This window comes from Plecotus auritus (assembly GCF_963455305.1).
Source record: "Plecotus auritus genome assembly, chromosome: 9".
NCBI classification, from domain to species: Eukaryota; Metazoa; Chordata; class Mammalia; order Chiroptera; family Vespertilionidae; genus Plecotus; species Plecotus auritus.
In genome coordinates, this window is record NC_137783.1 from 136,232,485 (window position 1) to 136,304,573 (window position 72,089).

Here is a 72,089-nt window from a genome sequence, read left to right on the forward strand (position 1 = left end):
ACACCTTGGTTCAGTGGTTCTCAACCTTTCTAACGCCGCAACCCTTTAATAACAGTTCCTCATGTTGTGGTGACCCCCAACCATAAAATGATTTTTGTTGCTACTTCATAACTGTAATTTTGCTACTGTTATGAATCTTAATGTAAATATCTGTGTTTTCTGATGGTCTTAGGTGACCCTGCTAGCGGTTCTGTAGAGCCTAAGACCATCGGAAAACACAGATATTTACATTACGATTCATTAACAGTAGCAAAATTACAGTTATGAAGTAGCAACGAAAATAATTTTATGGTTGGGGGTCACCACAACATGAGGAACTGTATTAAAGGGTCGTGACATTAGAAAGGTTGAGAACCACTGGTTAGACTACATTTTCTATAGAGTCAGCCATCTTTGCGAATCCTTGATTTCAAATTTTGGTTGAAGAGTTAAGCATCTATCATAATGTCTTAGAGACAGTTGCTGGACCTAAAAAGCCCCTATAAAACATGAGCTGCTATAAGAATAGTTAACTGTACTGGGCTGTAGCTGGTAGTTGTTTTTATTGTAGTGACCACAATCAAGTTTTCTGTGCGCATTCTCTGTTCATTCATTCAGCAAGCATTTAATGAGGATATAATATAGTCCTGACAATTAATAGATGCTGGGATACAATAGTGAGCAAAATACAAATTATCATTGCGTTTGTAAAGATTAAATTTGAGAGTTTCTTATACATACACCTATGGCAGTATGAATCATATCCTGATTAGGGTGTTACTTAAAGAAAACAATTTACTCTGGGCAGGAACATGGTGTGCTCAATTATAAAATTGGCCACAAATGCTTTCCTTCAATGCATCCACATCATTATAATGTGATGTTACAGATCTTTCCGACAAGCAGTGGAGTCAATTACTCCAACTCTTTGAAACTAGGTTGGTTGTGTGACTTGCTATGGTCAATGTGATATCAGCAAATGTCACAGAATACCCACCACTTAGATACTTCGGGCACTCAGTGTTAGCAACTGATACCCACACAAGGTGAATTTATTCCTTATTGATTGTAGAGCTTCTTTTACTTCCTCATTTAGTAGGTGGTAGATAAGAAGATTTAATATGAGAATTATAATGCCACAAAATATTGATGTTGCATTTTTCTATTCTTGAGACTCATTAGATCCATACTGTAAGTACATGTAAGAGAAGGTCTCAAAGAAAACAGCGAGAGTCGTTAGGCAGAAGACATCCATGGGGGAGCCTTTTTCTTCCTTTGTAGCACAAGGTAAGCCCAGGATGGTATAAGATATGTTTGTACAACAGATGAAGATCAACACAGTTGAAAATCAGTTTAACTATAGCACAGATTAACAAACATTTCCACTAAATGTATTTTCAATAAAATTTTTTATTGAGATGATTATAACTTCATGTGAAGTTGTAAGAAATATACTAGAGAGATCCTTTGTACACTTTTCCCAGATTCCTCCTGTGAGTACTTCCTCCCAAATGTCCATATCCAAATTCCTGGGATCTGTGACTATGCTAGATTGCATGGCAAAGAGAAACTAAGGTTGCTTATCAGCAGAACTTGAGATGGAGAGCCACTCTGGATTTTCCAAGAGTCCATAGCATTAGAAGAGGAAGGCAGAAGAGTGAGGGTCACAGAGAAATTTGATGATGCTGTGATGTTGGCTTTGAAGATAAAGAAATAGGCTATAAACCAAGGAAGATAGGTAGCTTGTAGGAGCTAAAAATAAAGGAAATAGATTCTTCTCTAGAGCCCTCAGAAAATCAAGAAAGTAGATTTCCTCTCTAGAATTTTCCTAAAGGTACATACCCTTCTGACATCTTGATATAGAGACCAGTTTTGGATGCTGTCTTCCAGAACTGTAAGATAACAGATTCGTGTTGTTTTAAGCTACTAAATTTGTGGTAATTTGTTACAGCACCAATGGAAAGTGAATACACCCCCAATGATAACATTTTGCCAAAGTATAGTATGATATCACAACCAGGATATTGACATTAATGCAATCTATTGATCTTATTCAGATTTCTTTAGCTTTACTTATATACTCATGTGTGTGTGTTTGCATTAAGTTCCATAAAATTTTATCACCTGTGTAGGTTCCTGTGTTCATGACCACAGTAAAAATACTGACCAGTTCCCTCCACCAAAACTATAGGAGTATCTTGTATTGCCATTTTATAACCATCCCCACCACATCCTTCCCTTGTCCACACCTCATCCCTACCTCACTCTATACCTAAACTCAGGTAACCATTGAGCTGTCCTCCATTTCTAAAATATTGTCATTTCAAACATATTGTATAAATGAAATCATACAATATATAATTTTTGGGATTGGAGTTTTTCACTCAGCATACTTCCCTGGGTATTTATTCAACTTGTTTGTTATGAGTATCAATAGTTTATTCATTTTTATTCTTGAGTGATTTCACTTTTTAGAAGGGTGTCCTCTTGATGATTGAGCTTTGGGCTTTTGCATCATGTATATTTGCTTGGTCTTTATACTGTGTTGGCTTCTAGCTACTCTTCCAGTTGCTTCTCTCAGACCTCTGGGCTGCTATTCTGAGCTGGGAATGATACTACATCGGTATTTTTCTCTTTCCTTGGGAAAAAGGGCCCCCCTTTTTTGTGGGGGGTTAGATGCCTTCTAAATCTTTTGCTAGAGATGGTATCTGATTGAGTTGTAGCTGTCCAGTGATTCTATAAATGTTTGAATTTGCAAATAAATAAATAAATAAATAAATAAATAAATAAATAAATAGATGGATGTGCGAAGTGCTCATTCATTCAAGATTAGGGTCCATATCTCCCTGTTCTCCTCAGTCTAAGTTGGGCTCAAACAGCCTAAATCGTAGCTGTTGATTTATGAAACAATGTACGATTATGCAACATCAGGCCATTACTACTCTCTATGACATCAGAAAGGAAGGTTGTCTCTTGCACAAGTGATAACAAATCCAAATCATCCATTTCTTCCTTCACATATGTCTCAGGAATTTCTTTCCTATTGTCCATTTGTCACAGAGTTTATTTCTTTTTGAGATTTCTTTCATCTCAGTATTGAATGTGGAATACTAATGTGATGCTCCACTTTGTGCCCTATTTCCAATTAGCCAGATAGAGTTCCTAACTTGTACTAAATTTTTCTCTGTTTTATTATCTTTCCCCTCCAGCTATGTGATACAATTGACAAAATTTATATATCTTTAAGGTATCAAAGTTGACATTTAGATATAAGTATACACTGTGGAATGATCACCAAAATGAAGTTCATTAACATACCTCTCACCTTACAGAATCACCATTTCCTTTCTTCCTTCCTTCCTTCCTTCCTCCCTCCCTCTCCCCCTCCCTCCCTCCTTCCCTCCCTCCCTCCCTCCATCCTTTCCTTTCCTTTCCTTCCTTCCTTCCTTCCTTCCTTCCTTCCTTCCTTCCTTCCTTCCTTCCTTCCTCCCTGGTGACAGTGCTGAAAATGTACCCTCTTAGCAAATTTCAAGCATATGATATAGAGTTTCAACTATAGTCACCTTAGTATTCAATTTCTCCCTCTAGAACCTCAGGATATCTTCTGTCTACCTTATGATGACCCTCCAGCTATTGTCCCTGGGCCTGATCTTTGAGATCATTGGATCTTCCTTGGATAGAAGATCTCTTCCTTTAGAAAGAGAGTCTTTGCTGGGGAGATTCTGGTAATCTTACACTGACTTCAAATTATTTATCTTCTTTTAGAATTTAAATAAGATAGCTATTTGAAAAAACATATCTTCATCTCTTGCCCAATTCTCCCATGCTGTTATTTAACAGTACATTTTTCTCATCAGTGCATTACACTGGCTGGTGTTATTTAATGTGAAGCTTACTCTTTCATCTTGCTAGCATGGCATCTTGAGATTCATGTGGGAGTTTCCAACATTTACCTTCAACCTATCTACTAAAGCTTTTTTTTTTTTTTTTTTAAATAAACAGTCTATCTTCCTGATTCAATGGGCTCTTTGACTTTCTTCAACTTTTTGTTGATTTCCTATAGTTTAAAGTTATTCATTTGGACTAAAATGATCAGGCATGCCTTTCATAAACGACCATTGTTTAGGTTTTTAGATCTATCTACATTCTAGATTTTCTTTTTTAAAAATATATTATTATTGATTTCAGTGAGGAAGGGAGAGGGAGGGAGAGATAGAAACATCAATGCTGAGAGGGAATCATTGATGGGCTGCCTCCTGCATGCCCCCTACTGGGGATTGAGCCCACAACCTGGGCATGTGCCTTTGACCGGAATTGAACCCTAGGCCCTTCAGTCCATAGGCTGACGCTCTATCCACTGAGCCAAACTTGCTAGGGCCATTTTAGATTTTCTACCTCTAATGGAGACAGATATCAAAAATGTTTCTAGAAGTTTCCTACTTTATGTAAGAAAGAGATACATTAAGAATAAAGCAGGTAACTAATGTCAAAAATAAATCATAACATCATATAAAAATGTGTTTTTAAGTGCTAGAGAATGTAACTAATAGGGGATTATTAGGTAGAAAGCATAATAGCCTGAGACATAAGGTGTTTTCAAATCAGTTTATTTTATATTTGGATTTATGCAATAATTGGAACAGAACATATGTGAAGCCTCTTTGTAGACAAGTTAGGGAACTTGTTAAAATGAATGGGGAATAATGAACTTCAGTTTTAAAATTAATTATATACAACATTTGAGTTTTCTGGTCTTTAAGAACATAGCCAAAATATTTGAAACAACTAAGTATTTTATAAAGTCCATACACACTTCTTAATATTTTAAATAATTTCAATAAAGCCCTCTTCATGGGTAGTATGAGATATGTTTCTCAAACTTACTTAAGGGAAAATTAGTCCCATGAGATGTTTATATATTTTCCACATTCTAAGAACTTGCCTCTTGAAAGAGGTAGCATTGTTTTAAGTTGTGAATGTGTTTCCAATTTCAGAAACATTACACAGTGGTCAAACATCTCTACTGGATGCCTTGATGTGCTGAATTGGGGTCCAATCTAGAGGATCTTTTTCCCCATCACTTTTAGAGCTTCCTTTACTTCCTTATTCCTCAAACTATAGATCAGGGGGTTCAACATGGGAATCATAATGCCATAACATATAGAAGCCACTTTCATATTCTCCTGGAAATTATTAGAATGAGGCTGTAGGTACATGTATGATAGGGTTCCATAGAAAATGGTGACTGTTGTCAGGTGGGAGGCACACGTGGAGAAGGCCTTTTTCCTCCCTGTGGTAGAAGACATCTTTAGGATGGCAATCATGATAGAGATGTAGGAGAAGATGACAACTAGCACAGTGGACATCAAGTTAAATCCCACAAAGACAGCAAGTAGCCTAATGTTGATGTCAGTGTTGGAGCATGAAAGGGCAAGAATTGGTGGAACATCACAAAAAAAGTGATTGATGGCATTGGACTTGCAGAAGGACAATGAAAATGTAAAACCTGTGTGCACAGAAGCATTTATGGAGCCCATGACATATGAACCAGCTACCAAGTGGATGCAGACTCTTCGGGACATGACAATGGGATAGTGAAGTGGGTTACAGATGGCCACATAACGGTCCACTGCCATAGCAGCCAGGAGGTAACAGTCACTGGTCGCGAATGTTGCGTAAACCAATAATTGCATAACACAGCCCCTGAATGATATTGATATATTTCCTACTATGAAGTTTTGCAGCATCTTGGGAGTGATAGCAGAGGTATAGCAGATATCAACGAAAGCCAAATGTTGTAGGAAGAAGTACATGGGTGTTCGAAGTCTGGAATCTGTCTTGATGAGCAGAATCATTCCGATATTACCCACCATAGAGGTCACATAGATGACTAGAAATACAACGAAGAGAGCATACTGAAACTTGTGTTGGGCACCAAGTCCTAGAAGAAAGAACTCAGTCACTTCAGTGCTATTTTCTTGTGTCATGGCTAGAAAGGACCAAGAGGAGGATAAAGAAAAGAAGGGAAATGTTTATGACTTATTGAAAGAAGAAAGTCTCTTGCACTTCATGTCACTTTTTTTTTTGTATTGGATTTTCAGGCAAACATTCACAATAGGATTTATTGCTTAGTAAATAGTTCTTCTATTTTCTTGAGAAGAAACCACCCCAATAAAAGTGTTATTTGAGCCATGCATTCATTTTCTAAAGATTTCATAGAAGACTGACCTCTAATATGTGTGATTCTAAGAAACATAGATTAAAACATTTTTTTACCAAATTAAACAGATATCCACATTTAATATTGTAAAGCAATGTTAAAATAGGACTTTGAACACTTTCAACAACCTATAGTTTTTCTCAGTCATTTATCAGTTTAACCCTGGTTCAAACTCTTGAAATTTGTCCATGTGGAGATAAAGCAAAATGAAAAGAAAAAGAATTGGTTAATCTAGGTGAAGTGCATACCAGGATTCCTTGTACTATATTTTTAATTATTATGAAGGTTTTATATTTAAAAATCTAATGAAAAGCATAGATTATAAAGATGTTTTCAGACATGACAATGGAGAGAGTTTACCATCAAGAGTTGTGCACTGAAGATGCTTCTAAAGACTGTTATTCAGAAAAGAGGAATATACTCTCTGAAGAAAGTCTCAGAAGCAAAAAGAAAGGAGCTTAGACATTGGGGAACATATGGAAAAACAGGAATAAATAGAGACAGTATAAAATAATAATAATATTGTCCATGGGGAAGTGATAAACTAAACATATCAGCAAAAACTAATATATTAAATTGGAGGGTTCATTAGGTTTATCATGTTCTAAAATTCTTGTCCTTAGCCCTAACCGGTTTGGCTCAGTGGATAGAGCGTCGGCCTGCGGATTGAAGGGTCCCAGGTTCGATTCCGGTCAAGGGCATGTACCTTGGTTGCAGGCACATCCCCAGTAGAGGTTGTGCAAGAGGCAGCTGATTGATGTTTCTCTCTCATCGATGTTTCTAACTCTCTATCCCTCTCCCTTCCTTCCTGTAAAAAATCAATAAAATATATTTAAAAAAAATAAAATTCTTGTCCTTAGACTTTTATTTATTTGCATATATTTTCAATAATTACAAAAGATAAAAATGATTTTTTTAAGTTTAGGGGAATGAATGAAATTTTAAAGTCAACCAATCCAGATTAACACAGTAGAGGAGATGAAACAAATAATAGAAAATATCAAGATAAATAGAAATCACCTGAGAAGGCATAAATAAATCCAAATGAATGAGTAAGAAATATAAATGGATTAAACTCATCATTAAAATTCAAAGATTGTCAAATTAGATTTTAAAATGATAAATTGAGCCATGTGATCACATAATAGACAAAAATTAAAAAGAAATTAAACAACTAATGGTTAAATAAATAATGGTATAGAAAACAATAGAATATTATGCATTAGGAAAAATAAATTACAAGAACTGCATTTCTTAACCCAAAACTTAGAAACATAATGCTGAGGAAAAGAGCTATTGACTGACTGATTACATTACATATAATACCAGGACTTCAATGGTATTGGTGGCATTTTATATCCATAGCTATTTGTTACATGTGTTCATTTTATATTTCATGTGCTTTTTTATAATTTTTAACTATTTTTTGTATGTATTTTACACCCTTAGATTGTTGTTAAGCGCATTACAGACATACCATCTCTCAGCAAGTCAAAATGCTTCCAGTTTTATTAACTTGAAGCCTTACCTTCCTGATAAGACATTAAAGAAACAAGAGTAGTACTATTTTAGGCATTAAAAGAGGTAAATTAAGTCCAAAGGGAAAAAATAAATTGAGCATCTCCAGTGTTAAAAACAATGTTCAGAGACTTATGGTCTAAAATAGTGAATTAGTTATACCCACAGTCCTCAAGTTCAAATGTTATAGTGATTCTCTGTGACAGTCAGATTGGAAAATAGTGTCCAAAAGGAGATACAGACCAAATGCTGTTTGACTTTAGAGGAAAGATCTCATATTGTTAGAAGAACCTTGCCAGAGAAAACTTCCTTGAAATAAGTAACTTTAAAATTGGATCTAGGAATATGCTTGGGATTATATAAGTTGATCTATATAGCCAGGGAAGGTAACTCCAAGCAGAGAAAGTACTTTGTACAAGATAAGGGCAAGACACAATAGGGACTTACATTATATACACTTAAGGAGTGTTGCTCTAATTAGCAGCATTTTCTCTATTAAATCACAACAGGCTTTTCCTGTATCTCTTTTGGATATATTCTATTTCCCCCAGCTTTCATATTGAGATGTAAATGACATATAACATTGTGTAAGTATAAGGTGTGCAATGTGATAATTTGATACATAGATCTATTGCAAAATGTTTACCATGTTAAAGTTCATTATTACATCCTTCACTTAACACAGTTGTTATGATAAGAACATTTAAACTCTACTCTTACAGCACTTTCAAGTACACAATTCAGTCTTGTTAATTATAGTCACCATGCTGTACATTAGATCCCAGAACTTATACATCTTATTACTGGGAGTTTGTATCCTTTGACCAAGATCTTCTTATTTTCCTCACCCTCTGACCCCTGGCCACTATCGGTCTACTTAAAGATATGTTTAAGCAAAGTAAATCCTGAGTCTAGACCCGACTTCTCCCTTTCCCAAAGTGTTAGCTGGTAACTGAGATGAATAATTTCAATTGCAAAACTTTTACTGAGCATTGGCAATATCTGAGACATTGTTTTAGGGCATTGTTGAATGTCCAAAGTGCTCCTCACTCACCCTTCAGCAGCTGCTGCTACTGTTTCCACTTTTGAGTTTCTGGAGGAGGATTTTCTGAAGTCTGCAAAGAACCAAAGATAAAATTCCTGGTGTATTTCTCCAACTTCCAGGCATCGATTGTCCTTCCAGACAGGATAGTGAATGTCTGCTTAGAAAAATATACCAAGAGTTACCTTTCTAAAAAGGTAATATTTATGTTAGAATATCCCTTTCTACCCTTTCTACATTTGCTTCAAGGTAATATTTTTGTTTTGGCTATAAATGGGGGATTTAGTTTTGAGGGCTGTGGGATTAAGACCTATTCCCTTGAGAATCTCAGACACTGGGGCTGGGCTGAGTGTGTGCAGTATTGAATGTCCCAGTTGAGACCATTAACAAAAACAATTTTTTCCCCCAAGTTTCTGTCCTTTAGGGACATTTTGCCTTGTTTACTTCCACAAGCTTAGCGACCATATCTCCAACCCGGGGCTGATCTTAGATTTTGCACACTGGATCTTCCGCTTACTCCAAATCTCGGTTTCTTCATCTTTAAAATAGGGCTAATGAACCAGATGTGGCTGCCTCAGTGTGTTGCAAGAGCAAATGCATATGCATGTACTCATCCTTTGACTCTTGGTTCATAGAAATGGGCATCATTCCCTCCCCACCCCCTATGACTTAGATCTTTTCCCCTTTCTTCCCATAGCCTATAGGCATGTGTCTATTCGTTATCCCATGGGCTAATACTAATTTAAATCACTTGTTTGCTTTGCATGGTGAGCTCCTTGAAGGCAAACATACTTATTAGTATTTATGTAGGCCATGCCTAGCATGGTGTTCGGAACTAGTTTGCATCCAAATCTTCATGGAATAAATAAATGAATGTATGTAAATGAAAGGCATGATCTCTGATAGAGAAATCTACCCCTTCAACTTTACAGTGATGACTACTCAGAGTACAAAACCAACATCAGTAATACTAATAATGTTTATTGAGGGTTTGCCATTCCAAGGGATTGGGCTGATAGGTTTTACATGGATTGTCTTGTTTAATCCACACAGAACCCTATGGAGTAAGTACTGTTATTATGTGAATTTTATAGAGAAAGGAGCTGAGCCTCAGAGATGTGAAGTGACTCAGGCATGACTACATGCATAGTACAACATGGAATTCAAATAGTAAGTCAGTTTGAATACAGAATTTGAGATCTCATTCGTTAGGCTGAGCCAGACCCAAAGTTTAAAAAGAACCAGAATCTTCTGTCTTCTTAAGGAAACACATAAATTCAGTGATTCTATGTTAAATGTTTTATGTCAAGGCAATAGATATTATTAGCACCTACTATGTGCCAGGCACTGTTCTAGGCACTTGAGACACAGGAATCAGGAACATATGGACATGACTCATGGAATTTGCATCTTTGTTTGTGTTGAGAACACACTGCAAACAAAGAGACTCACTAATAAGCAAGACAATTTCTGATATAAAGAAAATACAATACTGTGAAGTGAAGGTGCCTGAGAGGAGACTGCCTCAGCCAGAAAAAGCCCCCTTAAGAGATGATACAGTGAGAAAGCAAACCCAACTGAGGGAAAAGATGGCAACTGGCTGGAGCTTGCTTGTGTGTGCCAAGAACAAGAAAGCAGCCTGGAGGGACTGAAGGGGAACATGTTACATACACGTTGGATCAGAGACCCAGCAAGGATCTTACCATATAAAGGCCTCGAGGTATGATAGGGAGTCATTGTAGCTTAAGCAGAGGAAGTGACATTAGATCATTGCACTGGACAGACTGCTCTTGTGCTGACTGGAGTATAGATTAAAAGAGCAAGAATGAAAATCGAGAGCCCATATATGAGACTCTGTATTTTTTTGATTGAAGGATAATAGTGGCTTGACTAGGGTAATATAAGGGAAATGGAGACAATGGTACTTTATGCTATTTTGAGAAGGCAGCCTTTAAAGGAATTGATTTTGGTTTGAATTTAGGAAGTAAAAGAAAAAGAGAAATGAAGTCTGACTCCTAAATTTTGGATCTGATCAATTATGTGAATAGTGGTGCCATTTAACTGATAGAGAAGACTGAATAGGTTAAAATGAAGTGCAGATAAATCAGATAAGACATTACCCAAAACCAACAGAAACAATCCTTGGTGTAACTGAAACATAAACATAAAACGAGTTTCAAAGGCTTTGTAAAGGACTTTGTCAAAACTGAAAATGCTGAAAAGCTGCTAACAGGGGTACAGAGGGGCCTAAGGAGACAAAGACTGGATTCTTTGGGCCTCTTTAGAGAACTTTTCAATAGCTGATAACACAGTAAACACTCCATGGAGCCCCCTCAGCAGCATGGGCACATGGTGATGCAGGGAGCTTGCTGCAAAGGCAAATGGAAACCAAACAGAGCTCCCATTCCTTGTATTTCACTCATCACCAACGAATAAAGGAGATAATTTTTTGAGTGGAAAGGACAATCTCATGATCACCTGGTTAGTTAGAAGTAGATGTGTAACTATTAAAACCCAGGTTCAGGGCTCTAGAAACTCCCCATTGTGGCTTAGGGCAGCCTCAACTTTCTTGTCTCTTCAGCCCCGCCCAGGTCTCTCCCCAATAAATCATGTATCAGAATGCATGTACTAGAATTCTCTTGGTGTGAGTCAATGTTTGGGTCTGTCCCAATGAGAAGGGGATCCAAATTGCTCTTGGGCAACCTTTTTCAATTGCCTGAGCAAAGGGTTTCAAATTACAGGCCTTAAGGATTCCATCCACTTAGGCATTTTTTTGGGTCCTCCTACTGAACAGAGAGCATCAGAATGACACTTGGCTTCTGGGCAGCAATTAACAAAAATTTTTGGAATGCTTGTCATGAGGAGAAAGATTATTTACTGTTTTCATTACTAGGTAGTGACATTTTGTGATTTCTGTTGTTGCTTTTAATTGGGAGATTTTGTAGGCCACATTGAAATCATCAAACTCAAATCATCCGAGGGAGGCCTAGAGGTTAAATATTATTTTGTCTTTTGTAAATAAGCTGCTTTATCATTACATTGAACAGGACTTAAAAGGTATAAAAAAGTCCAGCCAATGTGGCTCAGTGGTTGAGTGTCGACCTATGAAGCAGGAGGTCACGGTTCAATTCCTGGTCAGGCCAGATCCCCGATTGTGGGCTTGATCCCCAGTAGGGGGCATGCAGGAGGTAGCCGATCAAGGATTCTCTCTCATCATTGATGTTTCTATCTCTCTCCCCCTCTCCCTTCCTCTCTGAAATCAATAAAATATTTTTTAAAATATTTTTTTAAATATATGAAAAAGTACCCCCTACCTACTAACCCAGTTATCCCCATTCTGAGGCAGTGAAGGGGTGTGTCCTGGCAGAGGGACTGGGCATCAGGAGGACAGGAACCTAAGGAAGAAGGTAGAGGTTATTTACCAACTGATATGGTGGATTCTGTCTTTTAGTAAATAATACAGCTGAAGTGGCTGGTTACTATCTCTGGCTGTAGGACTAGCAGTAAAGTACAGACATGTCCCTTGAGGTGGGGTAGACCAGAACTTTCCAACCTGTCTTCTGGGACATCCTGTCATGCTGAATATTAATTTCCTCACTATTCAGTTTAGCTGGATGGGGCTTGGGCAGCCATAGTTCTGGGTGGGTCATCTTGTGGGATGAGCATCCTGTTCCATTTACCCTTACCCTTAGGTTTCATATAAACATTCTCATTTTATGTTTGTGTCATTATAGAAATTTTTTCATGGTATCAAAATATGAAATCATTCTCTCTGTTTATTAAAATGATGACAAATTTTCAAACATTAACAATATAATGCTTTTAGAATATGGTGATGACATGTCCAGTACCTATTCTCCAGCCTGGATATGTAGTTCCTTCTTGAGATGAACCCAAGTCAACTTTTGCAAACCAAACAAAGCAAAATTAAATAGGCTTTGTTCTCTAATGCCTTCTCTCCATATTTGACTTTGCTCATTAGCCACTTTTCTAACCCTTCTCCGCTCCCACCTTCTGCCTCATCTCTTCTCTTGTATTTTTTTGCTAGGACTCAGCTAACCATTTTTTTCTGGCTCATTTTCTCCCACACAACTCGATACAGGGAACATTTTTAAAATTCTCTGTCAAATCAAGCCTCTCCCTCTACTCTCTTTCTTGGTTATCGCTCTGGAGAGTATGTCCAAGTTAGTATATTTTTTTCCTTTATTTCCTTTACAAGGTCCAGGAGGGATTTTCTCCAATTACCTGCTTGGCATCTCCACTTAGATTTTCTTTCAATACTATAAACTCAAGATGTTTAAAAGCAACTCTTCCTTTTTGTTCCATCTTCTACTTTTCTGTCCTTAGTTAATGTCACCACCTATAATATGTAAACTTTGCATTGTCTTTAGGTTTCCCCAATGTTGAGTTACTTACTATGTTCCATGGATCCAGACTCCACACCTGTTTCCATCTATTTCTTTCTGTTTCATGTTCGTACCACCAGTTGAACTTAGGTTCTCATGATCTGTTATCCAGGTTGCTGTAACAGTCACCTTGCTGGTCCCCCACCTCCATGCCACCCACTTTTCAAATCTTTCTTTTGTATGATTTCAAGATGGTTCTTTCCAGAGCCCATTTCCACTCCCCCCTCTTTCCAGCTTGAAATTCTCTGTGGACCCATCTAGTTTACTAACCAAGCATATACTTTCCAGCCTAGCATTGCAGATTTGTTTTCAATATACACCCAATTTAACTTTCCAAGCTTACCTACCATTATTCTAACTAAATAATTATTTATTAAAACATCTGTTGGACACTCACTTAATGATAAGCAATGGACTGCTGCTGGTGATAAAATGGGGAATAACAGCATCAAGGTCATAGTCTTCATGGAGTTTTCAGTCTAGTGCAGGGGTGGGCAAACTTTTTGACTCGAGGGCCACAATGGGTTCTTAAACTGGACTGGAGGGCCGGAACAAAAGCATGGATGGAGTGTTTGTGTGAACTAATATAAATTCAAAGTAAAGGAGCAGAGGGGAGAGCAAGAGAACTGGATAGAACAGCCGTATCCGGCCCGCGGGCCGTAGTTTGCCCAAGGCTGGTCGGTGTGCAGGCAGAAATCAATAAAATTTGTGAGGTTCACAGGCCATAAGAGCTTATAAATGGAGAATTAATCTGGTCTTTTAAATCTGGGAAGACTTCCCAGAGAAAACAATCCTCACACAAATAAGAGAAAATTACTTTCGAATGCTGCTTTTCAGCATGGCAAAACACACTTATGAAGATATGATGTTAATTGACAGTGAGGAAAAAACTTACTGCTTGCAAGTTTCCCTACTTATAAACACCTCCTATTCGGTTCTTAGCACAGAATCTTGTTCCTGTCTCAGGAATTTGCTTTTAATGATCTTGCTCATCAGGATCTCTGGGCAGGCTTCTTCACATTCTTCTCGTGTTCACCTTCCCCAGATCCCTTTACCCAAACTCGTTCTCTGCTTATTATTCTCTCACAATATTCTTTTATTTTTTTAGTAAAGGCCCAATGCATGAAATTCGTGCACTCAGGGGGATCCCTCAGCCCGGCCCGCGCCCTCTTGCAGTCCAGGAGCCCTAGGGGGATGTCTGACTGATGGCTTACGCTGTCGGACATCCTTAGCACTGCCACAGAGGCGGGAGAGGCTCCCACCACCACCACTGTATATGCCAGCTGTGAGTCCAGCTTCTGGCTGAGCAGTGCTCCCCCTGTGGGAGCACACTGACCACCAGGGGGCAGCACCTGCATTGAGTGTCTGCCCCCTGGTGGTCAGTACACATCATAGCGACTGGTCATTCTGCTGTTTGGTTGATTTGCATATTAGCCTTTTATTATATAGGACTAGAGGTCCAGTGCACAAAATTCGAGCATGGGGGAGGTGTCCCTCAGCCCAGCCTGCACCCTCTCCAATCTGGGACCCCTCCAGGGATGTCCGACTGCCCGTATAGGCCCGATCCTACTGGGATCGGACATCCCTCTCACAATCCAGGACTGCTGGCTCCCAACTGCTCGCCTTCCTGCCTTCCTGATTGCTCCTAACTGCTTCTGCCTGCCAGCCTGATCACCCCCTAACCACTCCCCTGCCAGCCTGATTGCCCCTAACTGCCCTCCCCTGCAGGCCTGGTCACCCCTAACTGCCCTCCCCTGCAGGCCTGGTCACCCCTAACTGCCCTCCCCTGCAGGCCTGGGTCCCCCCAACTGCCCTTCCCTGCAGGCCTGGTCGCCCCCAACTTGCCTCCTCTGCCAGCCTGGTCATCCCTAACTGCCCTCCCCTGCAGGCTTGATTGCCTCCAACTGCCCTCCCTTGCAGGCCTGGTCCCTCCCAACTGCCCTCCCCTGCTGGCCTGATTGCCCACAACTGCCCTCCCCTGCTGGCCTGATCCCTCCCAATTGCCCTCCCCTGCTGGCCATCTTGTGTCCACATGGGGGCAGCCATCTTTGACCACATGGGGGCAGCCATCTTGTGTGTTGGAATGATGGTCAATTTGCATATTACTCTTTTATTAGATAGGATAGAGGCCTGGTGCACAGGTGGGGGCCAGCTGGTTTGCCCTGAAGGGTGTCCTGGATCAGGGTGGGGGTTCCCTTGGGGCGTGGGGTGGTCTGGGCGAGGGGCCTGTGGTGGTTTGCAGGCCAGCCACATTCTCCGGCAACCCAAGCGGAGGCTCTGGTATCTGGGATTTATTTATCTTCTATAATTGAAACTTTGTAGCCTTGAATGGAGGACTGGGCTGGCCAGGGTGTGCAGGAAGCTTGGCTTCCTCCATTGCCGGGGAAACCCAAGCCTCCTGTTCACTCCGTGGCTGCAGCCATTTTTGTTGGGATTTATTTATCTTCTATAATTGAAATTTTGTAGCCTTGAGTGGAGTCCAGGGCCGGCCAGAGTGCGCAGGAAGCTTGACTTCCCCCATTGCCAGGGAAACCCAAGCCTCCTGTTCGCTTTGTGACTGCAGCCATCTTGGTTGGGTTAATTTGCATACTCGCTCCTGATTGGCTGGTGGCATGGCTTGTGGGTGTAGTGGAAGTATGGTCAATTTGCATATTACTCTTTTATTGGATAGGATATGTAATAACCTTGATTTTTCTTCTATTTACTTGTTTATCGACTGTCTTCTTCATTGAAATGTAAGCTTCAAGAGGCTGGCTCCTGACCCTCTTGTTCACATCACCAGTGTCTGACACCTGGTAAGTGCTCAATAAATGTTGCCAGATGAAAGAGAATAATGAAGATAAATATTTATATGCATAAATAAAAGATAATGAAAAATAAATGTATATATGAGAAGGTTTATTCTATTTTGAGTTAATAATTGATTTTGCAGAAAGTTAACTATGTTATAGTTCCATAATGTAGCAAAATTTCCTAAAAATTCCCCCAAAGATGAAGCTGCTACACAATTTTCACCAATTCTTTATTCAAGAGAAGAGATATACTTTGTTGTTTGCATAATCTGAGGTTTATTTTTAAAGGTCAGCTCCTAGAAATTTATTTTCAAATGCATAAAAAAATAAGGGGATTAATAGATAAAGAGACAGGTGGATGGATAGATAGTAAATGAAAAAGTTTGCTAAGATGTTCAAGTTGAAATTTAGGTGATGGCTATACTGATGCTCACTGTAAAATTCTTTCAACATTGCTGTCTGTTTGCAAACTTTCATAAATAATGTTGAGAAAGGAAAAATACCTGAGCATATTCATGCCCTCAATAGAGTTTAGGTTCAATCTCCTATATTTTCTGCATCTTTAGAGTTGATGATTAGGTAATTAGCAGGGAGATAGTCAAGAAAGTTCTTTATAATATACTGATTATGCAATACTTATTGCTTAATTTGTATACTTATATTTGGCATCATTTCCAACCAGGATAATTGTATACTCACTTGGTTAATAAAACGTTTGGCAACTAGAACCTTTGGCTCTCTCCTATTCCTCCAGCCTGTGCTCTCAAAGCTGGTGCCAGGGGGTTGAATACAGTCAGACCTTGAGGGCGACTCCTGGGTCTTAGTTGTTGCAACAAGAGGAATCATTTTCTCGATTGTGACTAATAAGCCTCTCATTTGGGGAAAGTCTGTCATCCTTTCATTTTAAAAATGATTCACTACCTCTCCTTCTTGTGTTTCTGTGCGACTCTAAGGCTTCTCTTGCTTTGGTGGATCTAGGATGGGAGGAACCCTCACTATAATAACAATAACCAGCATCAGATGGGATGGGAGTTCCTGGCTTGTGAAACTATTCCATTTGCCTTGCCTCATTTGATTGTTCTGACGATGCTGTGATACATGTTGGCCAGGTAATATTATGCACCACACCTGTTTTACACTTTGAAGTATGAAGTGTATACATGACCTGGACAACTTCATTGTACAGTATTAAATTAAAGAGCTGAAACAAGAATCTAGGTCCCTGACTTCTAATGCAGTCACCCTTACTTAATGCCTAACTGAAAACACATGCAGTTTCTCAGAGGTAAATTTCGCCAGGAGGAGTACAGCTTTAAAGGAAATAGGATTCAGGTAATGCCACATAAAGACAGCCACAGGGAAGGTGAATTTTCCTTGGGTTGAAATCATGCTAAGTCATCACAAAATCCCAAATCCATGTCTTTATCCTGTTCTTCCACGTTTGATGCAGTTAAAGGTTAAATCTCAGCTTGACTACTTCCAAGTGAAACTTGTCTGAGCTGAGTACTCTTTTAGGATTGGTGAGTAAAAGTTTGTCAACAGGAACTCTTTCCAAGTGGCCACTGTGCCTTTCATGTGCCCCTCCCGCTTTCCCCTTCCCAGGTACGTGCTCTTGCTGAAGTAGAAACGCTTATTTCATTAGCTTCTGGGAAGCTATTAGAGATATTCCAGAAACACCAACTGCCATGTCTTCTAATGCCACTTAATTCCCCATTACTTTGAATTTTCTGGCATGGAAATTAATGAGCATTGACTATGGAGTCAGACAGCTCTGGGTCTGAAACTCTACTCCACCACTCTCTACCTTGTGACATCAGGCAAGTTGCTTGGCCTCCCTAGGCCCCAACTTTTTCTTCTATAAAATAAGATTAATTATAGGACTGTGTCATGGGACCACTAGGAGGGTTAAATAAAATAATGCCAATGAGGGGTACAGTTCAGTACTAAGTGGCTGGTAGATACTCCTAAGTGTTGGTAATAATTTTAATAATTCAGAGTTAGAATATGGAAGTGCTTTTCCTATATTAGAAAAAATTTACCTTTCTATGTAGTTAGAAAGAATTACATTTACATACATCCCTTCTTTCCTTCCTCTCTTTTTTCCTTCCTTCCTTCCTTCCTTCCTTCCTTCCTTCCTTCCTTCCTTCCTTCCTTCCTTCCTTCTCTCCTCCCTTCCTTCCTTCTTTCCTTCCTTCCTTCTTTCCTTCCTTCAGTACATCTTTACTGATTCTGCAGGCTAGGGTGGAATAAAAATTAATTAAGGAATCATACAAATGAATGTAAAATTATACCTGTAATAATTGCTATAGAACATATCACAGTGGAGAAGCTTCCCTGGGATGTGTAGGTGAGTGACAGCTAACCAGATGAGAAGGGAGAGTGACAGAGAGGTCCAGACACTGGGTTCAGGAGCAAAGATTCTGTTGCAGAAGAAATTGTGAGGACTCAAAAGAAGCCATTGGGGCTGCAGCAGAGAGAGCATGTGCCAGAATGTTATAAGGTGGGGCAAGGTACATGGGGAAGGGCCAGTGTAGGCAAAGTCTGTAGGCATTGTTCCAGGTTGTTCTTTATTCAAAGAGCCATGGGAATCCATTGAAATGTTTCAGGTAGGACTGTATTATAACAATCAGGAGTCATCAGAAACCTACGGTATGAAGGGCAGAATGGAATGCCCTGCAGGCTGGATCATCTAAATTCCAATTCAGTGCTCAGAGATCTGGGAAACTGTCAAAGTAACAGGCCTTGGTTCTCCTCCTCTGGGAAATCTATTGAACAAGTAATATAAATATAGTCATGTGTCTCCCCAGATGTAAACACCAGTCACAGCAGGGTAAGATAGAGAAATCAATTGAGAGATTGAATTCAGGAAAAAGACTATTTTTTAATTTTTTTATTGTTTAAAGTATTACAAATAGTAGTACATATGTCTCTTTTTTCCCCCCCCAATTGACCTTCCCCCTGCCTCCCCTATCCCCCCAGCACATGCCCTCACCCCCCTCCCAGTGTCTTGGGTCCATTGGTTATGCTTACATGCATACATACAAGTCCTTCAGTAGATCTCTTACCTCCCCTCACCCCCCTATTGACTAGTACTAGTAAGTTAAAATGTATTCCATTATAAACTTTTGTTCTTACAGAGCACCTTTTTTGAACTGTACGTGAGAGCAGGGAGAATGATAGAGAGGTTCAGTAGCTAGTATAGTGTGTCTGTGCTTTTGCTCATATATTCATGGTGGGGGGTGGGGTGGAGAGCAGCTTACAGATGACCTCGGCTGCAGAGAGAGAAAGCAAATGGCATGACCTCCATTCAGCTTTCACGTTTCCCTTACATAATCTGTCTAAATCTCCCAGATTTGTTCAGTTTCACAGTAAACAGCTCCATTTGGGGAACTGCAACCTGGGCTAGTTTCCACCTTGAGGAAGGAATGTCTTGAGGTAGTGTGTCCAGGGAGAGGTCTGGTTGCTATTTCTAGTGACTAGGAGAACAAATCATGCTTGAACATCTCTGGGTGTTGGATAGAGAAAGCAACCACGTGCTCCACTCCCACTTGCAACCCTGATTTCAGGCAGGAGTAATCTTCTGTAGATCCACAGGCAGGAGGATTCTTGGCTCTTATCAGATCCACCCAGGGCTTACATTATGAAGAATTATGAGGTCAACAAAACTTTTTTCCCTTTTCATTCCCTACCAACTTCCCAATTGAATATTACTAGTATTTACATGCTCAGCCATTCAACCCATTCTCATTTCTTAGCTTTGGCATGCATGGATTACCCTTAGGACATGTGAGTAATTTAATGTATTTTCCTTCATTGCCCCTCTGGGGCTCCTGCTCCCTCTGCTTCAACCTCAGTGGCTTCTTTCAAGTCTCCACACTTTTTTTTTTTTCATGCTACAGGGTCTTTGCTTCACAACCCAGGGATTAAATTAAGAAAAAAATAAATAAACAAACAAAAAAAAAAAACCCCAAATATTTTGCAGAGTTTAGAAGAATGAGATGAAATGCTTCCTGGTAGAATGTCAGACAACAGATAAACCCCTAAAGCTGAGGATGGAGGTGCCATTTTTTTTTTTTCCCTGCAGACAGGTCATGTGTAAACTGCCCCTTCCTCTGTGAGTAGATGAGCAAAAGCACAGACATATTAAATATCACTATACTAGCTACTGAGAGTGTTGACTCATCCTTCTAGTATTGAAACTCTTTCGTCCTAAGACATGCTTCAGCAGGGTGTTATGTAACCGATGAAAAATGCCTTGACATAGCCTGTGGTCTAGTTTATAGAAAACATATCTCTCTCTTGCAGTAGGGTCACCTAATAATGAGGTTTGGCAATTCTGTTTTGGTGGGTAGGGATTAGGCAAACAAATCTTATAATCAGGGAGAGTCTATTCTTACTTTACCAGTTGTTGTTGGGACTAAACGTAGGAAGCACTTTTAAGAAATGTTATAACTTGGAAACAAATATATATATATATACACACACCAATTACACATGTGCAGTACAATAATGGAAGTCTGAAATGAGTATTTAAATACTTAGAGATTTTAATGTTAATTATACTCAACGTTTAAAGAAAAAGAAGTTCAAGTGTTTAAAAAAGAAATAAGCAAAAATTTTGTGCTTCACCAGGAACTTCTTAAATGTACGATTCTCTTCAAAGAGCAATTGCCCCATTTTTCAAAAAGTGCTCTATCTGAAGTCTCTCCTTGACCCTCTTCTGTCTATGTCCACATTGTCAGTGAGACTTTTACATGGCTCCTGTACTTATGCCCAGTGACTGAGATGATTTGAGTAAGGCCTGTTGGTAGGACTAAGTTAAAGATCTTTTGGAAAAAATAATAACATTGAACTCCATTTCTGATTTGACACTCTGGTCAAAACCATCTTGTGTTCTCTCTGCTTCTTATTTGCAGAGGAAACCTTCAGAGAAAGAGTTATCATGTATCCTTGGAGTTCACACGCCTGGCACACTCCGGTATGCCAATGGCACTGACAGGTAAGTGGGAAGTTCTTACACATTCACCAGCCTCCTTGAGAGATGCAATTACGTGCACATCAAGGCTGGCATCTGCATCATGTTTCATAGTATGCATCCATCCAGAGGGCTGCAGATTTCTTCAAGGACCTGTGGGAGGAGTGAACGAGATTATCAGGAGGTGAGACTCTAAGATAAAAGCTGCTATTCCATGGAACATATGCTCTTTTACTTGGTTCAGGGCCATGTTGTCATTTTCAGTTATATGTGAAAAATATCTTCTTCTGTTGCCCAGTGGAGGGAGTCAAATACACTGAATTGTGTTTTTAGCAGGTGAGTTCACCTTTTCTTTATGGAAGAGATTGTTCTTCTTTCATTTACTCTCTTCTGTATCCCAAACCATCACCTACCCTTTTCTCTAGTTTTTTTTTTAAACTCTTGAGATTCTACAAGATAAAGCATGCAACTGTATAACAATCCATCCAATATACACCTACCCCTCTTATTTTATAATGTGAAAGATACTTTTCTAGGCTCTGGGGATGCAACAGTGCATAGGAGAGAGGTGGGTCCTGTCCACGTGGAGTTTCTGGTCTAGTGGGAGACACATATTAAAGAATTTATTACCCAATATGTTATTTAGTCATGATTATGACACAAGTCATGAATGAAGAGAGCCAGGTGTGGCAAGAGCATGTGACTTAGTCATAGGCGCCAGGGAAGACTGAGGAGGAAAAAGCATTTGAGATGAGCCTTGAAAATGGACAAGCGCAGGTTGGAAGAACATTCTAGGCAGAAGAAAAGGTGACAAAGGAAGTGAAATGGCAAGGGCAGGGGGTTATGTAACAGATGAAGGGAGGCCAGGTATCTGGAGGGCAGAGAAGGAGGAAGAGAGTGGTAGAGTCTGACACTGGAGCACTCGGCAGGGATCAGATCAGAATAGGACTGGCCTTGTTGGCTTCTTTCAAGATACTGTTGTGGTTTTGTTTGCTTGTTTTTTCCTCCAATCCTAAAAGGAAGTTATTAAACCCAGATCACTGGCTGTTAGTCTGATCAGCACAATGCTTTTTAGGGAACTGAATGCTTCAGGATGGGTATGAATTTTCAGTTCCCTCAGGGCTTGCCATTCTTGGTCAGTTACCCTGGGGTCAGTCTATAGGGGGTTCAGTCATCCCTGTCCGATTCACACATTTATGTCCTGCTGGACCCTGCAAGTATCTTCATTTGCAACCCTGGACCAGAATCTTCGAAAGTCCCTCCCACCACTTATGTTGTCAAGCATGCAAAGGTTCTATAGGGGACACAAAGGCCAATAATACAGCCCTGGTTTTAAGAAGCTTAAACTTTTGTAGAAAGCCATTTCCACTAAGAAGTACCTAGAAGGCAGAGGTACATGGTAAAATTATTATTATTATTATTATTATTATTATTATTATTATCATCAAATCTTCAGTTGATGCTATTCATGTTCATGCCCGGCATACAGGAGCCCCTTAATAAATGGTTCTTCGGTGAATGAATCACAACTCAGTGAATAGTCTGGGGACCTGAAGAAAAATGAGAGCTGAGTTGAGGAGACTCTGTTATTACCTGACAATGTCTCCAAATGCTTTCAGTATGGGCTTATTCACATACTGCAATCCATGATTGGCACACAGGGACCTCACCAGAGGTGCCACCTTCTGATAATTATGGCGGGGCATAGTGGGAAACAGACTAGGGAAACAGAAACAGGAGATACAAAACTTAGACCTACAGAGCACCCGGAAAGAAGTTTCTTTCCTCATTACTAAATAAAATTATGTCAGCAATGCAGACCCAACCTTGACTTTGCACAATACTGCTGCAGGAAGTTAAAAAAACTTACCAAACACTCTTATCTTATCTCTTAACCTTCTGTGAGCCCTGTGGTTGGCAATGTTTGGGAGGAGCTAAGAAAATAAATATTAGCACCGTAAGAAATGTTTATATTTGGCAGCTCAAATGAAAGTATGGATTTTTTTTTTCCATTTTAAATTATCTAGAGAGCTGGAGATATTCACCTTCCATCTCTGTCTGTCTGTTTCTCTATCCATCTAACTCCTGCATCATGGATAGGTAAGTTCTAGTAATGACATGTGGGGAAAAGTTCTAGGATAGGACAGATGAGATTTCATCCAAGGCTTTTACTAATCAGCCAGCTGACTTTCTTGGGTTTTTATCTCCTCTTTGATAAAATATAAATAATAATTATGTCTTGTTTTGCTGGGATTTTAAAGAACTAACAAGAAAGGATAAAAAAAATCCTATGAGTTAGGTATAAGATCTCTTCCTTCACTATCACAGAAATGGCTTCGATAAAAGAGGTTGTGGAAAGTCTCTCCCCTGAATATTCTGGGGAGATTAACTCAAAGGATTATCATTTACTCTTTCTTTAGGGCATGTTTGCCTAACTGACCCATTGGTGATGTATTTCCAGATGCCATTTGGAAATTGCAGCAGACACTGGATTTCACTGTTGATTATTTTGTAACCTCAGCTCTAAAGATATAGATACAGATAGGCATTTAAATTAAATTACAATTAAGTTTCAACACAACTTGGTTACCCAGGTGTCATGATTTTTCTTAGGTTTTGCCAACAAACCAAATGCAAAGAAAACAATCAACAATTTCTAAATCCATGGGAATCTGGAAACCAAATCACTGGTAGTTTCTAAGATTTCACTCTATTTACTCACTATTGTTGTGCCTCCTTCTTTTCTTTTTTTTATTCTTTACCCTTAATGTTAGTAGAAAGATAGAAGTCTTTAAAGAATTCTGGTTTATTTTTTTCCTCTGAGATCCCAACCCTATGGCTCTGCTCTGGACTGTATGGAAGCTATTAGAAGTCAGAGCCCCTTCCCCTTTCATGGGTTGTTTCTATCACTCACTGGTGCTCGATTTGGAAGTTCAGGTGCCCAGTGAACCAGTCATTGAAAAAGGACTGTTCAACATTACAGGTGGCCAAGACCTGCAAAGAAAAAGTTTACGTTAGATATAAATAAGCTCAAGTGTCAAACAGAGAAAATGCTTAGTTCCCTCCTCCCCCAGGCAATCATTCAGTAAGTGTTCATTGATTACCTCTTTTGTGTAAGAAACTATGAGGAATAAAAAAGATAGGTGGTCCCAGGTAAATAAATAGCTTATAATTTAAAACATAAATAAGACATTTTACTAAGAAGTATATATAAGGCAATAGATATGAAAAAGTGCATAGAATTTGAGGGGGCTAAGTCACAATCAGCTCTTGTATACAAAAGACTAAAGTGTCACCAATGAGGACCTTGGCAGATAAAAGTGAGAATAAAGGAGTTTGGTAGAGGTTATAGGGGTTAGAATCCATTTCCATAGAATGGAATTGAAGGGCTTCTCAATGGGGAATAAGGCATTCATGGATTTTAACCAAGGGTTCAGTGCATAGAAGTACATTCAATGTAAATATTTTCCTTTGTAATCTAATGTATTTTATTTTATACATTGAAAAGTATTATCATGAGGAGTTTGTAGGCTTCTTCAGACTGCAAAGATTAAGATCCTTTGTGAATGTTATTTTATTCAATACCTTTCTAAGGTTTAATTCCAGATGAGTTGACATTTTGAATATTATTTTTGTGGTTGTTCTATGTCAGCATTTCTCAAAGCATTCTTCAGAAAACCTTGGGGTTCCCTACAACTTTTTTTTCAGGGGATCTGCAAGGTCAAAATTATTTCTGTAATACTTCTAAGACTTTTTTTTTCCTTTTCATTCTCCTTCTCTCATACTTGTACAGTAGATTTTCCCAGAGGCTACTAATATAGGAAGGTACCATCACCCTGATGTGTTGCTTTGATTCTTATACTAATTAATAATGAATTAATAAATGTTTGAAAGTGTTTTAATTTTAACTATAGTAAATATCCATGAATATAAATAACCTATATAAACACAAGCTCTTTCAGGTTCACAGTGACTTTAAAGAATGTCAAGTGGTTCTGTAACCAAAAAAATATGATAACCACTACTTGATGCCCTATGGAAGGTCCACTGAACTTGGAAGTGAGTTTGGAGAAGGAAGTAGAATTATGACTGGATTCCCCAGTCAATCGTGGCTCAGCAGGTGGAAGGCCGAGGAGGTAGGGCTGTTTTGCGCTGGTTAAAACTGAATCATTCACAGATGCTTGGAGAGCATGTCATGTCTCCTCACTGAGCCTCTCTACCTATACAAAGAAATGAGGTGCATTCCAGTGTCCTTTTGGGTGTTAAATTTATTCTGTAATTGAAAGGCTGTGTCACGTGGTCCCCAAATCTTTTCTATAAAGTATCGAACTGCAGATATTTTAATTCTCTGTCAGAGCTACTTAATTCTGCTGTTGTAGCATGAAAGCATTCATAGATAATATAAAAATGTATGAACATGGTTGTGTTCTAAGAAAATTTTTTTTTTTATAGAAATGGAAAGTGGGTCAGATTTGGCCCTTGAACTGTAGTTTACTGACCCTTGGTTTAGAGCAAAGGCCCTGAAATCAAACTGCCTGTGTTTAAAACTTGTTTGTACCACCTATTAACTATGTAATCTTATGCAAGTTACTCAACTTCTTCATTCCTCAATTTTATCATTTGCAATGTGGGAGTAATCATAGCACCTATCTCACGTAGTTAGATGCACAGTAGTTGACAGTGCTTGGTTTCTGGCAAGCATTGGATAAGAATGAATTCATATTATTGGAGGTAACCAGACTCGAAATCATTATGCTTTGAAGGATCCTCTCCCAGGAACTTCATTACTACCTGAGTACTGAGCCAGTCTCTGTTCTCCTCTCTGCTCATTTTCATTGGTATGTGGCTCATCTGCGTAACACATGCAATCCAGGGACTTTCAAGAAACCTTTTGGAGAATAAAAGGAGGAATTGATGACTCCTTGAGGTGTTACAGTTCCAATCACTGGGCTTACATAATTGCTGACAGAGTTGGCTGAGTATTGGAGGAAGTAAAAGTGACTCCAAGGTTCCAGTAAAATAGTGGTCATTTATTTTCCTCTTTAAATCTAGAAATGACACACTAGGCATTTGGTCACAAGACCTACCTTGCTGCCTAATGTGCAGAAGCAGTGTCCCAGTTTGCTGTAGCATTGGTGCAAGGATAAAAAAAAAAATACCTAACTTAAGGGCATACACAGCCTGGGCTTTGTCATCAGGTAGAGCTGGGTTCAAGTTCTGGTTTGGTACTGCCATTGGACCTTACAAGCTCTGTAGCCTTGGGCAAGTGATTTAATCACTCTGAGCTCCAGCTTTCTTAGCAGAAAATAAGATACTATCTACAATACAGGATCATTCAAGGATTGCAGCAAATAAGAGAATGCCTATTAAGCCTTCAGTAAAGTGCCTAATGCAGAGTAGATATTATTATCTTTATTATTATGTAGGATTTAGAATAATAAAGTAAAATAATGAGGGGGTAAATTGGGAATTTGAAGAGTGCTATTCAGTGGGAAGTCATTTTGGTTTTGGGAAAATTCCTAGTCATAAAATAACTTTTAAAAATTTCTTCTCTTCCATTATCTTTGGAAGGATTATGATGTCCAACTGGATTACAGTTTTAAAAGATTTTGGGGTCAGGTGAAATACTTAATTGGGAATTAAGCAAGTGGGAACAAAAAGAGAAGATCAGGCCAATATTTTTTTCTAAGGAGCACTTCTTACTCAAGTATTTCAACTTTTTTTTTTTCTTCACAGTTACAGAGAATAGGGCATGGTGCCATAATCTTATGCTAATCACAAATGGATTAGATAAGGAAGATAAGAGAATTATCTAGGCAATAAGTGGATATTCCTGCTTTCTTACTTGACCAAATATATGAGCAATATTGTTCCGAAGATTCCATAGAAAGGGCCAAATGTGATGAAATATCGGATGTAAAAACTGCTGACCCAGACAATGTCCTGCAGAGAGAAGTGTTGAAAGTTAGATGCTGTGAACACAATCTCATTTCCCCTTCATTGGGCTAGGGTGCCTTCATGTACTGGCTAAATCTTATGTCTCACTATTCAAAGAAGCTCTATCTGAAAGAGACTAAGCATTTTCATTTCCCATTTTCTACTTGATTTAGCTTCAGAGAATGAGTTGTTACTCACCCTCCAATATCTTCTGAGGTACATCACTTGCATGGATTGCAGGTTGAAATATACAGGCATGAGGAGGGGAAGCGCAACTGAAAACAACAACAATAACAAAAAATATGATGAATAAATGAGTAGAATGTATCCTCAGTGCAAGTCAACAGGGCTCTATCTCCTTAACATGCCACCCTGCAATATTGCCTCTGAGAAGGGCAGCAAGCTTGAGATACAAAATGGGATTTTTGATTCTATGAGGCTGAACCAGGAATTTGGTTCAAGCTTCCTCAAGAAGACTAGGGAAGCGCTCAAGATTTGAGTCATTCTTGATGGAGGCATCCTAAAAGAGCTTTTACTGTGAGCTTTCAAGTTATCTTAAGGCCCATGGAAACCTTCCATCCTTCACAATCCTTAGGATAGGGCCTGGTCACAATATGTCAAGGTGGCAGAAATAAAGAAGCTGTACTCCTTTATTGGCTTAAGAATCATTTACCTGCCTTTCCCCCAGGATCAGTGAGGCCAGAGCACAAACAAGTCTTATGGAGAGCCTTTGGGTTTTGACAGACTCTCTCCTTGACCACACTTTATTCAGGTCCTCTGAGTCCTCTTCTAGACTAGGCTTGTGTCCGCTGCAAACTCTCAAACTATGTAACCCCTCAGCACAAATGACTTGATCCAGCCCACATACTAAGAAACTTGAACAAATACTAGCATAGTTTCTAACAGCTCAGGGCCACATCCCTGGGATGCCTTTCTTTTCTTAGAACATTTATGTTAGAAATCTTACAATTGTAAATGCTTTCTCTGTCCCACTGAGATATAGCTTCGATGACCCAGAAATGGCTTCCTTAAGGACTTGAGAATCATCTGTTTGAAATATAATCACGAAGAAGGTTAGGGCCCTGTCTCCCAGGTGCTGTGGGAGGGTAGGAGCCTAACTTCCATTAGCACCAATAGCAGACACAGATGGCCTAATCACATTGGCCAATTTCTCATCCCCTCAGCTCTTTCAGGAATATCCATTAGCATGCCCCCATGTTTTAAAAGTGCTCCACTTTTTGTTTTAGCAGCGTTGAGCTCAGTTTACATTGAAGCCCTCTCCTTTACTGCAATAGCTGGAATAAAATATGTCTTGCCATCTCTAACAAATGTCTAGCTCTGTTTCCCTTTGACAGTTTTAGTATGATTCATTTGTACCTGAGATGCTAAGTTGGCATTTGAAGGGAAAGGACACAATGAAAGCCCCTGTGGGCAATGTGGCTTGGGAGGGGGAGATTCTGCAGTGATTCCACAGCATTCATTCATTTTTCATAAGCTAAGGGCGTATTGCCGCATGAAAGATGGGAAGAATTCAGAAAAGAAATTCTTATGTGAACACTCATCTAGCTAGGTTGGAGGTTAGCTACCTTTCAAAATGGGGCACCAGTGTCCTCCTTCTTCTTTTTGGTTATGCAAGAGAAGGAGCAGGTGATTACTATAAGATGGGCTGCAGGATTCCAGCAGTGGAAGGGGCAACAGTGGAATTAAATCCCTATGTCTCAAAAAAATTGGACCACAGGCCATCTGTTCAGGCATGTTACAGATGACCACTGGCAGCAAATATTTGGGAAAATCAGATAATCTGCAACAGAGTTTCTTAGCTTTGGCCCTGTTGGAATTTTGGGCCCAATAACTCTTTGTTGTTAGGGGCTGTCCTGTGTATTGTGGGATGTTTAATAGCATCCCTGGCTTGTACCTCCCAGATCCAGTACTATCTCTCCCCTTCTGCTGCGATAACCAAAAATGCTTCTAAACATTGTCAAATGTCCCACTGGGAGCAACATTGCTCCTGGTTAAGAACCCTGATCTACAGAAAATGTTTGTATCCTTCCCTGATTTTGGTTTATTTCCCAAATGTTTTAGAGATGAACATTTTGGGGTTCCACGAAACCTTTTTATGTGAGCTGTCATGGTTTTGATTTTGCTTAGGATCAAAGCATTTGGCTTCTGATGATCTTTATTAGTTTTAGCATTATTTAGCTACCCTGTTTTCTTTGTAATTCTCACCCAAGGAGTGAGGATATTTTTCCCATTGATTTTTAGAGAGAGTGGAAGGGAGGGGGAGACAGAGAGAGGAAAGAGAGAAACATTGATGTGAAAGAGACACATTCATTGGTTGCCTCCCACAAATGCCCTGACCAAGGGTGGGGATTGAACCTGCAACCCAGGTACATGCCCTTGACTAGGAATTGAACCCAAGACCCTTAGGTGCCCAGGCCAATGCTCCAACCACTGAGCACACTGTCCAGGGCTACCCTATTTTCTTTTAAGCCTGGACCCACATCCCACATTTCTATTATCTATCTATCTATCTATCTATCTATCTATCTATCTATCTATCTATCATGTATCTATCATGTATCTATCTATCTATCTATCTATCTATCTATCTATCTATCTATCTATCTATCTATCTATTTATCATCTATCTATCATCTATCTATCTATTATCTATCTATCTATCATCTATCTATCTATCTATCTATCTATCTATCTATCTATCTATCATCTATCTATCTACCATCTATCTGTCTATCTACTTATCATCTAGCACCTATCTATCATCTATCTGTCTATGCTTACTAAAATATCTTCTACAACTGTATGTAAGCCATGGAAACAGCCAGCTTTCTTTCACACAGAAGCTGTATAAGTGCCTTTTGTTCCCGGGTCTCTACTTTTTCTGGCATCATACTGCCAATGCTTTGGCATTCTTTTCCTATCTCTCTTCCCTCCCTACCCAAATGCCACTATTCTTTTCTTCTTGTAGGTGTTTAGTCTTTCCACAATTAGAGTCCTAGATTCAAGATTCCTTGATTGGCATCCTGTCTTCCATCCTTCTCAGAGCATTTCCTTCCCTACCCAATATCCAGAGTGATGAAATGCCTATTAAAGATTCCTATTTGCTTCTCCATTTTTCCTTTTCAGTTTTCCACCCCAGTAAGTCTGAAAGAAGGCATTACGCTTTCCTCAGTTATAAGACAACATGGGCTGGTCTCTATGTGAGAGCATTCCAGTCATGTTTTCTGGCTTGACTACTGCTTGCTTCAAGGAAATGGAATGATAAGGAATTTGGCTTCAAGGAGACTCACCCATGTAGAAGTAAAGGTGCTGCTTTTCATAGTTAATGTATTTGATTTTCTTCTTGCCATACTGAATGGAGAGAGAATAAAACTGAAATAAGAGACAATACTTCTGGCCATTACACTCGAGGACATCTGTGTGTTTGTGAGTGTCTAAAATCTCTATGGAAAGAGCCATATGATCAGAGTTCATTGGTTGTTGAACTTAAGGCACTAAAAGAAGCAGAAGTGGAGTGGGGGGAAATATTGTGGCATCTTTTTGCCTTAATTAAATATGAGCAATTCTTGTATAGATGGTTTATTCCATTTGACTACTGTATGTGGATTTTGATCACTAAAAAAAATTTTATTGGCATAGAAGCCATCTTGAGATTTTTTTGGTCCTTCTGTGGAGTGGTAATTGAAAAGGCACATTTCTGATGAGTTTTATTTTTAATCTTTTTAATATTTTATTGATTTTTTTACAGAGAGGAAGAGAGAGGGATAGAGAGTTAGAAACATTGATGGGAGAGAAACATCTATCAGCTGCCTCCTGCACACCTCCTGCTAGGGATGTGCCCACAACCACGGTAAATGCCCTTGACTGGAATTGAACCTGGGACCTTTCAGTTCGCAGGCCGACGCTCTACCCACTGAGCCAAACCGGTCAGGGCTGATGAGTTTTTCTATCTCTTCTTTAACAATGGTGTTTACAATTCTGCTTGAAGCTCAGTTTCTATCTACATTTATTCAATAGATATCTATTGAATGGTCATGTGATAAAAGATATAGGCATGGCCTCTCCTATCTGTTCCATCTTTCCTCATTTGTGTTCTGATTATGGATCTCATGCTGTAATTTACTATTTGTAAAGCACAGTGATATTATATATATCAGTACTGGAAATTTGATTTATTTTCTAGGGGTCTCCTTCATGTAATCTGTTCTCAGTGCATGAAGACAGAAAATATCTTGAGAGGAGAAATAAAAGTATTGGTTATACCTCCAATAACTAGCAGGCACTCAATAAATGGTTTAATTGAATGAATGAATGGCAATTCACATCCCACTGTATATTTTATCTGTATATTCACTCAGTTACACTATGGGCAAGGTTTGACTCTTGCTTTCCCCATTCTTTTAATACTTTCCCACCTACATATAGATTTCCTCTCTTATTTGGAGAGTAGGTCTGATCCTTTCTTCTCGTATTGTTATAAATAAAAAGAAATGTCATGGTGATGACATAATAATAGCTATTTGCAGTTACTCTCAAACTTCCAAATATTTAAGTGGTGGGAAAATGGAAAAGGAAATACATAAAGAATGCTTGAGAGTTAGCAAACCTAGGAGAAAGGCTGGTTTTGAGAGTCATTTCAAAGGAGTATGCTGAGTCTTACAGGTGCATAGGAATTGGCATGTAGAAGATTTAATTAATGCTTGTTGAAAGAATGAATGTTTGAAGAAAGTGATAGAAATATTGACAATAAAATGTGAGAAAGCAAATATTCTAGACTCATCAGAACTATTTTTGATGTGAAACAACTGAATTTTAGAGTATAAATAATTTTAAGTAATGTTTTGTGCAGTAGCTTTGAAACTATGTTATATAGATCCCTAAGATTCTAGGGACATGTCCCAAAAGCAACAGTAAAACTTGGAGAGGTGGCCCTGATAATTTGTAAAGCTCTAGAGAAGCCCCTTCTGAAGAAGGTCAAGCTGCTTCATGAACTTCAGTGAGACAAATCTCTCTTTGTCAGGGGGGATAATAATAAATCAAATGTCACAATTTTAGTGATGAGCATGAAGTTCACAAACGTTAGAGAGATCCAATTTGTTTGCGGAGCCATGGTCAAAAGCAACTGATTCACAATCACAGCCTTGGATTTTGTTTTTCAAAATATAGGCAAGATAATTTTTTTCCTAATTCAGATGGAAAAGAGGGTACTACAAGACCCAGACAGCAACTGACTAAGCTAGATTCTTATTTCTATAAAACTCCAGAATAGTCCTAGGAGAAGATAGCAGATTCTTCCTAAGTACCCAACTCCCAGGATCCATGTCCTTAGACCTCCTATTGAATGAAGACTTCTAAGAAACTTGTTGATTGTCCTTTACATGATGACATTAAGTTGAGGTTTAAAAAAGAAAATCAAAAATTGAGAAATTCTGGAGTTGACTTTTCCCTTCCTTTTTCTATATTTTAAGAAATATAAATTAGAGGTGGGGTCTCTAAGTATCTTAAGAAACATTTGGGCTGTGGTTCATGTGTAAATGTACCAAAATAAACATGAACTAAAAAGAATAGCATTGTCTGAGCTAGAATTAGTCGAAATAATTAGAGATTTAGATGTTTGTGCTTTAGTGCTTATTGAATGTACTGACCTGTTTCCCTGAGTGAATATCTTCATATTCTTGGAGAGTCATTGTTGACTTCACATCACCTAGTTTTACTACCTAACATTAGCATATGTTGCCTGAAAGCTAGTGACAGGAAGTGGGCAGGTGTTTGCTTGTCATCAGGATTGCTCAAACAGGGTGATATGAGTTATATTTTTACACTAGGACCGTGGTCGGCAAACTGTGGCTCGCGAGCCACATGCGGCTCTTTGGCTCCTTGAGTGTGGCTCTTCCACAAAATACCATGGCCTGGGCGAGTCTATTTTGAAGAAGTGGCATTAGAAGAAGTTTAAGTTTAAAAAATTTGGCTCTCAAAAGAAATTTCAATTGTTGTACTGTTGATATTTGGCTCTGTTGACTAATGAGTTTGCCGACCACTGCACTAGGAGGTTGTACTGAATAACTTTTAAGGACATAGAGTCATGCACTCCACATCTCCTAATTTTACAATCCCAGGTTCAGTTATTTAAAATCTATATCCTGGACTTAAAAAGAGAGATGTTCTCAGGACACGTGTGAATTTGGAAGCTCTGGCTTGATCTTTCCAAAACAAGGCAATAGGCCTGTCTAAGAACCTCCTCTAGAAACTTCTAGAAACTTCTGTTGGCCAGGACTTCTAAACGTACCTTGATAGGTTGCAAATCTCCAACCAGGAAAAGTGGACCCACATCAATATCTGGGTCTTTTGGGTAAATGTTTGGTTTTATGTGATGTTGGAAGTGTCGGTGATTCCACCATTTTACTGACAGGCCCTGAGGAGAAGAGAAGGTTCATTAGTGGTGGCAAGATTTCTCTTTTGAAATGCCCTTCAAGATTAGAGTTTTTTACATGCTTCTCCAAAGTCAAAACGAGACATTTGAGCTTCTCAAACTTGCCCCCCACTGCTGGGTCACAGAATGATTCATTGGACAGGGGTTCTCAAAGCCTACAAACAAATAGTCATCTGAGTCAGGAACATAAATTCAGGCTCAAACAACATGTGATGATGAAAAATCATAAGAATCTGGTGAAATGAAATAATTTCCTATTTTTCTATTGTGATTCTTATTAAAAAAATTCTGGCCCTAGGTAGTTTGGCTCAGTGGATACAGCACCGGCTTGCAGACTGAAGGGTCCCAGGTTTGATTCTGGTCAAAGGCAGTTACCTTGGGTGCAGGCTCCTCCTCCCTGGCCCGGGCCCTGGTTGGGGCTTGTGCAGAAGGAAACCAATCAATGTGTTTCTCTCATATCGCTATTTCTCTCTGTCTTTCCCTCTCTCTTCCACTCTCTCTCTCTCTCAAAAAAAAAAAAAAAAAAAAAAAAAAAGGGAAAAATATCCTTGGGTGAGTATTAAAAAAAAACAAACTCTTATAATTCTGGATGTAGGTGGGGCAGAGAGTAGTTTTTCTATTTAAAAAAAATAAAAGGAAACCTCAGCTCTAAGACTTTAATTAGTTGTGGAGGAAAACAGGAATCCTACTTCAATGAATATTTCAAAGAATATGGATTTGAAGTGATTTCCTAGGGGAGCTTGGCTCAGATGATTGCATGTCCAGGCTTCAGTGCTCTCATATAAAAATAAATGAGAACAAAAATATTTTAGCTGATGTCATGCTTGAATCATCCCTGATTACGTTGCTTGTGATTTTATCTCTGAATTAAAGTCTAAAGGTCTTAGCAGAGCAAAGGAATTAGAGGCATATCAACCTAATTTCATATACTAGATGTATAAATAGTACTGTGTGGTTTGGGCAAATTACCTGCTCTCCTTAAGGCTCAATTTCATTTCCAGTAAAAATAGTATGATAATATTTACCTCCATGAGTCATTTGGGGAGATATGAGAAGTTTTATGCAAAATGTTGGCATATTGAGATATTTAATTTCCCCTCCTTTCCCCTATTGTGTTAATCACGCACAGAAGAATAAGCAGCAGTAGGTTTTTATTGTGCATTTGATGTCTCTCAATAACTGGCCAATACATGTTTTAGATCTTCACTATCCAATACATTAGCCATAGTCATATGTGGCTATTGAATATTTGAAATGTGACCAAATTAAGATGAATTGTAAGTGTATAATGCATACTGATTTTTAAAGATTCAAGATAAAAAAGAAATACAAATATCTTAATAATTTTTAGACTGATTACCTATTGAAATGATGATATTTGAATACACAGAGTAATAAAATTACCTTTTAACATGTGGCTATTAGAAAATTTAAAGTGACTTACCAGGTACACACTATACATCTATGGTGCAAGAGATGGCTTTGTTTGAAAAATCTGTTAGCATTGCCTTCCCATAGTCTTCACTGCAGTTTTCTCTTAGCAACCCAAGCCCTCAATCATCAGGAGCAGTATTCTCTTCTCACTTTTCACATTCCCTAATGTCCTTCCAGTGGAATCTCTCTCCAGTCCAGCGCTCTCTCCTGAATCTCATGCTTGAATGGGAGATCACTTTCAAAACATTTTCTTTGGATGTCTCATGACACCTCAAACTCAACATGGAGTCATCAGTTTCTATTCCCCTTTTGGGTCTCTAATGGACTCTGCATTTCTCCTATTAAATTGTATACCATCCACTCACTCTTACAACTGTGTACTCACTCATTTATTCACCCACTCATTATGTTCTTTGAAGTATGTCCCATGTATCAGATACTGAAGTAGGCAGTATTTAGAATATAAAGATAGACATGACTAGATGGGATTCCCACATTTATGAAACATATAATTTAATAAGAGCAGGAGACAACTTAACAAGGACACTGTGATAAGCAATGGTTCTCTTTTTCAATTAAATCCTCTGATAGCCAATATCTTGGCCTCTTCTACCAGCTTACTATACCCTTCAGCCAACAACTATCTATGGAAATTGGTAATATGACAGACAGGATTTGATTCACGAAGGTCAGAGAGCATCTGCTCAAGGTTGTGGAACTTAGAACAGTGGTCAGAGTGGTGTGGGTGTGATCTAAAGCAGCTGGCTCCTCCCTGGCTCCTCTGTCTGGAAGCTACAATTTCTGGAGATAAGGGAGAGAGTGATCCCTGGGGAAGTAAGGATTACCAACTTTGCGCAAAACAGGCTACTGGGCACCTAGTTCCATACAGGAACCACCCTAAGTCATCCTTCATTTTCACATTATGTCCTTTCTTAGGGCAGTAGCCAGGGTTTGAACTGAAACCATCCTGAATCTAAAGTCCTGCTACTAGGTGTGTGCCCTTGACCAATTTCATCATCTGTGAAATGGATGAGGTTACCGGAAGGATTACAGGAAATACCATGCTTGACACTCTTCCCCCCAAAATGTTTTAGGATATAGTCATGGAAACAATATAAGCCAGATTTTTAAGGAAGGTTTTAATTTCAACTATCTGCTTCTTTATCTCTATAATAATACTTGATTTTTATAGTTTGCAAAATATGCATATGGGGGTGAGGGGTAAAAATATGCTACAGGGAGTCCATTTTGATTTTCACATTGCACAGAAGTCCAAAATGTATGCGGACATTTTGTGGTTTATTTTCAGAAACACTATTTTCTTATGCAAGCATGGCAAAGACCAAAATGTATATATTTTTGCACAGCTGGTGGATGAAAATTCCAAATAATCTCAATATCTGTGCCTTTTCCAGGTGGGAGGAGAGTAAATTAATGTGAAATCAAGCTTTGAAATTTAAAATTGTCGTACATGTACAAAGTGGGGATGTTTGCTGTTTATAGGATAATTTTCTTTGTTACCCCCTTCCTCTCCCTAGCTCACCTTTCTTCCCCACAGGTAACTCTCTCCTGTGCATAGTTGAAGCCTATATTAGTTTTGCTCATAAATCATTAGTTTTGCCCGAGTGCACTTGATTTGCTTTTATTTACTTTTAAAATCTTTATTGTTGAAAGTATTACAGATGTCTCCCTTTTTCCCCATTGATCCCTTCTAGACCACTTATGATTTGCTTTTAGAGCCATTTACCATTTATTTACTTTGGTCATGAGTCATCAAGATTATATTCAAAATTGTTTCTGGAGACAAAATTTATAACAAGAGAGCTGTGTACAAATTTGGATCAATGGGAAAGCAATAGTTTTTTTTAAAAAAGTACCAGCAAGGGTGGACTTGATTGAAATATTACATTCACTGGCACTAAATCAATTGTCAATTATCTCCAGAGCAGATGAGTCTCATTTTTCCTCTGACTTTCTCATTTTTCCTTCCTTCCTGGGGGAGGGAGGCTGAGAGGGTACACTACCTGAATCCCACAATGCTATAAAGAACCACCTTTGCTTTATTTCTGTGTTAAAGATTTCTGAGTGAATCCCAAAACACTTCATCTAACACTAGTGGATAAAGGGCTGAATAGTGTACTTACAGGAATTTTCACATTAAACTTGTTACATAAAATGACAATATATTATTCCTTCTAACCATGTGGGGGAACAGATATTTCTGACCTTAATCCTGACTCAATTCTATGTTATTTTAAGATATTTAAGCCTCATTTTGCTCAACTGAAAACAGGGTAGGATTAGATGGTGATTCTAACCAAGTATCTTCCAATTCAATACGAAATCACTTCAGTAAGAAAAAACAAATAGGCTCTGAAGCAGGGCTTATGAGTTTTTCCTTTGAGGGTCTGGCTTGAATGGAAGGATTTGGCTTAGTGAAAGGCACAGAGGCATTTCCTATCCTCCTGGGCCAGAGCACATAGTCATCAAATCCTAGAATGTCATAGAAAAGCAGAAAACAAATTTATCTCCTAATATTAAGATGACAACACTTGAGGGCCAGAGATAGAAAGTGACTCCCTCAAGGTCACACAGTGAACTTTATCAGAGTCAGGACTAAGAGCCATTCTTAGCAGTCTTTGGTTGGCTTCATTCATTCAATCATTAATTAATAAATAATTAATTCATCCATCCATCCATCCATCCACTCATTCAACAACTGCTTATTGAAGAACTACTATGTGCTGGACACTTTGCTGGGTGCTGCATTGCAGTGATGCACAGGACACTGTGCCTGCCCTTCTGGAGCTTATGTTAGTGGTGATAAGACCAACTGCCATCATGGGCACCTGCTTTTTCCAGCAGTCTGGGTTTTGCAAACTTCAGCTCTTGACCAAAGCCATCTGAGTATCCTTGTCCACTCTTCCTCTTTCTCTTCACTTTTATCTATTCTTCTGCACCGTTTCCTTTATTTCTTTACAGCCAAACCCTTTCGGGACTATTCAGGCTTGCTGGATTCCCCTAGCTTCCCAGCAGTAAATGTGCAGAGCCCTCCTAATAATATTCCTATTCATGAATTTATAGTACATATCTTCATTTTTAAAGGCACAACCCTTCTTCTGTGAGGAGTTCCTTAACCGGGTGCCAGGGATTGGGTCAAAAAGCTTATTTGGGTAAGAAAAAATGTTAGAGCTTCTTTAATAAAAATAAATCCTTATAAAAATTTAAAATTCTATTTTCAGCATATATATTATAATGTAATCTTACATATTTGCATATATGCATAGTATCTACATTGCTAGTATATTTACATTTATTTTCAGGGTGTGCACAAACATTTTTTACTGATCTGAGTGCACAAGCAAATTTGGAAACCACCGCTTTAGGAAATGACCTTTGAGAATTTCCTCATACTCCCTGAACATCCTGTACCTTGAGATGACACATCACAAATCTGTGCATCAGGTGGTTCCACTTGGACTTCTTAAATATGGAAAGATGACCTGTGTCATGCTGCAAAAATGAACTCTGGGCCTAGAAGAGATAAAGTTGTTAGAGGAGCTGAGAAGGGAAGAAGAAATTAACAAATGAGTCCACTAGTTGATTTAGGGGCCCTTTTGAGAACAGTGGGAGATTTCGTCTGACCTCAAGGCAAATGCACTTTCTATTTCCCACACATGGCACATTCTTTCCGACCTCTGTGCCTTTGTGCAGGTGGTTTCCTCAGCCTAGAATGCTCTCTTTGCCATCACCATCAAAATCTTCCAGTGTGGAGTGGAAAGAGCATGGCCTTTGGAGTCAGGAAGATTTGGGTTCTAAACCGTTCTTCACCACCTTTGAGCTGCAGGATTCTGGGCAAGTTATCAATAGCTCTGAAACTTGTCCTTCCTCTGATAAGCAGGGATAATAGCACTTTACTCTTTGGGCTGTTGTGCAATATAAATACATGTAAAGTTCCCGGCCAAAGTTTGATTCTTTTCTTGCTTCTAAAGTCGCTTTTCAAGGAATCGTGCAATGTGGCTTTCAAGAAAAAAGTTAACATAAAATATTCTGGAATTAACATTGATGTTAATTTCCCATAAAACCTTCACCATTTGTCCCATTCAGAATTAAATGCCTCTTTCTGCTCCAACAGCACATGCTTGTCCCTCTCCTCGGCATCAATGTCATTCTGTAATATGTTTAGATACTTCAATGGCAATCTTCTTCACTGGATGGTTCATTTCCAAGGGCAGGGACCAGGTGCATTTCCCTTTGTGTCCAAAACACTGTGTTGTGCGCATAGAAGGCTATGTTCAGAGATTAATACTTTAGTCAGCAAAGATTTGTCTAGTCTACATGCCAGGTGTTGGTTGTCATTTATGGCAGAATCTATATGTTCTTATTCTCATACTAGAGGCCCGGTGCATGGATTTGTGCACCGGTGGGGTCCCTCGGCTTGGCCTGTGGGGATCCGGCCAAAACTGGCTCTCTGACATCCCCCAAAGGGTCCCGGGTTGAGAGAGGGCAGTTCTCGGATGATGCACCCCGGAATCGGGCTCCCTCCTCTCTAGTTCTGGGTGCGTCACCCAAGAACTTCAGCTGCCAAGTCACAGCAGCTTGGCAGCTCCTGCATTGAGTGTCTGCCCCCTGGTGGTCAGTGCATGTCATAGCTACCAGTCAGACGGTCAAATGGTTGGCTGGTTGGCCGGTCACTTAGGCTTTTATATATATAGATAAGAGGTATTCTCTGCTCTAAAAAAATTCATGGTCTATGCATTGATAAATGCTGGTTGGTTAATGAATGAAAGATAAAGACGAATGTTACGTGACTGAAAACTGAACTTCTGTGGACAAAACTGGGTAAAGAGTAGCAACTGTCATAAATTAAATATTTGCATTGTGCTAGGTGTTGTTCACATTAACTTGATTAGTCCTCCTCAGAAAATTTTTATAAAAAAATTGTTATCTCCCCATTTTACCGGCAAGAGAACTTGGGCCCAGCAAGGTTTGATAATCTGCTGGGTCAGACACCAATGAGTAGCTTGCCAAGAAGTATCCAGCAGCAGCTGACACCAATCTAAAGAGAGAAGAAGAAATTCTGAGCCTTCCCCCAAAGCCATTGCCCGGGCTTAGGATACCTGCTTACCTGAGAAATTGTGAGAAGAAAGGAAATACATATTGTAATTGGCCAGCCATTGCCAAAATGCCACAGCATTAGCCAAGCCAAGGCTTCCAAAATCAAGATCTGGATGAGGTGAAGGGAAAAGAACCCCAGGTTGGCACTGAACATGTTCATAGCCTCTAATGTCCTTCGCAGTTCTTGGAAATCTTCCACCAACTGGGCCTGTGAAATATTCAAGGAGGAAATTAGTTCTTTCAGGAGAAAGCTCAAATGATCATAATTACTAATATATTCTATTAACTTATTAATACCTTAATTTTATAAATAGAAATTTATTAGTATTAATACATTTAACAGGGCAGAATTAAAAACAAAAATCAATGAGCAAAAAAAAAAAAAAAACACCTTTGAAAAATGTTATAATTTTTTTTTCTCTAGAAAAAAGAAAGATGAGTAGTGGTTTGTCAAATGCCCTCAAGCTGCATGGAACTTAGAATTAATGACTTTTTTTTGAGGGGTGGTGGTGGTCAGTAAAGACATACTGGTCAGCCCGGTCAGCGTGGCGCAGTGGTTGAGTGTTGACTTATGAACCAGGAGGTCACAGTTCAATTCCCCGTCAGGGCACAGGTGTGCTCGATGCCCAGTTGGGGGGCATGCAGGAGGCAGCAGATCAATGATTCTCTCTCATCATGCTTCTATCTCTCTCTCCCTCTCCCTTCCTCTCTGAAATCAATAAAAATGTATTCAAAAAAGATATACCGAAGTCTAACAGTTGTTTTTTAAACCATCAGTATTATTTCAGGTGTTGACTGATTTCTGGTTATGCTTTGGAGAACTTTGTTGTTTATATGGATCTATGTTACCATAGATACTGGTATAGTTTACAAGTTATTTTTACAGTTTTAAAAAAAGTATTTTTATTGTTGACAGTATCACAGTTATCCCCCATTTCTGCTCCTTTATCCCCCTCCCAGGCCCTGCCCCACCTCAGGCCTTCACCTCACTGTTGTCTGTCCATAGGTTATGCCTATATGCATATAAATTCTTTAGTTAATCTCTTCCCGCCCTCTCACCCTCCTTCCCTCTGAGATCTGTCAGTCTGTTACATTGTCAGTTGTTTATATGTTCAAAGGGCTGGTTCACAGAAGATGATGAAGATAAACAAATATAGGTCACGTAGATTAGCTCAATGGATAAATTTCCTGTGAGCTGCTCAATAGATCCCCAGAAACAAGACAGATCTCTAGTGACATTAGTGTGTCTGCTTGTTGGAAAGGTCCTTGTTCTGTGCACATGCACCGGGGATATGTGCATGTGTGTGTATGTACAATGCTAGCCTCCATTGTCACATCATACTGGAGAGCCAGTGCAAAGACTGGGCAGAAATATCTCTTAGCTTAATGACTATTATGGAGTTGAAACCAGGCCTGTTGGGAAAGCGACCAGAGTATAAGAAAGAACCAGATTGTTCAGATGTAAGAAAGGAAGAAATTTGAAATAAAAAAGAGCTAAGAACATAATTGTAGAAGTCAAACAATTTCATTTAAAAATTCACTGATGCAACATTTAAAGGATCTACTGCCTGGGAAAAGTGTCTATGGGCTTATCGATCAGGCCCTCATCAACCCTGGAATCTGGAGGCCATAGATAATTTTAATAGGTCATCTCTAGAGTGCCTCAGAGCTTGGTCATGTTTTCCAACCTATTTATTTATAAAGACAGGGTTGCCAAAGCCCAGAAGAGTGATTGGTTTGAAACCATCAGCAAGTCAGTGACAGATGCTAGATTTAAACTTATGCTTCCTGACACCCAGTTTTGTGCTTAAACACTAATTGTCTACATATATATCTGGGTAAATACAAGATAATAATTCATTGTCTAAAAGAGTGTTGATCTCTGGGAGTAACCCTAAATTTTCTTTAGTTTTATATCCATCTGTACTTACATATGTATCTTCACATAGATGCACTAAAGAAAATTTATGGTAGATCGTTACCTCCAGAGACCAACACTCTTAAAAAATGAATGCTTATAGCTCTTAGCCATTAGAGGGAGTTTCTTTTCCCTAGAGAATATTTTTGGGAAAAACAAGCTTTGCATCATCTTCCTCTTTTAACCTAGGGCCTCCTGCCCTAAGTTATATTGACTTCATGATAATGATAGCATTTAAAATTTATTGTGCATTTACTGTGTTCCAGACACTGGTCTGAGCATTTAAGTGCCTTTAACTCTTTCCATAATATCCCAATAACTCTGATTATGTTGGTTCTATTGTTGCCACTTGACAGAGAGAGAAGCTGAGCTGCAGAGAGTTTTGGTAACTGGCCTAAACTCATACAAATTATGGTAGGGCTAGGTTGTGAGTCCAAGCTGTCTACCCTCAGAGCCCACCCTTCTGAACACAGAGCCATGCTTCTTGACACACACAGCCTTGTGGGATGCACATGGATCTAAGGGGTGACCTTAAGTGTTTGTCTCAGGTCTACACATAACCAGTTCTATATCCTCAGATTCTCCCTGGACCTCTGTGAGTTTGATTCCTCATTTCTTAAAGTGGAAATACAATCCTTATTCTATCTGCCTCACAGTGATAAATGGGGTCAGCACTTTGTACAAATTATTTCCAAAGAATTATAAAATGTAAGCTGTCTATTATCTGAAATCCCTTTAAGATTTATGTAAAATCATCCTGGTGAATTTTTAATCTTATAGAGACCCTGTCCTTTGGAAGACAATGTTCAGGTAGCCAAAGTATTGGAGAAAGAAAGAGTGATGTCTTTCCTTGGGAATCCCTAATGGATAGAGTTCAGAAAAGAGTGACTTGGGGTCTCGGTTCTTCAACACACCAGCTGTGGGACTTTCAGAAAGGAATTTATTTTCCCTGGACTATCATTTCCCCAAATCTCACAAGGGCAGTGGTTAGAATATAGTCACATCGTTGATTCAACAGCTATTTATGTAGTTTCTACTATATGTCTGATCCTGTGCAGATGAGTCCTGAGAACATAGGGACAAGCCAAATAGACACAATCTCTTCTCTCATGGAACACAGTGTATCAGGGAGCATAGACATAGACATTAAACTAATAATTACAAGCAGTCACTGGCAAAAATTATATGTATAAATTACCTGGCATGGAGTAGGTGTTTAGAGACATGGAATTACTGTTTGGCACAGGACCAAAAATTCTATTCCTATGTTTCACAGAGGTTTCAGAGTTCTGAGTGGGAGGAGAACATTGTTTGGAAATATGTGGCATCCACTTATTCACACTACTGCAGGTCCACCCAGGCATGATGGCTGGGTGCTCACAGAAAATGATAAGTTGAACCTGAAATATACCTTGGCCCCATCCCTCCACATATTCTTGAGGCCTGAGACATCACTCACGTTTTTGTTTCTCTCTTGACTGGGCTCCCCTGGGGCAAGCTCTCCAATGAGTAGTGGCTTAAGGTACAATCGTGCAATGTCAAGCTCCAGGTGCATGGCTCTGAAGACATCCTGTAAACCAGAGGGAATTGTTAGAGGCTGGAAGAGACATGCTTATCTACAGATTAGTCCCCTTCCTGACCTCACCCTGTGCCCATCTTGAGAACCAGTACAGAGACTGTTGTAGAGAATTTGCTTATAATTCCTGGTTGATGCTTCAAGTGGACTGAGCAAAATTACCCTTAGAAATACTCTATGAAAGCTGGAGATCCACCTACTGAATGCGCTGATTCACTAAGCAAGTCCAATGCAGCCAGATTATCCCCAAGAATTGGAAGAGACCCCTGTTTATTTTATTGAGAACCAGAAGAAATAGTGGCTTGAGTTTATGGGCCATGATAAATCTTTCAAGTCCAACATCATGCATGGGTTGAAGTTGCTTACACTAGCTAAGGCATGCAACAACCAAGACTAGCTAAGCAGATCATGTCTTCCATCCAAGTCTGCCTCTGGGTTCTTAGCCAAGGACCAGAGCAATGGGGTTCTTGAATTAAGTTATTTAAAAGCAATATTTAAAAAAAAATAAAAGCAAAAACCACAAAGTTGATAATGGTTGTTTAAGAAAAATATGGAAGAGAGTGTGGGAGTATAGCCCTTGAGCTCTGGGTTTTCTGGAGTAGCACGCTCTTGGCTAAGTTTGTCACTGATCCTAAAAACATGAGGCAGTGTCTGCAGGGGCTTGTGGCAGCCAGGCATAGAATCAAGTTTATCAATTTTACTTTTCCATCTCAGGCCCCTTGTAAGTAAAGATTTCAAATGGCTATGAGAACAGCAGTGGTTCCTATATCATGCTTATATTTGGAAGTGAGAGACATCCTCTTCCTTTGGGGATTTAAACAGTTTTGTAGGGAGGGGGATTTTCTAATAGAAAAATGCTGGATTTTCTGCTATTATGGCTTTGGGGATATGGGTGATTAAAAATGAAGACATTTAAACAAGGTTGTAACTTGAATACATGGAAACCATACACATTACTCTGAGTTATGTTATTGCATCATACTAATTAAGTAGACACAGGAGCAACCTTCCTACATATAAATCCTAGCTTTGCCACTTACTAGCTGTGAGTTGTGGGCAAGTCTCTTGACCTACTTGTACTTCTCTTTTCTCTAGCATGAAAGTGATGATAATAGCTGCTCAAGTCAGAAAATGATTATATGTATTAAGTGAATTAATTAGAATATGGTTGGCAGATAGACAATTCTCAATATATGTTAGCTATCTTTCTTATATGTATATCTCTAGCGATAAGAACTTACTACTTATCTTCTCTGCATGACAGCAATTCAGATATTTTATTCCTATACTCCAATTCCTAATGTGTTGTAAGCACTGAATTATTTTGGTAAATATGATAAATTCACCTTCTTTAAATCATAGAGCCACTTTAGATATAGCCAAGAACTACATACCCTACTTATAAAAAGGTACTTATATAATGAACTAGTGGCCCGATACACAAAATTTGTGCATGGGGCGAGGGTGTCTCTCAGCCTGGCCTGTACCCTCTCCAATCTGGGACCCCTCAGGGTATGTCCGACTGAAACCAGAAGTCTGACATCCCTCTCTCAATCCGGGAATGCTGGCTCCTAACTGCTCACCTGCCTGCCTGCCTGATCGCTCCCAACCACTCTGCCTGCCAACCTGCTCGCCCCCAACTGCCCCCTCCTGCCGGCCTGATTGCCCCCAACTGTCCCCCCCCCCGCCAGCCTGCTCGCCCCCAACTGCCCCCCACTGGCCTGATTGCCCCCAACTGCCCCCCCCCCGCCAGCCTGCTCACCCCCAACTGCCCCCCCCCCCGGCCTGATCGCCCCTAACTGTCTCTGCCTCGGCCCCGCCATCATGGCTTTGTCTAGAAGGATGTCCAGAAGGTCTCCCGGAAGGTCTCCCAGTATAATTAGCATATTACCCTTTTATTAGTATAGATAAGGTTAATTGGAAAGCTGCAATATCAACTCTTTGGACTTGTTTCACCTAGATTCACTGATGTGAAAAGAGATTCGTATCTGCTAAAATCAGTCCAAACTCTACTGTCCATTCTGCTTCTGCACACCTCCTCTAAGCCCCTTGGAAAATGCCAAACTATATGCTTTCAAATGTATTTTTAATTGTCACATTCAATGATTCTGAAACTTAGTTCCCTAACCATGAAGAGAATCATTTAGTGATTAAGAAGGTGATTAAAGTATTTCCTGATGATCCATACTGAAAAATCATGGTCTGCTTGCTGTTTGGAGCAGATTAGAATGAAAAGCATTCTTATTGATAAAGATCAGAGTGTAAAGGAGAGGTAAGCTATTGCAATTTCATCTTAGTCTGAGCAGTCATCCAAAGTCCTGGAACAGTGTGCTGACATTCACATTCCTCTGGGTCCATTGTTTCTTCTGACCCCCTGCAAGGTTCACCAGTCAGTATTGTGATAGCAGGTAGTGAAGACCTACACAGTGTTCCAGAATAGTAGGCATTGCCCTGCTCTGTGGAATTCTTTTCATTGTATTGATGGGCAGTACAATAAAAAAGTCTAGCTAGTCTTAGAATATTTGATTTAGAAGAATTTCCTAATAGAGACTGAATGTTGAGTCAGTTATGAAATCCCCTCCTGAAAGACCTGCAAAAACGAGTTCTGTTACCAACATTCTTGGGCAAGTATGTTCCTGCTGAAGGAAGGAGAGGGGATAAAATGAAGGGGAAAAGAGATACTGCCAATATTTATTGAATGTATCCTATGTACAAGGTGCTCTATGGGCCAATTCACAGTCATAATCTTAGTTCTGTGAGGTTTCATTGATTCTGCTGTAAAGGTAAAGAAACCATGTCTCAGAAGGGAGAAATGTCTGGCCCTAAATGCCACAAAGCTGTAAGGGTCCATTCCAGCCTTAACATGTATATATATTTTTGAAAGTCCTCTCAAGAGAGGAGCAACATCAGATTTTTTGGGGATGGCGCTAAAATCAGAATGTTTCTGCTGAGCATAGAGTAATGGTGTCTCCCCACCTTAGGTTGTAATCATGTGAATCACTTTGCCTCGGGTTTCACCTCTCTTCCTAGGCTTAGCTTTCATCAGACCCTTCATGAACATTGTTATTCACTGGATCTCTCCCATTTCAATAAACATTTCATGCCTCTTCATGGTGCTGCAGTTTTGCACATACTGTTTTCTTGCCTTCATTGCTTTCCTCTGCTTTCTCTACACAAAAGCTCTTCTTCACCCTTCATGATCAAGTGAAATATTTCCTCCCTGAACCCACCCAGGAAAATTATTCATGATCTCCTCTGGGCTCCTATGACACTTTGTTCCTAGAACTTTTCAAATTATATTGTAAGCAATCTGTGTCTGCACCCTTTCTATAGTGTCCTTTGAGTTTTTTGAAAATTGGGACCATGTGCTATTGATTCCATTATACATACCATCTATCAGTATGTCTGGAGTATGGCATGTGATCATGGATGTCTAATGGATAAGGGAAATGAATGAATGAATAAATGAATATAGGGTTTTTCTTTTTAATCTTCACCCGAGAATATTTTTCCATTGATTTTTAGAGAGAGTGGAAGAGAGAGAAAGAGAGAAATATCGATGCAAAGGAAACACATTGATTGGTTGCCTCCTGCACATGCCCCGACCAGGGCCCCAGCTGAGGAGGAGCCTGCAACAAGGGTACATGCCTTTGACTGGGTCAAACCTAGGACCCCTTGATCCACAGGCCTATGCTCTATCCAATGAACCAAACCAGCTAGGGCTGAATATAGAGTTTTTCTAACAAGGAGAAAGTTGGGATTATCAAAGTGTTGAACTCAGAGGATATAGGTCTTAAACACCACTGTCTCCTTCCTATCCTCCGTATCTCTTATTTTCTGACCTTTCTGCTGCTTTAACCTCTCTCATTTTCATCTGTTAGCCTTTTGAATTTCTTCTCAACCATCATCTGTACTCCTTAACCTACTCATAAGTTTATATCAAAATTTATTATTTTCAAAACAGTATACACACAGGAAAAATGTGATTTTCACAACTAGCTTGGAAATCCTGATAATTTTTTGCTGCTTTTTAAGAGATGTGGTTTACTGTAAAAGCACATGATTCCTAGTGGAAGAGAAAAGTATGTAATGCCAGAGACAAAATCTTGCCTTTACAGCTCAAGTACTGTATCCTGGTTGTGCCCTGCATGAAGGCACCCAGCCCGGAGGGAATGTATGGGCTGAAATTCAGCCAGCACTCTGCTTGCCAACTCTTTAGCTTCAACCACCCAAAGTCACAGTGCAGGCTACTAGGGGAGCAGGCTGGTTTATATTGGGAAGATTACTTAATTTTTCAAGCCTTGGTCTTTTTTCTAAATGTGAATAATACTACTACTCAGTCTTCCCCATAGGTTCATTAATTCCTATGTTCATTTATTCAGTCATTCCAAAACATACTGAGAATCTAGATAAGTGGTTAAGTGCTTAAGCTTTGGAATCAGACATCATTAAATGACTGCATTTTTATATTACTTAATTCATCTGAGGTGGGTTAAAATTTCCCAAAATTCAGGAAAGAAAAAACTGATGACAAATATATGCATGAGTCACAAAACAAAATAACTGGAACCTTGATTTACTCACTTCAGAAAAGCTCATCAGAATATTCAATACCCAACCACAGATACCCATTACCACCTCTTTGAGAAATTTCTTCTCTGCTCACCCTTTTCAGATTTCATCTGCTCCAAAGCAATGGCTAGAACAAGTTTGCCTCATATTTTGGGTAGAGCATGAGTTGTGAGTAGGCCGATTTGTGAGGAGAATGCAGTTTTTGCTATTTTCTTGGGAGAGAGCCAATTTGGAGTAGAGAATGTCACATGAACTCACCCAGATTCATCCTCAGGGATAAACAGAGAGTTATTTTTCTCACTCACTGTGTAAATAAAAAAGAAAAGGTGCGCACTCTGGACAGGTTTAGTCATGAGTCCAGGGCTAACACAAAGAGACCATTTTTGGGTCCACATTTTCCTTTCAGGGCATAACCTACAAAGACCTCTTAAGTTGTAGAGAGAGTATTGGACATCAAGGCCTCTGACTTTGCTCTGCCCTCCTTCCCTAGAGAGCATGGTGCCTTCCACCTTGTACCCACTGTTTCCAATAGATGGCAACAAGTAGAACCAGTATTTCTAAGCTGGTAGTAAACAGAAAGTAATAATCACATCTCGGGGGCTATGGATGTCAGAGATATGAATAATTGTAGCTACAATGGAATGAAACTTTACCAAAGTGTCCGACATTTTTCTAAATACTTTACAAGCATCAGTCCCGTTTACCATAAACCAGTAAGTTGGGTAATGCCGATGGTGAAGCTGAGGTGCAGAGCATTCCAATAACTTTCCCAGGTTTATAGAATGGATCCCAAATCCCAGGTTCTCCATACACTGAGTAGTCACAGCATATTTTGATTGTCAGAATTTCCTCAGCACCCTCCCAATCTTCTTGAGCCATATTCCCTTGGAGAATCTTTTCTCTGAACATTTTTGGATTCACTTCCTTAATGTCTGAGGTCCATGACTGAACATGCTCAGGATTTTCATTCTCAGGATATGAATCCCTGGGGTTCTGATAGTTTCTGTTTTATCAATCAATTCTCCTTGTTGGCTAAAATTAGATCAGAATAACAGTCTTTTCCTAACTTCTGGGAAGTAAAAATTATCAGCAAATTACAGATTTATCATCTGAGCTGCCTCTAGCTTAGAATTTATCCATGATTTTCATGGTGGCTGAGACCCACTTCTTTTCCAACACATCCTCTGAGCTCATTCTATGACTTGAGTTAGGAAGGCAATAACCATATTTTCTCCGAGTTGTGGGAATGAAAGAAGGGATACACAGGGATCTGTAGTATTTTTTATTCCATTTTATTTTTGATACCTTTCTCTTTCTATTCTTGCACACATTCTTTCCACCTCACTTCTATCCTCAGCTATCTGGATTCCTACCCACCATCTATCTTCTTGATACAAAGGTGCTCCCATCCCTTGCTACAAGTGCATGCTCAGTTTCTCAATAAAAGGTTGAACTTTGTTTAAAAACTATCATGTCTGATGGAAGTGTTGGGGAAGTAGCAAGGTATGTTCAGAAATGTATTTGGCTGACTGTAGAATCAAGATATGAAGATGGTAGAAGAAGAAGAACCTGCTCCACATATTAATTTTCTGATTTTGGGTTAGTTAGACCTTTTTCTAATATGTTTTTATTGATTTCTAGAGAGAGAGGAAGGGAGATAGATAGAGATATAGAAACATGAATGAGAAACATCATTAAACATCTGCTTCCTGCACGCCCTCTAGTGGGGATTGAGCCAACAACCTGGGCAAGTACCCTGATTAGGAATTGAACTGTAACCTCTTGGTTCCTCAGTGGACACTCAACCGCTGAGCCATTATGGCTGGGCAAGGTTAGTTATATCTTTTTATTTTCATTTCTTCATCTGTGTAATATGGGCAATAAAATTCCTAATGGGCAAAAAACAATATTCCTTACAGAATATTTTAAAAGGGCTTCCTACATGCATCCAAGGATTCAAAAGACCTTCCTATTAAATGTTAAATGGAAATTTTATTTGTACAGACTCAGCTACAAAGGTTTTTACAGTAAAACACCTCCCTGATTTCAAAATTTGGCAATATTACTTGGTGGCTGTGTGCATTATTTGCCTCTTTGAACATTAATTTTTTCTTCTGTAATATGGAGATGGCATCCACCTTCCACATGGTGAGGTTTAAGGGAGGTGATCATTTGAATATATCTAAGGTATTCTAGGCATCCAATAAATGTTACGCTATTTTTTTTCCCCTTTGCTGCTTTGGTGGGGGAAGGTGATGAAGAGAAGTAGTGAAGAAAAGTGGAAGATTGGAAGCTAAGAAAGATAAGGTTTTTGAATCTGAGCTCTGCTGTTGGATGACCTTGGGCCAATCAGTTATCCTCTCTGATTTTAATTTCTTCCCCCGTAAAAGTGAGTTGTATTACCTTTTTGACACCGAATGAGCTGCAAGACACAAAAGAGCACTGCAAAGTCTAAAAGCCTATGTAATTGTAGGCTTTCATCATTGTTATTAACAACATTTTTATGCCTAACAGATGAATCACCGACTTTCTTTTAAACACTCCAAATTAAAGAACCTGAGAAATTTACACTTGGGTACATTTTCCCCCCCCAGATTTTACTCATCTATTTATAACTTTCTTCTTATAAAACAGCAGCTCCATTTCAAAGCAAAACACCAAGAACAAAACAAAAATCAGAATACACAAACATAGTACCCACTGTCAACATCTGAGCTCATCCCAAACCTGATTCAGATAATAGCTAGACCTTGAGGCTTAAGTTGCTCCAAATCCTTGCTGGATAGGAATCCTGAAAAATTAGTTTGGGAGGAGATGAGCTGTTGTGGAGCTTGAGCACCTATTTGACATGCTTTTGGGAAGTAAGTCAAGGTCCCACCCACCCAGCAGCTGGAACAGAGAGGATAGAAATTGGCGTCCCTTACCGTGGCATCTTCCCCGGCATAGTGGTTGAGAACCCGACGGCCACCTGGATGTCGGTCCGCCCAGCTAGTAACATCGTAGACCTTGCGATTGATCACCAGCCATTGGTCGGCCTCCTGATTGTGTCTCTGGATCTCCTGCCAACTGTACAAGTTGAGGCTCTTTCTAGGTGTGTCAACTTTCCCATCTGCCTCCTGCTTTGGGGAGACCTCTGCTTTCCCATTTGCTTCTGGTTTGTCATTTGCCTGATGCTTCTCACCTAGGAGCAGCTGACTCTTTCCTACAAGGCTCCCATTGCCTGCATGCTTTTCTCCAATCTTCATCATCATAGAACCCCTGAGATTTCTGGGTTGACTCCTGAAACTTCTAATCCTCACCTCTGATTGGATCATAAACTAGTCCCTCTTCCCCTTTTATTCCATTTGTAGTATGATGCCTGCACAGAACACTTCTTTTTAGCCTAATTTTCTCTTCCCAAACTTGATGGTGAACACATCCTCAGCCTCTCCCTTCTGTCTGTCCTGAATCTTTTCTACCTGGATGGAGGCTGAACCACCGTTCACTCCTCACTTTTCTCCCTGCTGGCTGGTCTCTTAGCAGCATCTGTCACCATTAAGTCCTTAAGTAAAGAGTTGTGACCAATGGTAGTCCGGCACAATGTTGTTGCCCGCCCCTCCCTCCCCAGGAGGAGGGGCTAGGCTCTGTCAAGTAACCTCCTGCTCTGCATCAAGGTGGGTTGGGTTCTTAGCTCTCTGAATGAAAACATTCAGATTTATTAATTCAACATGTGAGCAGAAGCTTTCAAAATCTCCAGGATGACATGAATGCTTGATGGACTTGGGAAATGATCTTTTTGACAGCTATTTTTCCCCAGGGCTTTTAAACTTTTTTAAAATACTTTTTTTTAAAAAAAGGTTTATATTTACCAAAAGAGCACGTCAACAGTAAACCAGTTCCTCTCTTTTATTTCCCTTTGAAAGCTGTCCAAGTCTGTCAACACACCTGAAAGTAACAGTGGCAGCTGTTTGTTAGAACACATGATTTATTTACAAAACCCTGGTCACGTGCTTTATCTGGTTGAATCCTCACATTAACTTTTTGAGGGAGGTGCTGTTAGTGCCTCATGTTCCAGCTGAGAAAACACTGTGAAGACCTCAGGTAAGACGAGCCACAATCATCTTATCAGTGAGAAGTAAATCCAGATTTTCTGATTCCAAGCACCCAACTCTTTCCATTCAGTTTCTGAATCTAGGGTCGACTCAGTGGTTTAGAAATGAGGTGAAGAAGAGTTTACAGGGTAGTGGTGGTGGCGTTGTCTTAATGTTAAAAAGAAATAATAGAAAAAGTCTATTCTCATATTTAGAAATCGGTACTGAGTAAATCATCAGTGTTTCATCCCAAGATTTATGTACTCAGGGATTTATTCCAGAATGATTTATAAATGTTAAAAATCAGAAATGGCTTAAATGTCCAACTATAAACAAGGCTGATTTTTTTGATGTATAAATTGAATATTTTATATATATATATATAATATTTAATGACGGACTGATGTTTGCAATATAACAAGTAAAAAATTAGTCAATAATATTCTGCTTATGATTGGAGGAAAAAATGCTAAAATATTGGCATTAGTTCTCCCTGTTATTAAAGTTTTTCTTTCTTTCTTTATTCTGTATGGTCCTCATTTTTTTTGCAAATGAAGACATGTTACTTTTATAATTTAGATAAAGCAAGATTTTGTTTCCTTAAATAGGAAACCCAAGAAAGAAAGAAAATGCATAAATTTTGGAGCTAGAAGAATCTGGGACCATATTTGAGCTCTACCACTTATTAACTATACAACATGATGTGAATTACTTTACTTCTTTGGTTTTTCATTTTTCCATCTGTAAAGTGAAAAAATAAACACAATTCTCAGAACTACATTAAATTAACATAAGTGTTATGGTATTTACAGAAACCCTCAGTAGTTTCCATAATTTCTGTATGGGAGTTTTGTAAATCCAACATAAATACATTTGGTATTCGGAAGCTATATACATAAGTCCAGGATAGCTCTGGGATTTCAGTATAAGTGAGGTTTGAAGACAACAGCCTGGTTGGAGGAGGGGTTCCAGGGAGTTGTGCCTGCTTCGATATCAAATCTATATATATATAAAAGGCCTGTGCCCGTAACACAGTAACAACCAATGACCGGACTCACCAGAAGGTGCATTGATGGGTCCCACTGTGCCAGCAGGCAGGACTCTGCTCTGGGTCCTGCAGTGCCAGTGGGACTCTGGGTCTCATACGATTTCATGTGCTGGGCTTCTAGTAGACTTATAAAGACAGCTCCTCATTTCTTTAAAACATTTGTACTTGTTTTGTACAGTCTCTCTGAAGGCCAGGAGACTGTTTACAATCCTGGAAATAACAAAATTTGGAGCCAGAAATATCTTAGCTGAATATTCTTACACAAGATTCTTATTATCTCTGTGCCTCAGTTTTGTTAGTTTATAAAATGGAGTGAACAGAAACTACACTCATAAGTTTGCAAAGGAGATTAAATTCTATTATATACTAGAGGCTTGCAGTCCACAGGCCCTTGGGGGATGTCTGCCTGCTGGCTTAGGTCTGCTTCCTCTCGCAGTCTGGGACCCCTCACTCCTTACTGCCCACCTGCAGCGGAGGTGGGAGAGGCCATGAGCCCGGCTTCTGGCTGAACAGCACTCCTCCTGTGGGAGTGCACTGACCACCAGGGGGTAGCTCCTGCATTGAGCTTCTGCCCTCTGGTGGTCAGTGTGTGTCATAGTGACTGGTCATTCCGCCATTCAGTCTATTTGCATATTAGGGTTTTATTATATAGATGGAAGAAGTTAGCATAGTACCTAATATCTAGAGGTATGCAATAGATGAAACAGCTGTTATTATTGTTATTGTAGATATTTTTATTTTTGCTTTGGAAGGTAGTCACCTGTGTTTGTTCTTCTCTCAGGCCTATAAGCCTCACATCATTTTATTTGTTTTAAAAGAAATATTATAGAAAAAACTTTCATTATTAAGGCCCAGGAAGAGAGACCAGAGGTGTTTGACTATGGAAGGTGAAACTCTTTTGATTCTGCCTTTTGTCCACCCCAAAATAAAGGGGACATCTGGGACTTTTTAGGCTAGGAGTTCTGTTTTATCTTCTTTCAGGAGGAACTGACTCCCTATAATTTTATTCTTGTTTTACTCAATTATGTGGAATAAAGAGAGAGACAGGTTAGTGGGAGAGAAATGGATAAATACGAAGGAAATTATAGCCTACCCAGCTGGTGCAGAGGGGTTAAGAGCTAGGAGAAAGCCTACGTAGTTACCTAAATATTTGCTATGCTTATTTGACTGATTGATTCCTACAAGTGCTTGCCTGAGATATTTTCCTTTAAGGCCAGAAGGTAAAGGTAAGAAAAGCTGCTATCCTAGCTGGTGTGGCTCAGTGGTTGAATGTCAACCTGTGAACCAGGAGATCATGGTTTGATTCCCAGTCAGAGCATATGTCTGAGTTGTGGGCTTGGTCCCCAGTAGGGGGCCTGCAGGAGGCAGCTGATAAATGGTTCTGTCTCATCATTAATGTTTCTATCTCTCCCTCTCCTTTCTTCTTTGAAATCAATATATTAAAAAAAAAATCTAAAAAAAGAAACAAGAAAAGCTGCTAGAAAACCTCCAGAGATCAGTTGAAATGGATCAGAGGACATTTCAATGGCCTCAATTGGAATTTCCTTCATTACACCCTCATAGTAATACTAAAATCTTCCCCCAGGTGAGGGCTTACCTGCTGTTTTCTGTGCATGTGATGCATATCTAGCCATGTCCATTTACTGTGCATGCTCACCCAAAACATACCTCAACATGCTATGATGTAAGCAACAGCCCAATAAAACCATCTGTTCTTTTGTTCTTAGTGAGAAATAGCTCGGGGAATGACCCCCAGTGCACTCCTTGCTCGCTGGCCAGCAATAAACTTTCTTGGAATGTGTTTTTGGTTGACCTCTACCAAGTGGCTGGGCCCCATTCCAGTCAGTAACAAAACGAGATAAAAAACGAGGAATAAGGAAGAAGGAAGTGGTATGGAGTAGAGAAAGGAAGTGCCTATTACAGTGGTAAAAACTGATTAGGTGACTAGGATGCTGGTTACAGCGTGGTCCCCAACTAACTGCTTGCCTTGTACCTTCACTGAGACTGAGCTTCCTTATATGTAACATTGGAAGTTGAAATTGACAGGGCTCCAACAATGCTTTAAGTTTAATAGTCTATGAAAAGATGAGCGAACCTTCCTAACCTCATTTTATAGGGAAGTGTAACAATGAGCTTCTGTGTAGGTTGTGTGTACTAGTAAATAGCTGTAGAGTGTTGCTGGCCAATAGGAATGAACTTGCCCTTCCCAGAGGGACCTCTGTGGTTTTGGAGCAGCCTAGAGCTAGTTCCTACACTGGCCTTGTCACAGATGGAGAGCACACGACCTTTTGCTTGTTGAGGGTCAGTCTCTCCCTTCTCATGCAAGGCTCGGAAAGTATCGGTACTGGAGGTTTTCTTAGCAAAAGCCCTCAGCACACTGGGCTCCCAATAAACATTCCTTTTCAGAATAGATGCAAGTTCGTTAGAACCTGGGTATATGTTGGTTGTGTGCAAATCGTTCCCAGATCAGCCTTCTGGAGAGCTGATTCCCCCAAAGCAACTCATCTTCCCGATGATGTTCTAACTCTGGGGAAATGAGGTAAAGTGCTCATCTCAGAGGTAATCTGAAGATATTCTATAAGGATAGGATTCCGGTATATCAATCCCACACAGAGCTTTTTGAGAAGCTAGCATCTTTCACCAGTGAAATCATTTCAGATCAATCAAGTTATTTACAGATCAATCTGAGCCTGTTATTGAGTAGCTTCCAGAGGGCTGGCATTGTGCTCCAGGGCTTCATTGGCTTTTAAAATACAAGGTGAGTATTTCTGACCTCTTTTTTTTTCCTAGGAAGTCAGAGTAGGGGTTAACCATGACTTGAATATTTGTATTCACTTACTCAAGAGATTTGAGGTAGTATTCTTGGGCCAGACAGGTTAGACCAAAGGCAGGGCCTTCGGAATCCCAGCACCCTATCTCTCAGCCTGAAGCTTGTCAGACCCATATAGTAGTTTCTCATGACAATAAGGACCTTTACAGAATTTATCAAAGGTTTACAAAGAATTTATCATTTTCTAGTTGCCATGCTAAATAGCCTGGAGATGAGAGGTAAATAAAACTTCCTTTTCTCTGGAGAGCATTTAGTTTCTTTTAGAGAGTCAGACTTCCAGAGTTCACATTCAGGACTACTGCTTCTAGCTCTGTGAACTTAGACAAGTGTCTTAACCTCAGATTTTTCTAAAATAGGGATGATGCTCATAATACTGAATACCTCATGGAATTTTTTGTGAAGATTAAATGTGTTAATTCATGTAAAGGGCTTAGCATGTATTAAGTTCTCTGTAAGTGCTAGCTACTAGTATTACTCTCTAAACTCTGAGTCAGCATATTATTCAATTGCAGCAAATATCTGATGAGCACTTGCTATGGCTATATACGGTATCTTTACAATAATTCTGTTTTCTTTTTATTATTATTATTTTTTCAATTACAGTTGACATTCAATATTATTCTCTATTAGTTTCAGATGTACAGCAAAGTGGTTAGAAAATCAAGTACTTTACGGAGTGGTCCCCTCTGGCTTTAAGTACCCACTCGATATTGTTGACTGTATTCCATATGCTGTAATCTACTTGTCTGTGGCTATTTTGCAACTACTAATTTGTATTGCTTAATCTCTTCTCCTTTTCACCCAGTCCCCCAACCTCCCTCCCCTCTGACAGCTGTCAGTCTGTTCTCTGTATCTATGAGTTTGCTTCTTTTTTGCTTATTTGTTTATTTTGTCCATTAGATTCCACATAGAAGGGAAATCATATGGTACTTGTATTTCTCTGGCTTATTTCACTTAGCATAGTATCCTCTGTTTTCTTAAAGGAAGTAGGAAGACAGTCAAGTGGGGAAGAAAAGGAGACAAGTGTGTATCAGTTTGGTAACTGAAGTAGTCGGGAAAAAAAGTATCCAAGTACAAACCACAGACTAAAGAAGCAGGTTGAGTTTTCCTCCTCACACTGCTATGGGCTTGGTTCTCTGAATCATCTTCTACCTCTCAGAGTCTCGTCTCCAGGCTCCTTGTCTCCTTTCCAATCAATACGTGAACATTCTCCAACTCCGCAATGTCATAAACCAACACAAAAGGCCCATGTTATGCACAATCCTATAGTCATGTCCTCAAAATCAGAGCATTCTCTTTTAGGTAAAAAATGAAAACATTTAAAAAGAAATTCTATAACAGTCTATGCCACTTTTTGGTCCTGAGGATTCAAACTCTACTAATAAAGAAAGAAAAACTTTGAAAACAGCACAGAGATTGAGAAAGCTCTGGTTTTGGCATCAGCAGGACTGATCACACTTTTCTTCTTAAAAGCTGAGAACATTTATTGAAGTCACGTATCCTCTCTGAACCTCAGTTTTCTTCTCCATTAATTTGGGTATAATAATACATATTCTGCCTGTATTTTGAAGTGTTGTGAGCCTCAAAAGAGATAATAGAGATGGAAATATAGTTTTAAAGCAGAAATTTGTTACAATAATTGTGATTTTATAGGAAGTACAAGATTTCCCAAGGTCTCCATGAGAACTCTTCCAACTGGATCCATTTTTCCTCAGATAGAAAAATATAATTGCTCTCCTTAATAACAGAATCATGCAGAATGTGGAACTGAGTGTAAGGGGATTCGATTCTTCTGTTGACTCGGTATGATTAGTCACTATCTACCTACCTATAATAAAGTGCTTTGAGCTCCTTGAGGACTGACATTATTTATACAAGTGCCTGTGAACATACCTATTCTTATCACTGGCTGATCGGCTTTCCAGAAGGGTTCCTTTGGCTTGGGACACGACTTGGCTCTGTGTGAATGGAATGACTGCATGAACTACACGCCCAGTTTTCCCAGGGCAACTGCTCTGGGGTGCTGCTTTATCATACAACAAAGTTTGTTTAAAAAACACCCCAATTACCTCCTGGTGCTTTGGCTTTGAAGAGTCTCATTATCTCAATGTGGACATTCAGGCAGGACTGCTTGAGTCACAGACGCTCCCAGCACTCACCTGGTCCCCTGTCAGCTGGCACCTGGCTGCCCCAGACCCTGCCATGGGCAGGATCCAGGTGGGGCAGCATAGCCTTATATTCTCACAGACTCAACACAACCAAATTCTTGTGGTGTCAGCTACTGCCTTATTTCATACAGAGATAAAAGAAATGAAGACTTATTTCTGAAAAATAAGCATGGATACCCGAGACTTTGTGTTCACTTAGTCCAGTGGTCGGCAAACTCATTAGTCAACAGAGCCAAATATCAACAGTACGATTGAAATTTCTTTTGAGAGCCAAATTTTTTAAACTTAAACTTCTTCTAACGCCACTTCTTCAAAATAGACTCGCCCAGGCCGTGGTATTTTGTGGAAGAGCCACATTCAAGGGGCCAAAGAGCTGCATGTGGCTCACAAGCTGCAGTTTGTCGACCACGGACCTAATCAAAGAAGAGATGAGGAAGGCTAGAGGACAGAGTAGAAAATTACATTCTAAGGTCCAGGAGGGCAGGATTTTTGATTGTTTGGTTCATCACTCTATTTGTAGAGTCTGACCTAGGATCAGCTCCTCACTAAATACTTGTTATAAACAAGTGAATAAATGCATGAATGAATGAGCAGAGGAATGGGACTGAGTTTCAGGTTTGTCAGTGACTTTGTTATTGTCATTATTATTAATATAGTAATAACTATGTTTTTCTTTTTATTGTTATTATTAGTTTGTTATTAGTGCCATTTCTCAGGCAGGGGAAATCAGATTCAGAGAGATTAAATAGCTCAGAGGGATTAGATAGCTCAAAAATGGTGAAGATGGAAATCATTCCTTAAATTTTTTCTCCTATGGACTCTCTAATGTTCAAGGAAAACAAATAAATGCCCTGGTGGTCATGCTTCAAGTGGCTTCAAGTGACTGGTTAAAAAAGATTTATTTTAAAACTTCATGGAAACTTTCTTTTTTGTTCAGTTGTATCCAGTATCTCATCTCAATTTTGGAAAATCTTATAAGTTTACCATGTGGTTTCATGAGACCATTGGCCCATGAAACCCAGATTTGGTGAACCTTAAGGAATGTCATTTGGCCTCTGGGACATGGAAGCCACATTTAGAGATGTTTATATACCCTTTGTACATACCCCGTGGATGCATGGGGTCAAGTGTGTGGGCAAATATTACTTTAACATGTTGATATATTGAAGCAGACTCCATCCCACAACTGATGTCAATCTTTCTTCTCTCCTTTTCCTTCTCTTCTTCACTTTGCCATATCCTCTTCTTTTCTTTATTCCCTATATTTTCCTCCCTTTCTTGGACATCTCAGAGATTAATAAAGTATGTCTCTTCACCATGTCTCTTTAAGAGAAAATATAGATAGCATTGTGTTTTTCAAGATCTCACTGGTTCTTTCCCTAAGTCTCTGTCTCTATCTTTGTCTTTCTTTCACATTGAAGAAGGAAGATTTAACTGGCCAGAGTAAGCTGCTCTGCAGGCAAAATTTAGACAGGTCCCTGTAAAGGTAGCAATCCACTATGGTTCTCCATCAAACATGTGAGTAAAGAATACCACCTGTACAGTGGCTGGCAGATTTAGCAGGAAGAACATTATTTGTACAGAAGAAGCAAGCTTGCAAAGGCCAAACCAGGAGAAAATGTAAATAGAATTAGCAAAGGATGTGGTTCTGGGGTGAGTTTTCAGTTCAAATGTTACTGTCCCCATTGCTGGTATTTGATTGAAGAGATAGAGAAATGAGAGGAAGAAATAGAAAGAATTCTTTAATTCCTACCCAAATCTATGGGAGGAGGGCATTGATCACATCCCTTGAACCAAAGTCCTCAGAATATGTGAGAAATAGTTCCAAAGTTGAAATTTAACTGTCCACGTGATGTGGTGCTATGTTTTCAAGACTATGTGTTCATCCTTTGGAACATTTCTCTGGAAAAATGTGGTTAGATTCTGATTCACAGTCTCCATGGTGGGGTCTTGGCTGAACGACAGGTGTAGTCAGAAAGAGTCTTTAACCAAACATAGTAGAATTGGCACCTTATGATTAGACTATACAACTATGCAAAAGCAGGATGTGGTTTTGTGGCAGGTAGGATTACACTGGAATTTCCTCTGCTAATTCTGTAAGATCCACCATAACCTTGTCAGCAACGTAATACATGTGATCTTTCAACTGACTACTTTGTACCCTGGGCCAAGTCCAAATCACAATGACCATGGCATGATGATAAACAAAATGGGGTCTTCTCACACAAGTAAAATGAACTCACCCAGGAATAGCACATTTGTTTGAAATAATGATGATGATGACAACATTAAAACATTTATTTTTTAAAAAAAATATATTTTATTGATATTTCACAGAGAGGAAGGGAGAGGGATAGAGAGCTAGAAACATCGATGAGAGAGAAACATCGATCAGCTGCCTCCTGCACACATCCCACTGAGGATGTGCCCGCAACCAAGGTACATGCCCTTGACCGGAATCGAACCCGGGACCTTTCAGTCCGCAGGCCGACGCTCTATCCACTGAGCCAAACTGGTTTCGGCAACATTAAAACATTTATTAAGCACTCAAGATATCTGAGTACTATTTTAAACACTTCACATGCATTACAATTGTTAACTCGCACAACAATCCTATGAGATATGTACAGAAAATCTGACGTGCCCAAGTGCACCCACCTCACAGTGGTAGGGCTGGGAAGACACTTACAAAGTGACTAATCTTTTAGCTATCGTTACTACTTCACCTCTCACCCATGACACTTCCTTCTGCTACACAGACCTTAACTTTGTTTTCACAGTATGTTTTGCTTGGGAGCCTCCCTACTCAGTCTAAGCTGGAAAACTCCTTTGTATCCATTAAGACCCATTTAAGGAAATATGTGAAGATTTCTATGACCCTCTTGTGTTTGTTTGGTGCTTGGTACATGACTCCACCACAATAAACGATCATTTTTGTGTCTACATGTTTGTCTACTTTAGTAAAGTGTAAGCACCAAGAGAAGTACATTTATGCTCATTTCTTCTTCTTGTCCTCAGGACCAGGACAAGGTCAATGCCTAATAAATGTTTTATGAGTGAATCATGAAAGAATGACTATAATAACCTAATTATCTGAACAGAGCTAAAATTTGGACAGTAAGCAGAATAAAACTCTAGGCAACCCAAATGAATGGTATAGCATTCAAGCACTGAAGTGCATGGATGGCCCTCAGAGAACTGTGGTTGAAATGTATCAAATTGTTTGTCCATTATCTCTTTCTAATGGACTTTCCCCAATCTCTCTCTGATGATACGGTTCCATTGGAGCAACGATGCCCTTTTAATGAGACACCTCTTCTAGGCCACAGTAGCTAGTCCAGGAGACCTACCCAGCTCAGGTTGAGGCAGTGAGCTTTTTTTTTGGGATTGACTACTTTCTTGAATGGAGGAGATGTACATTTAGAAAGCTGTTGTCAATAGTTATTTTCCACCATTGGGACCAGGAAGCCAAAAATGCTTCTTTGAAGCAAGGGTGAGAAGTAAGGAGATACAAGGAATGAAAGTGAAGCGCATAAATTCAGAAAAATATCCTGGATAGAACTCTAGTAGTACTCGCCTGGCTGAGCTATATGGGTTTCATGAGAAAATGACCATTTATATTGTGTTCAATACTCTATTCCCTGGTCTAGCATGACAAACATTTAATAATAATTTTTTTCAGAGAATGAATATGAAGGGTCCTGAGCAGAGTAAACATCTGGAAGAAGGAAAGGGACAGCTGGTGTCAGTTACTATGATGCCAGCAGTTCTTGCATCTCATCTAGGATTTAAAAAAAAATATATTTTTTATTGATTTTTTACAGAGAGGAAGGGAGAGGGAGAGAGAGCTAGAAACATTGATGAGAGAGAAACATCAATCAACTGCCCCTTGCACACCCACCACTGGGGATGTGCCCACAACGGAATCCAACCTGGGACCCTTGAGTGTGCAGGCTGACGCTCTACCCACTGAGCCAAACCAGTTAGGGCTCTCATGTAGGATTTTAATTGATTACCATTGCTGATTCCATCATTTCAACTTAGAATCTTTTGCTCTGAAAAATATGTCAAGAGTTCATTTGGAAAGAACTTTTGTAAATGTTGAATTCTGGGTGTCAGCTTGTGGAAATTCCTACTTAATTAGTCTGGGTGGGGTTCCAGAGTCTGCATTTTCCAAAAGCTCCCCAGGTGATTCTGCTGAATCCCCACACCCTGTGGTTTACTCACCTTCCAGTTCCAAGCTAGACTATTGATTGCATTAGATGGGTGTTTTAGGTAACATCAATTTATTATTCATTCAACAACTACTTATTAATTATCATATGTGTATAAGGCACAGCATAAATTGATTGATTGCTCTGCTTTTAAAATTCCTACCAGGAAAGCAATTTCTACCTCTTTAAATGAATAAAAAAGTAATACACCTGAAACTAATAACAAAATAACATTGAATGTAAACTCTAATTGAAAAATAATGTTTAAAAAAGCAATACTTACTTTAGGGTCAGAAGTTTCATGGTACCATCTCATTAGAAATCCTTCTTATATGTATGAAGTCACAAATTCTGACATAGGAGAGGGTCAGAGAGTATGGATTTTTTTAAAAGCGAATTTTATTATCCTGAGCTGGAGTAATTTATCCTGATCCTTTCTGCTTGCTTCTCAGAGAGGTGAGGCACAGACCTTGTCCAAGCTAAACAGGAAGCTGAAACTCTGACCATAAAATAATTTACACCATTGTGAATTATGAACTTGGATCTGTACTTAAAGATCCTGAAAGTCATGGGACTAGTGGATGCCTATTCAGAAGGGTGGTGGCTTAACTATGACAGGGAAAACATTGATTCAGGCATCTGGGCTTCTAGTCCCCATTACGGACTAGCTGAATGCATTACAAAGCCATTTCTCCTCTCTGGGTCTTCATATCCTTATCTTCAGGAATTGCAGGTCAAGTTGTTATCAAATTTGAGGGCCTGAATTCCAAAGAATACTGAATTAGAAGTAAAAAGTTATCACTTTGGCTGATCATGTGATGTTAAGATGTTCAAAACAACAAACACAAAACTTGAATGCCAAAAGGCATGGCAAAACTTGATAGCTGGCTCATCACTCTAATATATGTATTATTTTTACAATTTGAATGAAAACAAAACATTTAATAGAGTAGTTGAGGATGCCAAGTTAAGGAACACTGCACTAGATAATATCCAGTGGAAGATAAAAAGAAGCCATGTCTGAGAGTTCTTCAGTTCTCTTATCAGACCACACACAAAGTATACTTCTGATTCTGCTCTGTCACACAAGGAGATTAAGTCTACAGATAATATGAGATTGATAACAACCACTAATCTCCTGAGAACATATGTGCCAAACATCATATTAGGCATTCTTAGAGATATGCAAAGAGGGAGAATGTGCGATAACTATGCATCAGAGGTTTATAATCTGCTACTCTTCTGCATTTTCTCTGCTCCTGCACTAGACTATGTGTAGAGTCACAAAGAGGACACTGTGCCTTTGCATGGGCACACCATGCTGACTTGGCAGGGGACACATGTTCATTCTTCAAAACTCAGTTTAAGCAACACTTTTATTTTTTCATGGTCAATCTTGATAAAACCGAAACTCTTCCTTTGTGTTCTCCCTGTCCCTCGGGCATGTGTGATTCTAGGTCTTGTCATATCTTGCCTGCATTCTCATCTTTCTTCTAGTAGACTAGGAATTGTTTGAGGACAGGGATCATGCCTTTCAAAAATATTTTATTGATTTTTAGAGAGAAGAAGGGAGAAAAGAAAAAGATTGATATGAGAGCACAACATAGATGGGCTGCCTCGCACACGTCCCCTACTGAGAATCAACTCAGAACCCGGGCATGTGACCTGACTGGGTAATGAACCAGCAACTCTTTGGTGCACAGAGGGATGCCCAAGCAATGGAGCCACACTGGCCAGGAAAGGATCATGCCTTTTGACTTCTGCATTTCTATATATATATATATTTTTTGGGGGGGAGGTTTGAAAATGATCTTTATTTACTTACTAGAGGCCTGGTGCATGAAATTCATGCATAGGAGGGGGGTCCCCTCAGCCCAGCCTGCACCCTCTCCAATCTGGGACCCCTCATGGGATGTCCGACTGCTGGTTTAGGCCCGATCCCCAGCAGTCGAACATCCCTCTCACAATCCTGGACCGCTGGCTCCTAATCACTCACCTTGCCTGCCTGCCTGGTTGTCCCCAACTGCCCCCCCCCCCCCCACTGGCCTGGTCGCCCCCAAATGCTGCCCCCCACTGACCTGGTCACCGCCAACTGCCGCCCCCTGCTGGCCTGGTCGCCCCCAACTGCTCCCCCCCCCCCCCAACCCAGTCTGGTTGCCCCATACAGCCTGCTTGTTCAGTTGTTTGGTCATTCCTCACTAACCCCCTTGCGGGCCTGGTTGTAGGCAGCCATCTTGTGAGGGTGTAAGGGTTAATTTGCATATTACGTCTTTATTATATAGGATTGGTGGGCCTTAACATAATTTTATTATTATTTTTCAAATTTTATCTTTATTATTGAAAGTTTTACAGATGTCCTCTTTTTTCCCCATTGACCTCGTCCACCCTTCCCCCACCTTCAGGCCTTCACTACATTATTGTCTGTAACCATGGGTTATGCATATATGCATATAAATTCTTTGATTAATCTCTTCCTACCCCTCTTCCCTCTGAGATTCGTTGGTCTGTTCCATGCTTGTATGTCTCTAGATCTATTACTCCTGCATTTCTTAAACAAGAACTAACTCATGCTTAGTACTTGATTACAGAGTGGATGAATGGATCAATACTTAACTAAGATCCAGAGATGTTCACATTCTACTTTATCATTTATTCCCTGTGATGCAGGGGCAAGGTGGATGGGTACATGTATCAGTTAAAATAAACCCCGACATCTCTGCTCATCTTAGCAGTGCTAGGTTTTGGGACTTATTTTAGTGTCATCCCTGATTGTTCCCTTCCACCCTAATTGGAAGTATCTTTAAGGTCTTTCATCCCAGGTGCACTCCTTTTTGTTTTTGAAGTGCTATTTACACTCATGTCATTGGCATCATCTTTAGATCTGATGATAATTGCAAAGCCTGAAAAACAAATTCTCAAGAAAAGATGCTTTCTGAAGGGCTAATGAATTCTTGAGGTGACAAGATGGAGACCCAAACCTCCATCTTCTGAGAGATGTTTGCTACTGCATGTGGCAGTTTCATGCCTCCGGAGGCTGATGATCAGTAATAAACACTCAGCTCTGCGATTGATTTTCTGATTCTTGTAGTTGCTGTTTTACTTTTTACTGCATAACTACCCTGTTTTCCTGAAAATAAGACAGTGTCTTATATTAATTTTTGCCCCCAAAGACACGCTAGGTCTTATTTTCAGGGGATGTCTTATTTTTCCATGAAGAAGAATACGGTACACATTTATTGTTAAATGAAAATAAAGGAAATTTATTACCTGCATACGGTACGGTAGTACGGTAGTTGTCAACACAAACCAGACAAACTGTGAATCCTACAGTATCAAGAATTTACTCATTTATTCAATGACAATCATGTCATCATCTTCTGGAACATCATCATAAAAATCCAATTCCTGAATTTCCTGGTGAATTTCTTGTGACTCCATTTCTTTCAGAATCAGTGGACCAAATCTCTCATGTTTAGCAATAGCACTGTCTTTAAATGAGTACTTCTTGTCAAGGTAGCCTGCTCGCAGTGCATTTGCAATGCAACTGTCAGTGATTTTCTCCCATGAATTCTTCACCCAAGTCACAACTTCTTGCAGTTTAGGTTTCACAAAGTTTCCACGCTGATTTCTCTCCATTCTATTTTCAATGTAGTCATTAATTTCCATGCGCAAATTGTCTTTGAATGGCTTGTTTATTGCAATATCAAGAGCCTGGAGATAGGCCGTCATACCTGCGGGAATCATTATCTGATCTATTTTTCTTTCGTGAAGAAATGTCTTCATGTCTTTAGCGCAGTGAGTGCTGGCTGCATCCCAGACTAGCAGACCTCTTTGGCTCCCTCGCATAACAAGCGGCAGCATTAAATTGACCCACTTCCTTATGACTGCTTGTGTGGCCCAGGCTTTTTCAGTTTCAGGAATAAAAACGCCCAAAACACGTTCAATCTTTTCCTTCTTGCCCTTAGAAATGATTAAAGGTGGGATTTTAGTGCCATCCAGACGAATTGCCAAAATACAGGAAACACGTGCACTTTCGTAAGCAGTGGAGGGAATGTACGCTAAGGAGGCACCCCACTGTTCAATTGTTGTTTAAGATGATTGGCCCATAAACACTGCAGTTTCATCCATAGCAATCATGTTGGAAAGATTGTATTTAGAGAAGTCAGCATCGTCAATAAAGGACTTGAATGCAAGTGCTTGCTTAATAACTTGAGTATCTTCCAACCTAAACAATGTTGTAGATCTTCTTAAAGACAGTTCACTTCGCTGAAGGAAATTATCCAGCCAGTGTTGTGATGCTTTGAAGTCTTCGGGGGCTATGTCAAACTGTGGTGCCATTGCAAGGGCAAATTCTCGAATCTGAGCCCTATTCACAACCAAAGCCTTTGCTCTCCTGTCAACAATCCATTCACAGATCAGGTCTTCCAGCTCGGAAAATAATGGTTGCCGACCTGATCCACACTTGCGCTTTTTAGCATTTCCCTTGTCCACTTGTTCAATGAGGTTACCATACTCTGCTCGCCATTTTCGGACCAATCGGATACTCAACATCTTCTCTTTGCGGAAAGCAGTAAGATTTTGGCCCCAAGAGTCTTCCATGATTCCTTTCTTGTACTCCACGGAGTAGCTTTTTCTTTTTGCGCTCATTTCTACCGTAGGGGTAAAAAAAAAAAAAAGGAATTGGGGTATCAAGGTCGGGGGAGGGAGATCACTCAAAATGACACAGGGGAGGATTAGAGGGGGGAATCAAAATGGCACAGGAGAATTAGAGGGGGGATTACCATTTTAGTAACCCCTTTTGATTCTCCTGTGTCATTTTGATTGCCCCCTCTGATCCTCCTGTGTCATTTTAAGTGATCCTTCTCCCCCCACCCCTGTGCCACTGAACACCTTCACCAGACATCCCCCATACTCCTTTATCAGACATTTACCCCCTGGGGCCTGCCTGGGGACTGTCACTGGGCTTGCTGGGGCCTGGATCTGGGCTGGAGCAGGGTCTGCCACTGACTGAGAACCTTCAGTCATCATGAAGGCGGCTGCAAGCATCAGGTAGTGTCACCAGAGACAGACCAGCACTCACCACCTTTGCCGCATCCCATCCGCTCTAATCCTCCTGTTCTTCTACACGCATCTGCGAAAGTCTCCTCCTCTCTCCCGCCCCGCGCTCACCGCTCACTTCGACCTCCGCTCTGCCTCCACACAGCAGTGACGTCAGGACTCCACGTAACATCACTGGTTGCTAGACACCAGTCGGGGCGGCCCTAGCAACCAGTTTACGGTAAATTAATTTTCATTCTGAGACAGAGCCTGGAGGCCTTATTTTTGGGGGATGCCTTATATTTCACTCAGAAGGAAACCTGTAAGTAGGTCTTATTTTTGGAGGATATTTTATTTTCGGGGAAACACGGTATTATGTCCAAAAATGTGAATTGCAATTTCTCAAGCAGTCTTCACACCTAACTCTTACCCTCATTTGGCAGGTGAGATTCAGAATAAACAAGAACCTGCTCAAAGTCACACAGTTTCAGTGTTATTCAGCTAATTTTATTGAATGCCTATTTATTGTCAATCTGCATGTTAATGACCCTCCATCTTTTTCCCTCCATTTGGGCAGAGCCTTTGGATAGTTCATGAAGAAATTCTCGTCAGTTTCTGACCAGTTCCCATGGGTTGATTCTAATCAGGAGGAGTTGTACTGAGGACTTCTCAGTCCTGTGCTTTCACCAAATATAGAACTGACACTCATTGTGCTCCAGGCAGTATATTAGGCCCTTTAGGAGATGTAAAGATCAATAAGTTAGTTCTTCCCTCAGAGAGCTCAAAATCTATAATGGGAACAAATAATTTCACAAAGAATGATAACACAGGCAGCATCTTAAAACTGCCACAGAAGTGGTATAAACCATCCAGTATGGGGAATCAAAATGGAATGATAATTGTGTGCTTGACATGACCAAGGAAGCTTCATAAAGGAGGTGATAGAGAATTAGACCGTGAGAGATGAAGAAGCTTTCTAATGGCAAGGGCCAGAGGAGAACATGTGGGCAAATCTACATTTGCAAAAATATAGAGCACAGAGTGGGAATGAAACACTCAAAGTTTCTGGATCACAGCATGAATGAGAGCCAGAATGTGGAGTAAAATGGGAATTATAATGTTAGATTCTGAAAGGGTTTGAATGCAAAGTTTAGGTGATTGGGTCTTAACACTCTTGGAAAGTCTGTGATTTCTACAATTTTATTTGGTAGAAGAGCCTCAAGGTAGAGTGTTTTTAAGAACTTAATTAAAAGATTTAAGAGTTGGGCAAGACCATGGAAGACAGACTGGAGGCAAATAGAATATCAGAAGGTTTGTGCAATGGCTTAAAGTGAGAGGTATTGAGGACTTGAGAACAGATGGGGGTGGTGGGGATGAAGGGGAGAGGTGGCTGCCATCTCATAGCTTTTTCGCTGTAAACACAGGCATCATCCCTTAACACTTTTATTGAGATACCAGAAGTCAATTCCTAGTGAAAGCTTCAATTAGTAGAATCATAGCTGCAAAAGATTCACTTTTCCCTTCCAAGCTTCTGTTTTGGCAAATGGGGAATTCATTACCCTGAGCAAGTTCTACAGCTCTCTATCTTTGTCTCACAAGATGGATAGAGAATAGAAATTGATGATAGTCTTCTTTCAACTTCTCTATGTTTTAAAAGAATATCTGAAAGAAAATTTATTAGAGATTAGGAGTGAGCATGACATGGAGTACTAAAGGAGCCCTAGAGTGGGATTCAGGAAGTTGGAGTTCCTGCAGTGGCTCTGTCCCTGTCTACATGTGGCTTTGGGATAACCATTTCCTCTTTCTGAGCTTCCATGTCCTCCCAGATCAAATGACAGGGTTGGGGTTTATGGAGTTTCCAACCTTTCCCAGAGATAGAGCCCTTGGTTCTAATATTCCTCTGAGGAATCTAAGGTATGAATCAGATGCATGAAACATGTAGCAATGAGGATGAGGCTGGAGTGAGTAGCTTCAGTCTCTGGAGCTCCATGAGACATGGTCAGAAACCCAATGGGCATTGCAGATTATTAGGATCCCAGATGATCCCTTAAGCTCATTATAATGACTCATGAGTTTCTAGGCAGAAGTTACATACTGAGCTCCTTACCACCTTTGTGCTCCTGAGTGGTTAGAAAGCGGGAGCAGCTGGTGAAGCTACATTCTATACATGGGGGTTTTCTTTCAATGACTCATACATCTCAAATTGGTTCTTGCTTCAAGTCTCTGCACTAGTGGTTCTCTCTTCCAAAGATACCCTTTCTCCATACATTTGCATGATTTACTTCTTTTGCCTGGAAACCTATCACTTGGATTGGTCCCTTTCAAGGCTCTGGGAGAGACCCTAGCAGTGTGCTCACATGATCACTGTATATGTATAATTTACACATGTGAGATATTTAAATTATAGTGGATTATGACCACTATCTTTCTTCTCTCACCTTTCCCTCTGTCACACTTTCTTGGGTTGGTGACTTTTGAAACTTTCTGCCTCACTGTCTTCATCTACATAATGAAAATAATGACAGTATCTACCTCTTAGTGTTGTGAAGGTTGAATAGGTTCACACAGAAAAAGTGCTTAGAACAGTGAGTGCCTAGTATGCAGTAAATGCTTATTATTTTATTCTTATCACTATATGTAGAAATTGACAACATTGTAGACATATCACCAGATTCAAGGTCTGGCCAAACCATTGTAGACCACAAGTAACTTACTAATTCTAAGAACATCAAGCAGAAAAGGTCCTAACACCTTCTCCTGTAGTTGAAATAACTAAGGCCAAAGGGAATTACCAGTAAGTGGTTTCTCCAAATCTTATAGCTAGGAGGGGTCCAAGGTAGGACTAAGACCTAGATTTTCTGAGAGTAAGTGAAGTGGCTCTTGAGCATGAATCATGTGCCTAGGCTGCCTAGAGCAATTGATCACTCCCTTCTTTAGCGACTTTTACACACCCTAGTCATTTGGGACCAACCCCAGAGAACAGACTGGAGAAGAACAGGATGTCCCCAACAGCCTGCCAAGAAGCCTGCAGAAACCTGTGATGCTTAGGGCCAAAAAACTAATTTTGAATAGGTTGTATACGTATTTTAGAATTTGGGTAGATTTCTCTTTGAGGCTCTTCCCTGACTTTAAGGTATGGCCAAAGAGCAAAGGCTGATCTGAATTTAAGTCCCAGTTCTTGAAAGTTAGAGTCATATCTTGTTACCATGTGCAAGGATAAACTTTGGATATATGGGATTATATAAATGTAAAACAAAACAAAAATATTGGTTGAAGAATACATGGGTGAATTTCTTTTATAATCTCCAATTGGAGAGAGTCTTTGTAACTATGACACAAATGTCTATATGCCATAACAAAAAAATTTGATCACCTTAAAGAACAAAAATATAATAAATGACAAAATTAAATCTCTGCATGGCAAAACAAAAACAAAAACAACCACACAAAACAAATAATAAACAACAACAACACACCAAAAAACTATAAGTGAAATTAAAAAACAAATGACAAATTGAGAAAATATTGCAACTCATGTCCAAGATAAAAGGTTAATGATTTCTTTAAATAAAGAGAACTGCCAGAAGTTAACAATACAGAGATAACATTCCTCACCTATCAGATGGGCAAAAGTCCAAAAGTTTACAAAACCCTCCTTTGATGAGCTTTTAGGGAAACATAACAGGATTACTGGTGGGAGTAGAAATCTATTACCTCATTGGAAGGCACTATGGCAACTTTTATCAATTACTTTGACCTAGTGATTTCACCTACACAAAATGTAATATGCACAGGTTTTTATTGTTTGTATAGCAAAGATCTAGAAGCAATCTAGGTTATCATCAAAGGAATGATCACATAAACTATTTTTCACTGCTACAGGGGAGGATTATATGGCAAAATGAGAAGCTTTTTAGGTCCTGTCATGGAAATGTCTTCAGGACATATATCTATATATATAAAAGCCCAGCGAATGGAACGACGGAATGACCGGGACGACCAGAATGATTGCCCAATCCCAATTGCCCCCCCCCCCCCCCCCCGCAATCAGGACAGGCTGGCCGGACACCACCCATGCACGGATTCATGCACTGGGCCTCTAGTATATAAATAGATCATATATTTTTATTGATTTTAGAGAGAGAGAGAGGAAGGGAAATGGAGATAGGAAAACATCAGTGAGAGGGAACTATTTTTTAGCTTTCTCCTGCATGCTCTCTACTGGGCATTGAGCCTTCAACCCCACAACCTGGGCATGTGTCCTCACTGTGAATCGAACTAGTGACCTCTTGGTGCAAGAATGACACTCAACTGAGTCATACCAGCCAGGCCTTCAGGATATATTTTTAAGTGAAATAGGAAAACACAGTATAGTTTATGTGATATATTATATTTTAATAGAAAGCAGGATAAGAATATTGAATTGTTTTTACTTGCATTTGCATAAATAATAAATGATATCCAAGAAAGCAAAACAAGACCACTTTTAGTTAGTGCTAGGGAGTGGGATGGGGAATGGAATGGTATGGACAGGAAAAAAAGGGAAGCAAGAGGATTTCCAATGAATGCCTTCTTTTAAATTAAATTTATTGATGTGACATTGGTTAATAAGGTCATATAGGTTTCAGGTGTGAAATTTTATGATACATTATCTGTATATTGCATTGTGTGCCCTCCACCCAGAGTCAATTCTTCTTCTGTCACCATATATTTGACCTCCTCTACTCTTTATCATCTGCCCCCTTCACTCTAGTAACCACCATACTGTTGTCTGTGTCTATGAA

The 72,089-nt window shown here is 39.7% G+C and overlaps 2 protein-coding genes across 2 annotated transcripts; both read right to left on the reverse strand.

The window, feature by feature from the left end:
- Positions 1–5,036: 5,036 nt before the first annotated feature.
- On the reverse strand, positions 5,037–5,966 carry LOC308258041 (putative olfactory receptor 5AK3; the record flags this gene model as incomplete). The annotated part of the gene is made up of 1 exon (XM_080688270.1): positions 5,037–5,966. One exon carries the CDS (start codon positions 5,964–5,966, stop codon positions 5,037–5,039), a length of 930 nt encoding a protein of 309 aa, XP_080544396.1.
- A 12,896-nt stretch (positions 5,967–18,862) lies between these two features.
- Positions 18,863–51,252, reverse strand: LOC308258114 (fatty acid desaturase 2-like protein FADS2B; the record flags this gene model as incomplete). Its single annotated transcript, XM_080688371.1, has 12 exons — positions 18,863–21,085; positions 22,526–22,651; positions 23,847–23,926; positions 25,724–25,820; positions 26,778–26,875; positions 27,068–27,144; positions 30,181–30,241; positions 33,177–33,302; positions 38,187–38,288; positions 39,883–40,080; positions 43,250–43,360; positions 50,863–51,252. 12 exons carry the CDS (start codon positions 51,250–51,252, stop codon positions 21,034–21,036), a joined length of 1,518 nt encoding a protein of 505 aa, XP_080544497.1. The 3' UTR covers positions 18,863–21,033.
- Between the last annotated feature and the right edge of the window lie 20,837 nt (positions 51,253–72,089).